Source organism: Petaurus breviceps, unplaced genomic scaffold, assembly GCF_028583685.1.
Source record: "Petaurus breviceps papuanus isolate PSGF00001 unplaced genomic scaffold, PetGlider_PUasm1.0 229, whole genome shotgun sequence".
NCBI lineage: Eukaryota > Metazoa > Chordata > Mammalia > Diprotodontia > Petauridae > Petaurus > Petaurus breviceps.
In genome coordinates, this window is record NW_027185903.1 from 27,800,475 (window position 1) to 27,872,563 (window position 72,089).

A 72,089-nucleotide genomic window follows, 5' to 3' on the forward strand; every position below is an offset into this window, starting at 1 on the left:
TTGATCCCATCCCTTTTCAAAAGTGGGTGCTTCCAACTTCCCTCCCCCCCCCACCCTGCACTCCCTTCCATCATCCTCCCTCTCTTCCCCTTCCCCCCTACTATCCTGTAGGGTGAGATGCCCTATTTAGTGTGCATTCCATTCCCTCCCCAAGCCAAATTCAATGAGAATAAGGTTGACCCATTCCCTTTTGCCTTCCTATTCTTCCCCTCCATTATAACCATTTTCCTTTGCCTCTTCTATATGAGATAGTTTACCGCATTCAGTCTCTCCCCATCTCCTCTCATTATATTTCTCTCTCACCTCTTAATTTCCCCTTTTAAGTATCATCCGTTCCTAATTAAACTGGTCCTGTGCCCTCTATCTATGTATACTTGTAAACACATATACACACATTCACATATGTATTCATATGCCCATATACCCTCTTATATAGACATATATTTCTATTCCCTTCAATGATTTTCATACTGAGAAAAGTTTCATCAGCTACAATTATTGTTTTTCCATGTAGGAATGTTAATTGTTCAACTTTGATAGCTTCCTTATGATTTCTTTTCCCTGTTTACCTTCTCATGCTTCTTGTATATGAATGTCAAATTTTCTATTCAACTCTGGTTTTTTCATCAAGAATGCTTGAAAGTCCTCTATTCCACTGAATGACCATATTTTCCCCTGAAACATGATACTCAGTTTTTCTGGATAGGTGATTCTTGGTTTTAATCCCAGCTCCTTTGACCTCCAGAATATCATATTCCAAACCCTTTGATCCCTCAGTGTAGAAGCTGCCAGATCCTGGGTTGTCCTGATTGTGTTTCCACAATATTCAAATTGTTTCTTCCTAGCTGCTGGCAATATTCTCTCCTTCATCTGGGAATTCTGGAACCTGGCTATAATATTCCTAGGAGTTTTCTTTTTGGGATCTTTTTCAGGAGGTGATCAGTGGATTCTTTCAACCTCTATTTTGCCCTCTGGTTCTAAAACATCAGGGAAGTTTTCTTTGAGAACTTCCTGGAGGATGATTTCTAGGTTCTTTCTTTGATCATGGCTTTCAGGTAGTCCAATAATTTTTAAATTATCTCTCCTGGATCTATTTTCCAGGTCAGTGGTTTTTCCCATGAGATATTTCACATTGCCTTCTATTCTTTCATTTGTTTGGATCTGTTTAATAGCATCTTGATTTCTCATAAAGTTGCTAGCTTCCATTTGCTCCAATCTAATTCTGAAGGAATGATTCTCCTCATTGAGCTTTTGAGATTCTTTTTCCATCTGGCAAATTAGTGTTTTTAAGGCATTTTTCTCCTCATTGCCTTTTTGAGCCTCTTTTGCCATTTGAGTTAGTCTATTTTTTAAGGTGTTATTTTCCTTAGTCAGGCTGTTGACTCTCATTTTGTAATTTTCTTGCATCATTCTCATTTCTCTTCCCAATTTTTCCTCCACTCTTCCTATATGCTTCTTAAGGTCCTCTATGGCCTGTAACCAGCTCGTATTTTCCTTTGAAGCTTTTGGTGCAGGAGTTCTGACTTCACTGTCTTCCTCCTGTTCCATGCTTTGCTCCTTTTTGTCCCCAAAATAGGAGTCTTATGTTGGAATCTCGTGTTTGCTTTGTTTCCTTTGCCTGGTCATGTCGCCCCTCAGTCACTTGACCCCTGGGCTTTTTGCCACAGTAGGACTCTGCCACCAGACAGGGGAGCTTTTGTCCCAAACGCTGGGGTTTTCTCAGCTGCCAGAGGTATTAGATGGGTGCCCTCTCTGAGGCCTCCACACACTGTAGCAAGCTGGACACATACCCCAGGATCTCCACCCTAGACTGCAATTCAGATCCAAGCAGGTTAAAACAAGAGAAATTACCCCTCAGACTGATCGCTTGGTACCCCTACACTCTGCAGGCCAGGAGCTGAAGCTGCCACGTGGCACTGGCTGGCTGTCCCTGATGTCTCAGCAGCTTCTTGCCCTGGGGGCAAAAGCCGATGCACTCCCACTTACTGGGTCCCAAAGTCCAGAATGCACTGAGCTCTCACTTTGTCCTTCGCATCTATGTGTTGATAATTCTGGAACCGGCCACAGCTGCTGCTGATCTGGAGTCCCTCTGGCCAGCAGCTGGTCAGACTCACCCTGGGGCTAAAGCCTCTGGCTCATGCAGGTCTGGGCTTGGCTCCCAGAGCACTTCGCTGGCCAATTCCTGCCTGCCTGTCCTCAGTGGGAGGTTAGCTTGCTGTGTCATTTTGTGGGTTCTGCCATGAGCTCATCTTTTTAATAAAAATTTTTAGCAGTGTTGTCATATGACTATGAGACATGGAACAAATTAATCTCCAAGGAATTGAAAGTGAATGTAACGGAGGACGATAGAGATGCCCATGGTGGGTGTGATCAGGTTGGGACTCATAACAAGCGAGGTACTTCAAAGAAGAGAAATAAAAGATGTCATTAGAGAAATGTAAGATGGAAAAAGAAGGGTCCACTATATGACAAAGCTTTTCCTGATGCCCTTAGCTGCTAGTTGACTTCTTTCCCAAACTACCTTGTGAACCATATAAGGTCTCCTAGCTCATTTTTCCCAACCCCAATTTGCACTGGAAGGGTTGGATTCCCAGAGTACTGTCACTGTTTCTCTCTTCTGAGTTGTAAAGATAAGCCAAAGAACTTAGGAGTGTTTTTTGTTTTTTCTTTTTAATTTTTTCATCTTTATTAATTGATTTGTTTACTTTTAGTTCATGAGATTCAGTTCCACATTGCCTTGAGTTTCAAATTTTCTCTCCCTCTTCCTCCCCTCCGCCCCCCGCCCCCCGCCCCATGGCAGCATACAATCAAGTATAGGATACACAAATACTTTCACATTAGACATTAGGTTATAAAGAAGGACTGTATGAGATGGAATGAACAATGGGAAAGAGGAAACAAAACCAAGGAAGAAAAAGAAAAAGAGCAGGTAGTTTGCTTCAATCTGGATTCAAACTCAGTTCTTTCTCTGGATGTAGACATCTCTCTCCATCATGAGTCTTTTGGGGTTGACTTATAACCCTGCATTGCTGAGAAGAGTCCAGTCTATCAAAGGTGGTCGTCACACATGTGTTATGTCTGTAATTGTATACAAATTTCTACTGGTTCTACTCCTCTCATTAAGCATCAGTTCATATAAGCCTCTCCAGGTAAATATGAAGTCCATCTGCTCCTCATTTCTTATAGCACAATATTATTCCATTACATGCATATACCACAACTTGTTCAGCCATTCCTCAATTGATGGGCACCGCCTTATTTTCCAATTCCTTACCACTGCAATAGAGCTGCTATAAATATTTTTGTACATATGGGTCTTCCTCCCACTTCTATGGTCTCTTTGGTATACAACCCTAGAAGAGGCATTTCTGGGTCAAAGGGTATAAAATTATTTATAGCCCTTTGGGCATAATTCCAGATTGCTCTCCAGAATGGTTGGATCAGTTCACAACTCCACCAGCAATGCATTAGCCTTCCAATTTGTCCACATCCTCTCCAGCATTTGTCATTTCCTGTTTCGTCATCTTAGCCAATCTGACTGGTGAGATGTGGTATCTCAGAGTTGTTTTGATTTGCATTTCTCTAATCAATAGTGGTTTAGAGCATTTTTTCATATGCTTATAGATATCTTTAATTTCTTCCCCTGAAAACTGCCTGTTCATATCCTTTGACCATTTATCAATTGGGGAATGACTTGTATTCTTATAAATTTGACTCAATTCTCTGTATATTTTAGAAATGAGTCCTTTGTCAGAGACATAGGTTGTAAAGATTCTTTCCCAATTTCCCACCTCCCTCTTAATCTCGTTTACATTGGCTTTGTTTGTACAGAAGCCTTTCAATTTCATGTAGTCAAAATTATCCATTTTACATTTTATAATGTATAGTTATTGACTGTTGAGTCTTGTGTACCCAATATATTCCATTGATTCACTACTCTATTTCTCAGCCAGTACCAAGTAGTTTTGAGGACTGCTGCTTTATAATACAGATTAAAATCTTGCATAGCTAGGCCATCTTCCCTAGCATTGCTTTTCATTAATTCCCTATATATTCTGGACCTTTTGTTCTTCCAAATGAATTTTGTTACTATTTTACCTCTATAAAGAAGTTTTTTGGTAAATTGATTGGTATGGCACAATATATATATAATTTAGGTAAAATTGTCATTTTTATTATATTAGCTAGACCCAGCCATGAGCAGTTAATGTTTTTCCAATTAGTTAGATTGGACTTTATTTGTGTGAAAAGTGTTTTGTAGTTGTGTTCATACAGGCCTGGGTTTGTTTTGGCAGGTAGATCCCCAAATATTTTATAATGTCTACAGTAACTTTAAATTGGATTTCTCTTTCTATCTCTTGCTGTTGAATTTCATTAGAAGTATACAGGAATGGTGAGGATTTATGTGGGTTTATTTTATGTCCTGCAACTTTGCCAAATTTATTTATTATCTCAAGTAGTTTTTTGCTTTATTCTCTAGGATTCTCTGAGTGTATCATCATATCATCTGCAAAGAGTAATAACTTGGCCTCTGCCTAATTTGATTCCTTTGATGTCTTTTTCTTCTCTAATTGCTACTGCTAACATTTCTAGTACCAGACTGAATAAGAGGGGTGATAGTGGACACCCTTGTTTCACCCCTGATTTTAATGGAAATGCTAGAAGCTAGAAGCTCATCCCCATTACATATAATACTTGCTGATGGCTTTAAATAGATGCTATCTAATTACTTTAAGGAAGTCTCCATTTATTCCTATACTTTGTAGTGTTTTTAATAGGAATGGATGTTGTATTTTGTCAAAAGCCTTTTTTTCATCTATTGAGATAATCATGTGGTTTTTCCAAGTTTTATTGTAGATATGATCAATTATACTGATGGTTTTCCTATATTAAACCATCTTTTCATTCCTTTAATAAATTCTACCAGATCAAAGTGTATTATTTTTGTGATATGTTGCTGTAGTCTGTTGGCTAATATATAAATATTATATATATGTAATATAATATATAAATATAAATAATAAATAAATAAAATTTCTTTAAAATTTTTGCATCTATATTCATGAGGGAAATTGGTCTATAATTTTCTTTCTCTGCTTTATCTCCTCCTAATTTAGGTACCAGTACCATATTTGTGTCATAAAAAGAATTTGGTAGGACTCCTTCTTCACAAATTTTCCCAAATAGTTTGTAGAGTATTGGAAACAATTGTTCTTTAAATGTTTGATAGAATTCACTAGTAAATACATCTGGCCCTGGAGATTTTTTCCTAGGGAATTCACTGATGACTTCTTTGATTTCTTTTTCTGAGATAGGGTTATTTTAAGTAATTTACTTTCTATTCAGTTAATCTGGACAACTTATATTTTTGTAAATATTCATCCATCTTACTTAAATTATCAAATGTATGTGCATACAATTGGGCAAAATAATTCCTAATTATTGTTTTAATTTCCTCTTCATTGGAGGTAGATTCACCCTTTTCATTTCTGATACTCATAATTTGGTTTCTTTTCTTTTTTTATCATATTTACTAAGAGTCTATCAATTTTACTGTTTTTTTCCCATAAAACCAGCTCTTTGTTTTATTTATTAATTCAATAGTTTTCTTAATTTCAATTTTTTTAATCTCTCCTTTGGTTTTCAGTATTTCTAATTTAGTATTTAATTGAGATTTTCAATTTGTTCTTTTTCTAGCTTTTTCAACTGCATGCCCAATTCACTGACCTCCCTTTTCTCTAATTTATCCATGTATGCCCTCAGGGACATAAAACTTCCCTTAAGAACTGCCTTTTCTGCATCCCACAAATTTTGGTATGTTGTCTCATTATCATCATTCTCTTGAATGAAGATACTGATTGTTTGTATAATTTCTTGTATGACCCACTCATTCTTTAGGATTAAAATGTTTAATTTCTAATTAGTTTTTAATCTATCTTTTCATAGCCCTTTATTGCATATGATTTTTATCGTATCATGATCTGAGAGAGATGCATTTAATATTTCTGCCTTTCTGCACTGAATTGTGAGGTTTTTATGCCCTAGTTCATGGTCGATTTTTTAGTATGTGCCATGAACTGCTGAGAAGAAAGTAGGTTCCCTTTTATCCCCATTCAGTTTTCTCCAGAGATCTATGATATCTAGCCTCTGTAAAATTCTATTCCCTTCCTTCACTTCTTTCTTGTTTATTTTGAGGTTAGATTTATCAAGTTCAGAGAGGGGGAGATTAAGGTCCCCCACTAGTATAGTTTTGATATCTATTTCTTCCTCTAATTCCCTTAACTTCTCCTCTAGGAATTTGGATGCTATAGAACTTCGAGCATATATGTCAAGTAATGATATTGCTTCATTCTTGATGGTGCCTTTTAGCAGGATATAGTTTCCTTCCTTATCTCTTTTAATTAGATCTATCTTTGCTTTTGCTTTATCTGAGATAAGGATTGCTACCACTGCTTTTTCACTTTAACTGAAGCATAATATATTCTACTCCAATCTTTTACCTTTACCCCTTGGGTATCCCTTTGTTTCAAATGTGTTTCTTGTAGACAGCATATTGTAGGATTATGATTTTTAATCCATTCTGCTATCCATCTCTGTTTTATGGGAGAGTTCATCCCATTCACATTCACAGTAATGATTATTATCTCTTTCCCTCCATCCCATTCCCTCCTCTGCTTATGTTTTTGTTTCTTCCTTCTCCCTTCCCCTCCTTAAGGGTTGTCCTTTTGACCACCACTTCCCTTAGTGTTCCCTCCCTATGACCCCCCTTCTTTACCTACCCTCTCCCCTAACTGCTATTTCCCTCCCTTCTAATCCCTCACTTTCTTATCCCCCCTCTTTTACTCTCCTACTGCCTAGAGGACAAGATAGATTTTCATACTTATCAGAGTATGTTATTCCTCCTTTGACCCCAAACCAATGAGAGTAAATTTCATACAGTGCTCTTCTGCTTCCCTCCTTTCCCTCTGTTTAATGATTTTTGGTGTGTTTTCATGTTAGAGTCTTACACTTAACTGATTATGTTGATTCCTCTTTGAACCAGAATCAGTGAGAATAATGTTCAAATGATGTTCCTTTCCCTCTTTCCTTCCCCTCTACTATAGTATGTTTTTATGCCTCTTTGTATGGCATAATTTACCTTTTTCTGTCTCATCCTTTCCTTTTATCCCATTACAGCTCCTTTGGACCCTTTAATAAGGGTGGGTTTTTTTTTTTATCATCAAATTAGTTCATTTATACCCACACCCTCTATCTATGTATATCCCTTTTAAAGGTCATGATAATCATATAAATTTAAATATTGATAGTTATCAGCTTCTCATATAGGGATGTAAACATTTTGCTCTTATTGCATTCCAAATGATGTGCATGTGTGCATGAGTGTGCATGTATGTATGTGTGAGTGTGTGTTTTACTTGTTTAACTTTTTATGTCTTTCTTAAATCTTGTAATTGGAGATCAAATTTACCTTTAAGCTCTGGTTTTTTCATCAGGAAAGTCTGGAAGTCCCTTATTTCATTAAATGACCATCTCCTTGCCTGAAAGATTGTGCTCAGTTTTGCCGGGTAGTTAATCTTTAGTTGCAGTCCTAGCTCTTTTGCCTTATGAAATATCAAATTCCAATCCCTCCAGTCTATTAATATGGAAGCTGCTAGGTCCTGTGTAATCCTGACTGTAGTTTCATGACATTTGAATTGTTTCTTCTTGGCTGCTTGCAATATTTTCTTCTTGATCTTGTAATTCTGGAATTTAGCAACTATATTTCTTGGAGTTTTCAATTTGGGGTCTCTTTCAGGAGGAGACTGGTGAATTCTCTTAATTACTATTTTACCTTCTGATTCTAAGACTGCAGGACAGGTTTCTTTGATATTCTCTTGGATGATGTTGTCCAAGCTGCTTTTTTCATCATGGCTTTCCAGTAGACCAATAATTCTTAAGTTATCTCTCCTGGATCTGTTCTCCAGGTCAGTTGTTTTTCCAGTGAGATATTTTACACTTTCTTCCAGTTTTTCAATCTTCATGTTTTGTTTGATTGACTCTTGGTGCATCATAGAGTTCTGAGCTTCTATTTGACTGATTCTGATTTTTAGTGAATTATTTTCTTTGGTTAGTTCTTGAAAGTTCTTTCTGAGGGAGGTATTTTCTCCAATTAGTTCACTTATTTTACTTTTTAAGGATTTGTTTTCTTCAATGAGACTTTTTTCCAATTTGGTCACTGTAGATTTAAATTTATCTTCTATCTCCCTAATTTGGCTTTTAAAATCTTTCTTGAGCTCCTCCAGGAATGCTTTTTGGGCTTGAGACCAGTTCATATTTCCATCTTTGGTCTCAGGTGTGGACTCAGAGTCCATGGTGTCTCCTGAAAGTGATTCTTCTCGTTCAGAATAATAGGACTCTATCGTCCTTGGTCTTACCTTTGCAAATTGCTTCTGCACCATTGTAATTGCCTATTTCCTGTCCTTTAAAGTGTATTTCTGCTCCTGGGGTACAGAGGACTCTGACCCAAGCTTCTCAGGCTGGGAGCTAGGTGCCTGATTGTTGACTTTGTGTGCTGTAGCCTCTGGGTGTCTAGATTGAGGCCAAGGCCAGGGTTCTCAGAGTTACCCTGAGGCTCACAGAGTAATCTGTGGGGGAAGGGTGGTCTGGCTGCTTCAGATTTCTGTCTCTATGCCCCTGGGCTACAGCTCAGGCAGGCTTTTGCTGGGTCAGGTGAAGTGGGGCTTGTTGGGACCCCTCCCACTCTTCTCTTCAGACTCCTTAAGGCCTCAGTCAAACCCTTTCTCTGTGACTCCTCAGCCTGAGGCTATTTCTGCTATTTCAGGATTTTACTCTGGGTGGAACATTTGTCTCAGGTTTTCTTGGTCAGGGAAGGGGAATTGGAACAGCCAGAGTTTACTTTGTCATCCTGGCCCCTGGAAAATCAGGCAGGTGGTTTTTAACCTTCCAGGCTGGGGGCTGATAGCCCCAGGAGAAGCTGCTGTCTCTGCTGAGGGCTCTGAGCTTTCTCTTACCTAGCTCTGGTGGATCCTCCTGTCCCTTGGTGAGAAGCTGGTGAGATGACTGTGAATCACCCTTGGGGTGGGTGAGTCTTCTGGCTGCCGCTCCTTCTCACTCTGCTGTAGTCCGCTCTCTAGTCCAGATTGCTGCAGCCCCCACGTGCTCCATGTTCCCCCTACCCCGACCCACATGGGCACTTTCCTGGGCTGGATTCTGCCAGCTCCATCTCCCAGTGGATTCTGACACTCCAAAGTCTGTTCAGATTCCCTTTTTAAAGTTTAGTGACGGGATTCACAGAGGAGCTCAGAAAAGTTCCTGCTTCTGTTCCTCCATCTTGGCTCCACCCAGCAGTGGTTTTTCTAATACTATAGTACATGAGTCCACATTTTAGTGTACTCTCCCACCATCAACTCCAGTCACCATTTCCCCAATATCAGTTAGCACATGGTTATCTTTTTTATATTGTTTAATCAATTAATATTAATCAGCTTTAATAAAAGGATATTTATTGAAATATGAACTGTGGCCCCTCTCCAAGCCAGGACAACCTTTCTCTTTCCACTCAGTCCCTGGGAAGGTGGACTCTGACTTAAAGGGGTTGTTAGAAGGTGATCCTCCCATCTGACTCTAGCATAGGTCATGGATGAGTTGCTCCTTGTTTGATGTGTCAGCTGCTAGGATGAGTCATTAATCCAGGGTTCATTCCTCAGACTGATTCCTCACCAGGCTACCAGTAAATAATATTATTGTTATTTATGCTCTATTGGACTTCTGATAGCTCTTCTGACCTTTGGATACCCACTAGGTCATAATTTTGTCTCTTCCTGTCTATAATACTATAATGTAGGCAGCCCAGTTGTCTAGTGGATAGAGTGCTGGAGTTGGAGGCAGCAAGATTAAAGTTAAAATACTACCTCAGCCAAGTAGCTGTGTGACCATGGTCAAGTCACCTAAGCTTTGTGTCTGTCAGTTTCCTCATCTAAAACATGGAGATAATAAAAACATCTACCTTACAGAATTATTGTGAGGATCATATAAAACAATATTTTTGTAAAACCCCATGAGCTACATAAATGCTAGACATATAATCAGAAATAAATTATACAAGAGTGGAACCAAGGGTTCATTCATTCAACTCATTTCTGGAAGCAGATTTATCCAGCTCCTGTAATGAGTTGATACCAGGCAAAGCACATAATTGTTGTTGTTGAGTTGTTTCAGTCATAACTGACTGTTCATGATCCCATTTGGGGTTTTCTTGGCAAAGACACCGCAGTGGTTTGCCATTTCCTTCTCTAGTTCATTTTACAGATGAAGAAACTGAGGCAAACAGAGTTAAATGATTTGCCCAGTGTCACAAGCTAGTAAGTGCCTGTGGCTGGATTTGAGCTCCGGCTTAGCAGTCTATCTACTACACTGCTCCCCAAAACCACATTCTACATACTTCTAATTATGGGCTCTTATTGGCCAGTCACCCACACCAATACATCTACATTTGTTTTATGTTGTGTATATACTTCTGTCTGTATGTGTTGTCTCCTCTCTTAGAATGTAAGTTCCTTGAGGGCAGGAACTATTTCACTTTTGTCTTTATATCACTAGTGCTTAGTGCAGTATGGGGCACATAGTAAGTACTTGGTAAATTCTTGCTCATTGATTGCTAATAGATGGATACCCTGAATTCCCCCACTAGCATCTTCATTATGTCAAAAGAAAGGAAGTAAGGCTATAGAATGTTGGGTAGACCCCCTATGGACAATTTATGGCAAGGTATGGCCAAGAGTCCCACAGGATGGACAAGCATGGATAGATTACATTCTGTATCATTGGAAGGAATATTCATATTGGTAAGGTCATGGATTCATTTGAGTATTTGAACATTCTGAGTGCTTTGCAAATGGCATCCTTTTATAGTGGCATGGTAGATTGAGAGCAATCCAGGAAGGCAGAAAGACCAAGGTGTAAGTCCTGGTTCTAACACACTGTATGACCCTGATCAAGTCACCTTAACTTTCAGGGTTCTTCCCAACTCTCGAAGACTATGAGTTGCAGGAAAGGTGTCAATGTGCATTGATAGATAGCACATCCTCACTTGGGAGTTCCTTTTGACAGCAAAATCAGAACTCTACTCTGTGTCTCCTAGCCCTATCCATTGCTGGAGATAGAAAGCTCAGTACTGTTTTATGATTAGCCTTTTGTAACATATGAAAGAAACTGTGCACATGACATAAGATTATATAATTTGTAGTATAAAATAGGAATTGTGCCTTATATACATACATGCATACACACAATACATATGTGTGTATGTGTGTGTGCATGTGCGTGTGTTTTAATTCTCATTAAAAACTGAAATGCAGGTAGTTTCTGCTGTTATGAAACAATGTGCTTCTAGAAATCGTCAGAAATTGGCTCAGGTTAAAGCAACCCAATTTGCACAATTGTATTCAAATGTTGATGGGGGCAGAAAGCACCAGGTGAGCTGATGAAACAAAAGGTGTTTATTAAGTAGCACAGAATGTTGGAAGCAGTAACAGCTGACTTTCTGTGTGTGTGGAAGGGAGAGAACGGGGGAGAAAACAGTGCCTGTGTTCTTAGATCATAGACTTATAGACATGGACTTAGGACCAGAGGAGCCCCCAAAGAGAGAATTAAAACCAGCCCTCTCCTTTTCTAGATGAAGAAGTATCTGAGGCCTAGAGACACAGTGATTTACTACAGGTTACATTAGCAGTGAATTTGGATTTGAACTCTGGTCCTCTGACACCAAGGGAAGCTGGGTGGCCAAGTGGCTAGAGTGCCAGACCTAGAGTCAGAAGGACTCATCCTTCTAACTTCAAATACGACCTCAGGAGAGTCAGACATGACTGAAACAACTGAATAACAACCTCTGATACCAAATCCATCACAGCACGCTTCTTTTTATGGTTCAGCTGCATGATATTCTTAAGAATATAACTTCATATATTGGCCCCCAAATGCCATCAGAAACCATGTAAATAATTACCAAGACAAATCACCAAGACCAAAGACAATTTTTTTTTTTGTTGAAAAAGAATTCTTTTTAGAAAAACCACCAAAATTCACTGGTCTAAATTTTTAAAACTAAACCTGAACCTCCACTAGAGAGAATCCATTGGAAAACAAAACAAATGCAGTTGGCAGGTAACTGCTTTCTATTTGTTACTGCTGCTGCATTACCCAATCTATTATAATTGGGTATTGGATATTTGCCACAATCTGTTGTATTTGACAAAAACAAGAAAATTCCCCAAAGCAGAGAACAGTCATGTCAATCATCCTTTCATCCTCCTTTCTACATAATGACCCTCATCATGGCCGCCTGCCCTCCATTCTTTCTAGCTTTGGAACAATAATCAAATCAGTACTAACATTGCCCTTGGAAAGAGTGTCAATCAAATTCCCTACCACTCTACTAAAACACCCCCCCCCCCCCCCTTGCCATCACTCCTCTAAATGTGGTGTAGAATGTAAACTGCTAGAGAACAAGGATTGTCTCACTTTCGTGTTTGCATCTCTAATGTTTAGCACAGTGACCATCACTTAGTAAACCTTTTATAAATACTCAGTCATTCACACATTCATCTTCTGGGTGTCTCTGTGGGTCTGTGGCCTTGTAATTGTGCTAAACCTGGCCATATGAGTATCAAGAAAAGGAACTAAGTGAAAATGATTTGGGTCACACATTCAGCTTAAGAACTGGGTATCTGACTCTACAAACTGAACTTACTCTCCTGTCCCTGGTGCAGAGAACCTCTGACTGTGACACAATAGGGTCATTATTCTTTCTGGTTTCTGGTGGTTTCCTACAGTGGACTTGAGTCTTACTCTCCTGAACAATACTATAATCAGCTTCTGCCTTAGAACTTCCCTCCATGTGGTTCCACATTTAGCCACTCTCTGCGTATTCTTAGTGATACCCTCCTGATTTTACTGACCTCTTAGCTCTTAAATGTCATCTCTTAGCTTTCGGGCCAAGATTTGTCCTTAGCTAAACTTCCCTCTTGGTTTCCTTGAGAAGCTTTTAGAGAGATTCAGGAGACTGGTTAATAAAGGCAGGTAACTGGGCAACTGAAGGATACTATAACATCCCCATCCACTTGAACTTTGTCCTTCTAGCTCCAACACAGCAGTTGCTTTATAAACTAAAAAGCTTGAAATAAATCTACAGTTTTTCATAAACAATTCTTTGTGATGAGAAGGCATCCAGACTGTGGTTTCATCCATGTGAGGAACTCCTAATATGGAAACTGCCTCTGCCAACAGAGATTGGCAACTCAGTTGGAACATAGAATCTTAGAGATTTCCCTGCAAGCACTGAGGGTTAAGGGATTTGCCCATCACATAGTATATGTCAAAGATAAGACCTGAGCCCTGGTCTTCCTGATACTAGGGGTGGCCCTGTCTCTACTATGCTGTACTTCATATCATGGATAGCAAATCCACAAGTAAATAATGAATCCCACTTTTATGATAAAAGTCATCTCTACAATTAAACAAAGCAGTGATTTTATAATGATGAATTTATCTTCCTCCCAAAATAAAGACCTCTATTAGATAGGATGAAATTTAATCTCATCTTTACTGGTCTGCGGAGGGGATACTATCCTTCCAGATAACAATTTTTTCCCTTGTAATTAATATTTTATTTATTTATATTTAGTTTTCAACATTAATTTCCACAAGATTTTGAGTTAATAGTTTTCCCCCTATCTTTCATCTACCCCCACCAAGATAGCAAGCCTACTGAATACCCCTTCCCCCAATCTGCTCTATCATATCTTCCCTCATTCCCCCTCAACTTTCTTTATTTTTTTTAGATTAAAAAATATATATTTATTTACTTTTAGTTTACAACATTCAGTCCCACAATCTCTTAATTTTCAAATTTTCTCCCCCTTTCTTTCCTCCCCTCTCCCCCCATAGTGGCATGTAATTGAATACAGGTTCTACAAATACCTTCATGTTGAATGTTAGTCATGTTTTAAAGGATTATAACCGATGGGTTGAACAATGAGAAAAAAGGGATAAAACAAAACAAAACACAAATGAGAGAGAGCAAATAGTTTGCTTCAGTCTGCAGACTCTGTAGTTCTTTCTCTGAATGTAGATATCACCCCCCCCCCAAAAAAAAAAAAAAACTTTCTAGTTGGGCAAGATGGATTTCTATACCCCAGTGCCTATATATCTTATTTCCCAGTTGCATGTAAAAAACAATTTTTTAAACATTTGTTTTTAAAACTTTTATTTCCAGATTTTTTCCCTTCTTCCCTCCTCACACACCCCCACTAGGAAGACAAGCAATTCAATATAGGTTGTACATGTGTAGTTACGCAAAACATTTCCATAGTAGTTATATTGTGAAAGACTAACTATATTTCCCTCCGTCCTATCCTGCACCCCCCCCCCCGACTTATTCTATTTTCTACTCTGATCCTGTCCCATTTCAAAAGCGCTTGCTTCTAAGCACCCTCTTCCCCAATCTTCCCTCCCTTCTATCATTCCCTCTGTTATCCCCTTCCTCCCTAGTTTCCTGTAGGGTATGATACCCAATTGAATATGTATGTTATTCCCTCCTTAAGGCAAATTCAATAAGAGTAAGGTTGACCCATTCCCTTTCACCTCCCTGCTCTTCCCCTCCATTGTAACAATTTTCTCTTGCCTCTTTTATATGAGATAATTTACCCTATTCTATCTCTCCCTTTCTCCTTCTTCCATTATATTCCTCTCACCTCTTAATTTTATTTTTAGATATCATCCCTTCATATTCAACTCATCCTGTGCCCTCTATGTATACATGTACACACATATACACATATTCACATATGTATTTATACATACATACACCCTCCTATATAAACATATATATGTATGTATACATATATATACACATATGTATTTTCTTCAACTATCCTCATAGTGAGAAAAGTCTTATGAGTTACAATTATTGTTTTTCCATGTAGGAATATAAATAGTTCAACTTTAATAAGTTCCTTATGATTTTGTTTTCCTGTTTACCTTCTCATGCTTCTTGTATTTGAAATTCAAATTTTCTGTTCAGCTCTGTTTTTTTCATCAAGAATACTTGAAAGTCATTATTTCATTGAATAACCATATTTTCCCCTGAAGCATTATATTCAGTTTTGCTGGGTAGGTGATTCTTGGTCTTAATCCTAGATCTTTTGACCTCCGGAATATCATATTCCAAGCCCTTTGATCCCTTAATATAGAAGCTGCTAGATCTTATGTTATCCTGATTGTGTTTCCACAATACTCAAATTGTTTCTTTCTAACTACTTCTAATATTTTCTCCTTGACTTGGGAACTCTGTAACTTGGCTATGATATTCCTAAGAGTTTTCTTTCTGGGATCATTTTCAAGAGGCAATCGGTGAATTCTTTTAATTTCTATTTTGCCCTCTGATTCCAGAATATCAGGGCAATTTTGCTTTATAATTTCTTGAAAGATGGTGTCTAGGCTCTTTTTTTGATCATGGTTTTCAGGTAGTCCAATGATTTTAAAATTATCTCTCCTGGATCTATTTTTCCAGGTCAGTGGTTTTTCCAATGAGATATTTCACATTGTCTTCTATTTGTTTGGATCTGTTTTATAGTATCTTGATTTCTCATAAAGTCATTAGCTTCCATTTGTTCCAGTCTAATTTTGAAGGAATTATTCCCTTCAGTGAGTTTTTGAAATTTCTTTTCCATCTGGCCAATTTAGGCTTTTTAAGGCATTCTTCTCCTCATTGGCTTTTTGGGACTCTTTTGCCATTTGAGCTAGTCTATTTTTTAAGGTGTTATTTTCTTCAGTATTTTTGGGGGGGTCTCCTTTAGCAGGCTATTGACTTGTTTTTCATGATTTTCTTGCATCATTCTCATTTCTCTTCCCAATTTTTCCTCCACTTCTCTCACTTGATTTTCAAAATTCTTCTTGGGCTCCTCCATGGCCTATAACCAGTTCATAGTTTTCTTGGATGCTTTTAACGCAGGAGTTCTGACTTTGTTGTCTTCTTCTGGTTCCATGTTTCGATCCTTTTTGTACACAAAAGGATTCTATGGTCTGATTGTGCTTCCTTTGCTTGCTCATCTTGCCAGCCAATTACTTGACTTTTGAGTTTTTTGCCACGGTAGAACTCTGCTTCCAGAGAGAGCTGTGTCCCAAATTGCTGGGTTTTCATAGTTGTTAGAGCTATGAGGAGGATGCCCTCTCTCCAGCCACCACAAGCTCTGGCAGCTATAATTCCTCACACTAGGACCACCACCTAAGACAGCAACCCAGATACAAACAGGTCAAAGCAAGAGCGATTGCCCTCTGAATGGTGGCTTGGTCCCCCTACGATCTGCAGGCCAGAAGCTCCAGAGGCAGCCATGGGCCAGCAGCTGCAGCTGCCATGCCTCCGCCATCTCTCCCCTTAGGGGCAGGGGCCAGACTGGGCTCTTCTCCATCCAGTTCCAACAGAGTTCCCTACTGACCTTTTGCTTTCTCTTTGGCATTTATGGGTTGAGAAGTCTGGAAACCTCCACAGCTGCTGGTGATTTACTCTCCTGAAGTCTGCTCTGGCTGGCCTGTGCCACTGGTCTGGGCCATCCTCATTCTGGGCCTGCATGGCTCACACAGGACTCTTCTTGGCTCCCAGTCTGGTGAGATATTCTGTTAGCCTGCCAGGATGGCTTCTGTAGATTTGTTTCTCTCTGTCGCTTTGTGGGTTCTGTAGCTCTAAAATGTGTTTAGAGTCATATTTTACAGGTGTTAGAGGTGGTTGGTGTGGGAGCTCACACAAATTCCTGCTTTTACTCCACCATTTTGACTCTGCCCAGATAACAATTTCCATGATTCCAGGTTAGGGTTTTGCTCTGTTCACAGAGAAGTCTGGATTCCTGTTACCCACATTTTGAGTAGTCCAGGCCTCCAACAGAGATGTTTATTTCTGTAAACTATAACTTAAAAGGAGGCACTAAGGGCTATAGGAATTCAAAGGAGGGAAAGAGTTCTTATGGTTGCATGATCAAAGAAGGCTTCATGGAGGAAGCAGCATGTAAGCTGGGTCTTGAAGAATAACTATAATTTCTCCAGATACAAGCCAGATGTTATCCATCTCAGATGCATGGTTTCCTTTTCTATCTCTAGTAATGGTCCTGTCTTTCTTTATTATCTCGTCATAGTTCTTTAATGTAAAACCATATTCACTTAAAAAAAAATTGTAGCATAGTCTAGATCTGTGTGCCTATCCATCAAATTTAGATGGAGAATATTATGTTCCCATGTAGTTTTTTTTTTTTACAAAAGAACCTATTCCATTCCCTTTGTGAATGCCACCTGGCCTCTCAGTCATTAAGGAGAACTTTTTGAAAGCATTTTCCTCTTGAATAGATCTTGTATAATGTCTGTTTTGAATAGATGAACAATAAATCTAATCCTAGAATCAGATAAAAGGGATGAAATGAATCTAAAAGCTTGATCCAATAACAATTTATAGAATAACTACTATGAGCTCAGCTAATGGACTAGGCACTGGGATGGGGGGAGGATGGAGTCAAGAAGACCTGAATTCAAATGTGACCTGAGTCACTTACCAGCTATGGGACCCTGGGCAAGTCATTTAACCTCTGTCTAAAGGTTGATTTCCTCAATTGTAAAATGAGGATAATAGCACCTACCTCTCAGGGCTCTTGTGAGGATTAAATGAGATAAAATATTTGTAAAGTGCTTTGTACCATACCTGGCACATAGAAAGCACTTCTTGTTATGGTTCAGTTGTGTCCGATTTTTATGCCTCAGTTTTCTTGACAGAGATACTGGAGTGATTTGTCCTGTCCTTCTTCAGCTCATTTTACAGCTGAGGAAACTGAGGCAAAGAAGGTTGAGTGACTTGCCCAGAGTCACACAGCTAGGAAGTATCTGAGGCCATATTTGAACTCAGGAAGATGAGTCTTTCTGAATCCAAGCCCAGTGCTACCTACCTGCCCAGAAGGCACTTAATAAATGCTTATTTCTATTTGGGGGGAGAGGGAGAGCAAGGTAATTAGGGTTAAGTGACTTGCCCAAGGTTACACAACTAGTAAGTGTTTCAAGTGTCTGAGGCCAGATTTGAACTCAGGTTCCCCTGATTCCAGGGCTGGTGCTCTATTCACTGCACCACCTAGCTGCCCCAATAAGTGCTTATTTCATTCCTTGCTGTTTTTTTAAAATTTTATTTATTTATTTATTTACTGCTTTTTGGAGGGGGAAAGGTAGGGCAAGTGGCGTTAAGTGACTTGCCCAAGGTAATACGACTAGGTTTTGTGTGTGTGTGTGTGTGTGTGTGTGTGTGTGTGTGTGTGTGAAGTGTTTGAGGCTGGATTTGAACTCAGATCCTCCTGACTTCAGGTCCAGTGCCCCTGTTGTGTTTTTTTTCAATCTCTGCCTGCAAAGGTGTAGCCATTTTAATTCTAAATTTCATTGTTCTTCAAGTCTGTTATAATTTCTATGTCTGTGAATTTGAAAAAGATTTCTTTTTCATTTAAAAATCAATTAAATTCAGTAAACATTTATTAGGCACTTTCTATTTCTAGACACGTGCTAAGTGCTGGGGATACAAAAAGCAGAAAGACAGCCCCTGCCCTCAAGGAGCTTACAATTTAATGGGGGAGGGTGTAATGGGAATGTAAATTTTTAAGACCTTCCCTGCCCCTAGGCTTAAGTGCACCTGGAACCTGTGCTGGGAGGCTTGTTTCTCAGGAGATACTTTGTGATTGGGCAGTGGATCCAAAAGGGTTGTTACATGCTCTGACCCAGGAAAAGGCTATATAAGCCCTGATGGGAGGTTTTGCTCACTTTGAGAAGTGTTGTGTTATTTGACCAGATGAGACTCTGGGCAGCCATTGAGAGCCCCCCTGCTTTGAAAACCCAGATGTTGATGCTTCCCTCTCTGGTAACTGTGATTTGGTGTGGATGTAATGGTCGGACAGTTTGGAAGCCTGTATGCTTGATCTGCTTCCCTGTCTTTTAACTTCTGTCTGTATACTCTGAAGTTTGTGGTGCTGACCATTTTCCCCTGAACTAGGTAAATTGATGTATGTTTGATTGATTAAAGTAAGCTTGTTAACCCATTTTGAGTTGCTTTCCTTTAGCAAAGCAGATCTAGGAACATGTGTTGGCAACCACCCTGGGGATGCTAGGGTGCTTGCTGCTATGGTGGGGGGGGGGAAAGTATCAAAATGTAAAAAAAATATAAAAAGCATGCTATCTACAAGATAAATAGGAAATAATTAAGAGAGTGCAATACTTTGTACCACATGTCTATCATTTATTCAGTTTGGGGGAATGATAATTGGAGGATATTGATGCTTAGCTTGAAATATGCAGAATTTAATTAGGTCAGAGAATTATACTTTCCAAACAGTCAAGATTTCATTTTTGGCTTGGGGGCTCTGAGATGTTATGCAGAAAGGACCATAGGATAATTTTTTTAAAAAATTAAGCAGCTGTATTTATAAATTCCCAAAAATAGCAGAGAGAAACATCTGGGACCATTTTACTACCTAGGCTAAAACTGGGTCTCTCACTCTCAGAACTAGATCTTGATGTGTTGTCATAGTGTAAGGGCCTCAGGCAAATCTCCCAGCTTCAAATGAGGAGGATGCTGGGGAGTAGACTAAGGGAAAATCACACCTGGAACTGACCAATAGGAGGAGAAAGTTGAAATGTGGGGAAAACCAGCTACTTCTCAAATGTCTATGGGTAACAGGAAGTATAAAAGAGCAAGTAAACCCAGGTAACTTTATTCCAGAGAAACAATTGCTAGATCATATACATACATACACATATATTTATAGACTATATATATACATACACATACACACATATGCACACACACACACACATAGTATGACATGATGTAGCAGAAAACTTGTTGAATATGGAGTCAGAAGAGACATGGTATGGGAGAAGTGGACTCTGTCTTAGTTTGCTGGACTAATTTTCTTTTCAGGGGGGCAAGGAATACATTTTCAGGATTTTGTTGGTCTAGGAGCTTGGGCTTCTATCTTGATATAATAACTTCCTTGTTGCCTGAGGTACACAAAGTCCAGCTTAGGGAGAGTTGGATGAACAAGAGGTTTGATAGAATTTCTATTTCCCTGTGGGAAGTTTTTCTGACCCAACGTTGCTGCACAGATAAATTCAGAGGCAGAGAGGAGTGACAATCCTTTTGAATCAGTAAACTGAATCCTTTTAATCTTTAATTGTAAGTAAGTTTATTATTGCATTTTACAGTCCAGGAGGGTTTCGTTGTATTCCAATCCCAACACTGTATCACTGGACTTGACCCATAATAAATCCTACCTCCAATACTTAGTAATTATATGACTACGAAGAAGTCACTTAAGCTCTCTGAACCTCAGTTTCCTCTTTTGTAAAATGGAACTAATAATACCTGTAAACATACTTCACAGAATTGTTGTAAAAAGAACTTTGGAAAGATTAAAATTCTATGTAAGTTTCAGAGGCCAAAGGCCATTTAAACCTATACTAACACCCCTCTACTGGAAAAGGTCATCTCAGCCTTCTTGACCCAATTAGGAATAGACTTCTTTTTTTCCTTTTTGGAGGACAATTGGGGTTAAGTAACTTGCCCAAGGTTACAAGCTAGTTTTGTGTGTGTGTGTATGTGTTACACTGCTAGTTTTGTGTGTGTTAAGTGTCTGAGGCCGGAACTGAACTCGGGTCCTCCTGACTCCGGGTCCAGCGCTTTACTCACTGCGCCACCTAGCCGCCCCAGGAATAGACTTTTGATTCACTCAATCAACAAGTATTTACTAAGCATCTATTATGTGTCAGACTCCATGTTTGATACCTGTTTCCACTTGGTAACAGATCTCTAGCCTTCTTTCCTTATCCAGAGACTCCTGAATGATTCCCCCAGTATCTTCCAATAAGATCACTTGATCTACCAGATCTTCTGACCATTGACCTCTAGAAACATTTCAACTCAGATTCTTAGCACATGAATCAAATTTTTAAAAAGGTTTCAAAAATTTTAATTGGTTTATATTGATGTCTTTAGTTTCAATATTAACTAGATTTCCCCTTGTCCCACTTCTCCTCCAAGTGAGTCATCCCTTATAATGGTTGGGTTTTTTATGGAGAAAAAAGAGGAAGACAAAAATCACCAAAATCTACGAATACATAAAAAAATCTGTATTTATATGAAGTGTTCAACCCATGAGGCCCAGTTTCAGCAAAGGATCAGGAGGGATGTCTTCTCATATCTGTTATTTGGGGCCAAATTTGTTTTTTATAATTTTGCAACACTTATTTTGGATTGTTTTGTGGTCATTCTTTCTATTTCCACTGTTATAGTAGATTCTGCATATCATTTTCTTTGCTTAGCTTATCTCACTTTTCATCAGTTTGTGTAGATCTTTCTGGGCTTCTCTTCATTCTTTCTATTCACCATTTTGCATAGCACAGTACCAATCCATTACATTCACATACCACATATTTAGCTATTCACCCAATTAATGGGCATCTTCTTTGTTTCCAGTTTTTTGTTACCACAAAAAAGTGTTGTGATAAAGGTTTGGTGTATATGGATCTTTTTATTTTAATGACATTTTTAGGGTATATGCCTAGCAATGGAATCTCTAGGTTAAACAGTACGGACATTTTAGCCACTTTATTTCAAGTGAAATCTTTATTAAAAATTGAGTTGCCTAATAACAAAATGACAGTATAATAAAGTTAAAAACAATGAAACCATACACAATTTTTCAATTACCTTATCAAATCTACAGTGGTTCTTCTCTGAAGGGAAGAGTTACTATATCCCAGCTGAGAAGGTAATTATTCTCTGGACCACCGTTCATTTTTCCACATTTGCAAAGGGTTGAATAAATTTAAGCCAACTTCAAGTTCCAGCCTACAGCTTTACCACTGCTTTATCTTGAATTGGGGTACATGAATATGATGAAATATGACTGGATTGTAAAAAAAAATGACTACAAATAAGCCAGAAAATTTAGGTTCAACGTCTTCAAAATTAAACTCATCATATTTTCCCCCAAACTCACCCCTTCTTCCTAACTTCCCTATTTCTATCAAGGGTACCACCATTCTTCCAGTATTCAAGGTGTGAAATTTGGGGTTATCCTTGATTCTTTATTCTCTTGTACCCCATATAGCAAACAATTGCTAAATTCTGTCATTTTAACCTTCACATTTAATTCAGCCTTCATCCTCTCTCATCTAAACTACTGCAATTGCTTCCTAATTGGTTTACAAGCTTGAAGTCTCTCCCCACTCCAATCTGTCCTCTACACAGCTACCAAAGTTCAGGTCTGACCCTGTCAATACACTACTCAATATAGTCAATGATTCCTAGTTGCCTCTAGGAGTCAATAACATGAGCTCCTTTGTTTAACTTTCAAAGCCCTTCACAGCCTACCTCTAACCTTCCTAGCCTTATTATGCCTTACTTCTCTTCCTGAACCCTGTAGTTCAGCCCTGGAATCTCCCACCTGTTTACTTCAAAACTCTGCTCAAGTGGCATCTTCTATGTGAAGCCTTTTCTGATACTTCCTCAGCTGCTAATGCCATCCCCCTACCACTAGTGAACATACCTTGTATTTATTCGTTATGTATTTTGTAAAGAGTTATTTATATGCATATTGTCTCCATGAAAGAATGTAAGTTCCTTGAGAGTAGGAACTGTTTCATTTTTGTCTTTGTATTCCCAAAGTCTGGCATTGCATAGATCCTCAGTAAATGCCTGTTGATTAAAGTCAAGGAAGCATAGAAAGATGAATATGAATGGAGTGATAACTTGGAGCAGGGCAAAGATCACTGAACTTAGAGTCCTTGGACTCAAGTTCAAATCCTTGATCTCCCCTGGCTACCTTCCTGACCTAGGGAAAGTCAACTAGCTTCTCTTGGCCTCATCTCCCTCATCTGTAAAATGAAGTCATTAGAGTAGATGGCCTCTTAGCTCCCTCTAGCTCTGAATGTGTCATTCTTTGAACTGATGTAGAGTGAAGTCAACAGAACCAAGCAAATAATAAATGTAATGACTACAACAATGGAAAGAAATAGAAACAACCAAAAAATCCTTAAACACTCTGAATTTTTACTTCTGAATCTTAGCTCCAAAGAAGAAATAAAAAAATGCCTGGTCTCCCCTCCTTTTCAGAGAAGAAATTCTAGGGGTGGAACATTGCATATGCTTGCAGACCTAATGGATAATGTTGCTTAGTTTTAGTCAACCTTTTTTTTTCTTTTTTAAATTTTGATTTTTTTTTTTTTTGTTACAAGGGATGACTCACTGGATCAGAGTGGGGAAGTAAAGTAAAAACAAAAATTCTCAATAAAAGTTAAAAAGCGTATTAACTCAATAAGCATTCCCAAGTATCTAACTTCTTTTGTTACTTAATTTTCACTCATGGAAAGCCAATGCACTTCCAAGTTGATTCTTCCAAACTCTACATCTCATATCTGTTGTGTAGATATGGATTTTCATATATTTGATAAACTTAAATCAAGGTATAATTTTGTACATGTTTCACAGATAAACACACACACACACACCTTTGAAACTTTAGCTTTATACTTGTCTTTTAGTTTAGAAACTGTAACAGTGAATAACTTTCTAAAGTCACTTTTAATCTTTCCAAAGTTTCTAAGGTGGACAGGACAATGTGACTTCCAAGCACCTCTTTTTTCCAGGGAAATTAGGAACTGCCTCGGGGCTTCTTGGTTCCAAGGCCACTCTTGTGCCCTTGGGAGATGAGGAGGTGCAGAGGGCCACAGTCCAGTTGCCAGCTCACAAGGACATTTCCCACAAGACCATTCATTTGATGAGCAGCAGCTGACGTGGCTGGTTCGGCCCCCCTCCATTGGTTCACATTCCCCCTGCTCGAGAAAATCATGCCTGAATTGTGCTCTCTTTAAAAGTATATAAGGAGCCAGCTTTCTTCCTCCTGGTCACCGCCCAAGGGCACTGCCATCTTAGAATAAACTGTATGTTGTTTCTCTCCCTTGTCTCCGGTCTCTTCAGTCCCTCCTAAGAATACAACCTAGGGCTGGCCACTAGGTTAGCAGAGTTAGCAGCCGCTTACACTAAGGTACTTGATCTTTCTTCCCCCAATTTGTCAAACTTCTATAGAGAATAATATAGAATATATAGACATTCTTATATGCTTGTGTAATGAATTTAGTATAGAAGTACATTGAGTTCATTAGCACAGCAGAAAGGGTGGAAAGAAGGGAATTAGAGGAAAGATAAATTAAGGGAGAGATTTTGTTATAAGCAAAACAAACTAATCTTGAAACAAGTTCCACCTGGTTTCTCCTTAGACTTGAACCTAGGTTGGTGGAAAGGATTGGAAAACATCAAGAAATTATGTAAATTGGATTGATTTACCTTTAACTTTATTCGTAAAATAGACTAGATATCTTTAGAAGGAATCAGCACTGCCCTAGCAGCAATTTTCATGAGGTTTTTTGTGTGTGACGGTAAGAGAAAGTATTATTTCTCTCTTGTATTCATTACTAATTATTGGGTCAGGACCAAGGTTTTCCCCTTTCTACTTCCTCATCTAGAAATCTACCAGTGTGAAATATCTTTCTCAGAGACTTACCCAACCAGGATTGCTAAGCTCTAATCAAAGACAGTAAGAGAAATTCTAAGTTTAGGTATATGGGTAGATTCCAGCTCACTATGTTTACTCAGGTCTTGGAAAATGTGGAAACTCCCTTTTGTCAGACAGGTGATATGGAAATTGACAAGTCCCTTGGATGAAGACTTCGGTGATCCAAGTCACAAATCCCCAAGAGCCTCATTAGAATGAGCCCATATGGGGGGGCAGAGTCAAGTTGGCGGAGGTAGAAACAGAACCTCCACATGGTTCCAGCTCTCACTGCCTCCAATCCATGTAAAAGGGGACTCTGAACAAACTTTGGAGCTACAGAACCTACAAAATGACACAGAGAAGCTAACCTCCCACTGAAGACAGCCAGGCAGGCCAGCAGGAATTGGTCAGCACAGTGCTCTGGGAGCCAAGCCCAGCCCCACACCAGGATATTAGCCCCAGGGTGGGCCTGACCAGCCGCAGCTGGAGGGACTCCAGATACCAGCAGCTGTGGCGGTCCAGAATTATCAACATATAGATGGTAAGGACAAAGTGGGAGGTCAGTGCAGTATGGACTTTGGGACCCAGTAGTTGGGAGTGCATCATCTTTTGCCCCCAGGGCTAGAAGCCGCTGAGGGCTGCAGAACATCCAGCACCATGGGACAGCTTCAGCTCCTGGTGTGCAGATTGTAGGGGGACCAAGCGACCAGTCTGAGGGGTAATCGCTATTGCTTTCATCTGCTTGGATCTGGATTGCTGTCTAGGGTGGAGGTCCTGGGATGCCACAGCATGTTGAGGCTTCAGAGAAGGCACCCAACTAATACCTTCGGCAGCTGAGAAAACCTCAGCATTTGATACAAAGCTTCCCTGTCTGGTAGCAGAGTCCTACTGTGGCAAAAAGCCCAAAAGTCAAGTAATTGAGTGGCAGCATGACCAGGCAAAGGAAGCAAAGCAAACAGAAGAATCCAACATTAGACTCCTATTTTGGGCACATAAAGTGAGTATTTTGGGCTCAGTGAGTAAGAGCTCCGGCCCCAGAGTCGGGAGACCTGGGATCAAATCCTGGCACAGACACTTAGCACCACACCCAGAAATAACTGCCTGTGTAACCTTGAGCAAGTGTAGCAGCAAGCACCCCAAGCGTCCTCAGGGTGGCTGCCCATACAGGTTCTTTGATCTGCTTTGTTAAAGGAAAGCAACTCAAAATGGGTTAACAAGCTTACTTTAATCAGTCAGACATATATCGTTTACCTTGTTCAGGGGAAAAGGTCAGCAGCCCGAACTTCAAACTACACAGACAGAATTATCAAGACAGAAACAGATCTAGTAGACAGATTTCAAACTGTCCAACCATTACATCCAAACCAGTCAACATCTGGGTTTCAACATCTGGGTTTTTTCAAAGCCGGGGGCCTCAGGACAACGGCTTCCCAGAATCCATATCAAATCACAGAACACTTCTCAAAGTGAGCCCCAAAACAAAGCTACACATCGGGGCTTATATAGCCTTCTCCTGGCTCAGAGAATGTAACAACCTTTTGGACCCACTGTCCAATCAAAAAGTATCTACTGAAAAACAAGCCTCCCACCCCAGGCTCCAGGTGCACTTTAGCCTAGGGGCAGGGAAGATCTTTAAATTTGCATTCCCATTACAGGAAGTTACTTAACCCCAAATGCTTTAAAAAAACAAACTATGTTGTAAAATTGACAATATTTCCCTCCCCCCATCCCACCTCCCACTTGTTCTATTCTCTACTTTGATCCTGTCCCTTTTCAAAAGTGGGAGCGTCCAACTTCCCTCCCCACCCCAGCCTGCTCTCCCTTCCATTATCCCCCCTCTCATTCCCTTCCCCCCTACTCTCCTGTAGGGTAAGATACCCTATTTAGTGTATATTTCATTCCCCCCTGAACCAAATTCAAAGAGAATAAGGTTAACCCATTCCCTTTTGCCTTCCTATTCTTCCCCTCCATTGTAACCATTTTCCCTTGCCTCTTCTATATGAGATAGTTTACCCATTCGGTCTCTCCCCATCTCCTCTCATTATATTCCTCTCTCCCCTCTTAATTTCACCTTTTAAGTATCATCGCTTCCTATTAAATTGGTCCTATGCCCTTTATCTATGTATACCTGTAAATATATACACACACATGTGTATTCATACACTCGCATATCCTCTGATACAGATATATATATTTATATATGTATGTATATATATTTATATTCCCTTCAACTATTTTCATACTGAGAAAAGTTTCATCAGTTACAATTATTGTTTCTCCATGTAGGAATGTTAATAGTTCAACTTTGATAACTTCCTTAAGATTTCTTTTCCCTGTTTACCTTCTCATGCTTCTCTTGCTTCTTGTATTTGAATGTCAAATTTTCTATTCAACTCTGGTTTTTTCATCAAGAATGCTTGAAAGTCCTCTATTCCACTGAATGACCATATTTTCCCCTGAAATATGATACTCATTTTTGCTGGGTAGGTGATTCTTGGTTTTAATCCCAGCTCCTTTGCCCTCTGTAATATCATATTCCAAGCCCTTCGATCCCTCAGTGTAGAAGCTGCCAGATCCTGGGTTATCCTGATTGTGTTTCTGCAATATTCAAATTGTTTCTTCCTGGCTGCTTGTAATATTCTCTCCTTGATCTGGGAATTTCAGAACCTGGATATAATATTCCTAGGAGTTTTTTTGGGGGGGATCTTTTTCAGGAGGTAATCAGTGGATTCTTTTAACCTCTTTTTGCCCTCTGATTCTAAAACGTCAGGGCAATTTTCCTTGAGAATTTCTTGGAGGATGATTTCTAAGTTCTTTCTTTGACCATGGCTTTCAGGTAATCCAATAATTTTTAAATTATCTCTCCTGGATCTATTTTCCAGGTCAGTGGTTTTTCCCATGAGATATTTCACATTGCCTTCTATTCTTTCATTTGTTTGGATCTGTTTAATAGCATCTTGATTTCTCATAAAGTCACTAGCTTCCATTTACTCCAATCTAATTCTGAAGGAATGATTCTCCTCAGTGAGCTTTTGAGATTCTTTTTCCGTTTGGCAAATTTGGCTTTTTAAGGCATTCTTCTCCTCATTGCCTTTTTGAGCCTCTTTTGCCATTTGAGTTAGTCTATTTTTTAAGGTATTATTTTCCTCAGTCAGTCTGTTGACTCTGATTTCATAATTTTCTTACATCGTTCTCGTTTGTCTTCCCAATTTTTCCTCCACTTCTCTTATCTGCTTCTTAAGGTCTTCTATGTCCTGTAACCAGCTCATATTTTCCTTTGAAGCTTTTAGTACAGGATTTCTGACTTCACTGTCTTCCTCCTGTTCCATGCTTTTATCCGCCCCGACATATCTACTATGTTAATGTTTTGCATTAGCTACACATGTACAAGCTATACTGAACTGCTTAGCTTCCCAGTAAGGGTGGGTAACAAGGGAGGAATGGAATGAATCTAGAATTCAAAGTTTTAAAATCAAATGTTAAAAAAAAAAAAAATATATATATATATATATACTATTTTACATGTAATTGGGAAATAAGATATACAGGCACTGGGGCGTAGAGATCCACCATGCCCTCCTGGAAATGTTGAAGGGGGTTTGGGAGAAGATATGGGAGAGAGCAGATTGGAAGAGGGAATATCCTGTGGGACTGCTATTTTGGGGTGTTGGGTAGGGGAAAAATTTGTAACTCAAAATCTGGCAGAAATTAATGATGTAAATCAGAAGTTAATAAAGCATTTGAAGAATGATAAAAAAAGAATGAGCCCATATCTCATTATAATATTCATTTTGTCATTGTTAACATATCAGAGTTGATATAGCCCTCAGGAACACCCACCTTTCTAAGGGCATATAAGCACTGACTTGACCCATGAGGGGTCTTTGGCATTCAAGAGTGTCACTGACCTCTTTTATTAATAACATGCTAGCCTTATTAATAAAATGATAAATTACCTGGAAACTATGGCTCTTGAACTTTTCAAATGTGACAATGAGTTCCCTTAGGGGAAATGGATTCCTAATGACTATGTCTTTAAGTGTAGGGCTATCCACCTTCTCTAAAAGGTTCTCTAGGACCTAAACTTATGTGGAAAGTCTACTAGAGAGGAAGATGCAGGCTCTAAGATGGTCTTAGAGGAGAGAAGGCATTTTAAAAATTAATTTTTCCCCCAATTACATGTAAAAACCATTTTAAAAAATTTGAGTTCCAAATTCTCCTCCTTCCTCCTGTCCTTCCCTCCTCCCCTGCCACCAGAAAGCAAGCAATTTGATATAGGTTACATATATGCAGCCATGCAAAACATGTTCTCATGTTATGTTGTGAAAGAAAACACAGGCCAATAACAGAAAAGAAAAATAAAGTTTAAAAAGAAAGTATGCTTTTATCTGCATCCAGACTCCATCAGTTTTTCTCTTGAGGTGGATAGCATTTTTCACCTTAAATCTTGGAGAGGAGGCATTTAAACCTACTCATTTGAAGTATGGGTTATCTCTTGGCCCACCGCCTTTGTTAAACTTACTTCAATACTTCAACATACCTGGTTGATTTGGCAACACCCTTTACCAGTGTGAACACAATCTGGTTAAACCTTCTCATCATTCAGAATTATTTTCTACATCCTCAGAGAAATCCTTCATATGAGAGGCAGATTGGTGTAGTTGAAAGAGTACTGGACTTAATAACCAGGAGACACCTGGGTTCAAATCTTGTTTCCAACATTGATTAACTGTATGATTGTGGGCAAGTCACTTAACCTCTCCTAGTCTGTTTCCCTATCTATAGGATAGACCTATTTTCACTAGTTTGTTTTAAGGATCACATAGGATAATGTAAAAATCCTTTGCAAAATTCAATTCAACAGGCATTTGCCTGTCATGTACCTGGCCCTGGGAATGCAAAGACAAAATAGTCCCTACCCTCCAAGTGCTTACTTTCTACTGTACATAATATATATTAACTATGCTGAATTGAATTTGTGTAATTAAGAGTGCTACATAAATAGGAACTAAATAGATCCACCCAATACATGGATGGTCTTTTTCTCTGGTTTTTTGGTACTTCACCAAATGACACCAAACACAACACCGTCAATGCTTGTTCTACAAATCTGTTATCCTTGCCTTTCACTAGGTGACTAGTGCACCTCCTTTTCTGATCATACATGTTCTAGCTGATTCTTTTTATACCACTTCTCCTGCTCACCACTGGTAATTTGATGCAGCCCAATTACACCCACTTCCTGTGAAAATAAAACAATTATCCCAGGGATATGGTGGAGTCTGAGGTTTCCTAGGGGCAGCTCAACCCCACAAAACCAGATAATACAAGTAAAAAGATGCCAAACTGAGAAAATTCACCGATGCTTTAAAAAGAAATGATGTGAGAGTATCCCCTTCTCTTGCCAAGATTATCCTTACAGAAAAAATAGCTTAGGATCAATTCACAGGCCTATTGTTCAGGGTGCTTTCAAAATGCCTGACTTTCCCCCCCCTCACCCTGCAGCCGTTAGCTACTGATATATTTAGGCATTTAGATTTTGAAGTAAGTCTCTTTGTTATCTTCATCTCTCTATTCATCTCACCTCACACATCCAGTTAGTTGCCAGGTCTTGCTATTTCTCCCTCCCCAGCATCTCTCAAACCTGATGCCTTCTCTATTCCTTTGTCTACCACCTTAGTGCACACACTTAGCATCTTCACCTATATTATTGTGACAGCCTAATTGCTCTCCCTGCCTTAAGTATTTTCCTACTCCCTTGATCATATACACTGCTGCCAAAATGATTTTTCCCCAACCTTAGATCTGACCTTGTCACTCTTCTATTCAATAAACCAGTGATTCTCTGTTGCCTCTAATATAAAATATAAACTATCCTGTTTAGCTTTTCAAGTCCTTCACATCCTGGTCCCAACATAGATTTACATCCTCATGGTATATTTCTCCCCACCCACTTGCTACCCCCCATGACTAGAATGCACTCCCTCCTCATCACTGCCCCCTATATTACTTCTCTCTTCCTTTAAGACTAAGTACAAGCATTACCTTCTCCATCAAGCCTCTTCTGATCCTCTCCCTAAGCTAACTGTCCTTGTATTTATTTTCTTTATATTTATTATGTGGAATTAATTATACAAGGCCAAAATGTTTGGATTGAATCAATCATAAAATACAAATGGAAAAAGTTCTTGTTCAATTTGAAAGTATTATGGGGACTTTGGGTCATTGATAAAAGCAGACAATGCAACACAGGAAATGTCTTCTGAATGGTTGAAGAAGATCACATTATTTGTCTTGAGCTACACATAAAGAAAGTAATTTATTTCAGAGCCATTGAGTTGAATGGTGTTCAAATCTAGTAATCAAGGACTCCTGAGAGGTAATTACCATTTGGAGAGAGGGGGGAGAGATTTTCTTTGTTTCCTATTCCCCACCAATTCCCCACTACCTAGGTGATGACCTTGTGTACTTCAAAAGATCAGAAGATGCATAGTTCCCATAGGCATTAATAGCAGCAATAGCTGATGAGAGAGTATGTATTTAGGGATGAGAGATGACACTGAAGGCAAACAAGACACATCAAGAAACTGGAGCTCCAGGACTCTTCAAATACACTGACACCCAGAGCCCAGCAGAGAGTTACACATAAGGGGAACTTTATGGGGATTTCACAAAAGGAGAAAAAGATTCCCAGTAAACAAGGAGATGAGTTTACCTTTTGCCTATGAGTGCTCTCTAAGTTTAAGCCACTGTTCTCAGGGACAGGTATGTGCAAGGGGAAGAATGGACCCTGGTTTAGTGAAATGTTTCTGTAGCTACTGTCTTTACTATACCTGCTTAGTAAATACCTTTTCTAAAAGCTAATTAAGCCTGACTGATAGTCACTAGAGATAACACTGCTGGGGACTCATGAGTATCTACAATACTACAAAACCAAGTTCCTTCAGGTTCTAATAAATAGTCACCTTCTGGGAACCCAACTTGCCAAAATTAGTGGGGGTTGAGAATGGAGCCCTGGAAGGGGCATTACACTTACATGTGTTCTTGCTTTTCCCCTGTTTGAATGTAAGCTCTTTGAGAGTAAGTACTATTTCATTCTTTGGGAATAATTTTTATCCCTAGTTTCTAACACAATGCCTACCAGGTGCTTAATTATGCTTATTTATTATTTCTTGAACTAAACAGAGAAAGAGGCTTACCAAAAAGACAACTTCGTGAATGAAAAATTCACAAGCTTGGGACTCAGGACAGAGAATTGTGAACATCAGACCTGGGATGAGTAAAATACCCTAAATCAGTCAAGGTAAAATTTCAGCTACAACTCAGTCTCATGCAAACAAGTAAGTAGCAAACAGCTCAGGATCCTCTCTCCCCCTAGATTTTCCCTTTCTCCCCTTCTTATGGATATCAAAGTATGATTATTTGTATTACTTTCCAAATAAGGAAGAATAAATTCTTTAAAATACAAACATTGTAGATTCACTTTTTAAAAAATGGACTCTCACTAAGTTTTGTATCCCAGTAAATTACTATCACAATTTTATGGTTGAATTCAAACACTGAAAAAAAAAAGATAAATATTCTGTTGTCCAGAGAGGGAGAAACTGCTCAGTCAGAAGAGAATAATGGCACAAAGTAGACCCTCTGGGCTATATTTTGCTGTTCTAATACCATGAGTGTGGGTGGGGAGAGAGGCAGAAAGGGATATGAAAAGCAAGATTATTTTGATTCTTTAGGCTACTGCAAAATTACCTGAATCATACAACAGAAACCTCTAAGTGGTAGAGCTATAGCAACATAGGCATATTCCCATGGCTTGTTTTGTGCTTGTTGTATAACCATGCTCATTCAACATCACTGTGTTGTGACTCAGTGCATTTATCAAAAGACTGAACCCTTATAATACCTATGGTTAATTTCTTAATCATGTTCTACTAATAAATTATATTTCTTTTTTTTTTTGGTATTAGTCAAATTTTAATTTCTTTAAAGTGCAATGTAGGGGCACATGATAGGCAAACATAGACTACAGCATGTCATCAAGGCAAAATTAAGCAAAAAGTAGAAATGCAAAGTCATCAGAGAGATATATAGCCCAGTATGAGGTGGGCCCATCAAATAGGGAAAGGGAAGGATTCCTGGGCAGAAAGTCTTTGAGGGTCACTAGTATCCATGTAAAGTTAAGAAACGTAGAGGAAGGCCAGTAGCATGCTGGGTAACAGCCCTCTAAAGGACTTCTGGAAGGAGATGCACAAGACATACTCAGAAGGGAAATGTCTAGCTGGGTCACAATCTTCACCTTTGGAGGCATTTCACATATTGACAGACTATACGAATCTCAAAAGCTATAGTTTCTTCCTCTGCCCACTCCACTTTATCTCTATGTCACCAAACATCAATTGATTCTCACTCTTCTAATTTATCAGGATGAAGGTTCAAGGAATAAAAATGAATAAAACCCTGTACAGGACCAAAGGAAGGTGGATGGGGTCTTTGAAATTCTGTTGGAGAAATGCCAAAAAGTCCAGACAGTCAGAGGTACATGGAAGGAACTGATCCAGGGAAGTATCAGTTGATCTAATCTGGAGATCTGGGCACAAGCGGGGAGCCTCCAAATGTGGGAAGGAGGCTGACAGGGGAGGCAACAGTTCCAGGGGACACACAGGCTCAGGGATCAGCTCAGGAGCCCTGTTGGTTGTGAACCCTGATTTCCTTTCTGACTCCTCTTGTGGACAATGACACCAGCCCCAAAGAATAGCATGCCCAGGATGAGGCTCCCAACTCCCTCAGCATCTTACTCTGGGTAGATCCAGACTGTGTTTTCCAGTCCAAGACAACAGGTTTCTAAACTGTTGAGTGCTGGAGCACTCCACTTGGTAGGTGTGGGCATCTCCATGCTTTTCAGCATCACTAGGATCCCGTAGGTCCAGTCTCCTCCATTGCTTATCAGGTCCACAGACACAAGCCCAGCTGTCTCCTCCTGTCCACTCAGGAACCACCTGGCCTCAATGTTACCAGGATAGAAACCAGTGTCCCAGGGGAGCCATCTTTGATAGATACACAATCACCTCAGGCTCAGTGCTCCTGGGCACTAAGTTGGGCTCAGACCCTTGCAGTTGTGCCTGCAGACCCTGTCCCGCTGGGACCATCTCAGCTCCAGGTCATCCTTCTGACTCTTCCAACTCTCAGCTTCGGTGGCCCCAGCTCCATAACCACCACACACTCCCGCACAACATGAGTCACTGTCCAAGCGCCCAGACTCCTGTCCTTGTGACTGCATCTCCACATAAGCCCATAAGCCATTCGTGCTCCTTCCTGTTCGCAAGGTGACGTTGGCCTTCAGCTGCTCATCGAAGGGCTCTGGAGGAACCCCTGGGGGCATTTGTTCTCCCGCCCTCCCATAGATTATCTTTTTGATGAAATACAGAAAATGAATGATAATCCTGCCCCAGCTTTGACTAGGCTCAGATTTAAGTTTGCTGCTTTGAAGGGTAATAATTATTCAACCCCAGGCTAGAAACCCTCACCCAATGTGTTACTTTATTGCTAGTCACACCAGGGACCAATTCAGTATATATGCTTTTAATTATGGAGAGCATATGGCAGGAGTAGTCTGGTCATTTGGCATAATAATAATGAGTTGGCATTTATATAATGCTTTCAAGTTTGCAAATCACTTTACAAATATTATCTCATTTGAGCCCCACAACAACACTGTGTGGTAGGTGCTATTATTATGCCCATTTTGCAGATGAAGAAACTGAGGGAGACAGAAGTTAAGAAACTTGCTCAGGGGCAAACAGCTAGTTCAAGCCTGGACTTAAATTCAAGTTGCTTTTTTTTTTTTTTTTTGCTTTTTGGAGGGGCAAGGCAGGGAAATTGGGGTTAAGTGACTTGCCCAAGGTCACATGGCTAGTTTTGTGTTAAGTGTCTGAGGCCAGATTTGAACTCAGGTCCTCCTGACTCCAGGGCCGGTGCTCTATTCACTGTGCCACCTAGCCACCCCTATCAAGTTGTCTTTTTGACTCTGAATCCAGAGCTCCAGCCACTGTTGCTGCTTCCTCATTATTATCATAACTTCCTCAAAGCTCAACCTATTATCCATGTTGTAAAGGTCGGGCCAATAGCAAAGTAAGAAAACACCAGCAGGCTCCTCAGGCACTCTAAGATCCTACAGGAGTTGTGAAGACCTGGCAGGAACCCTGAAACCCTGACTAATTAGGTTCTAATTATACTGTTAATTAATTGGGTTAGCGCCCTATCCAGGATTTTTAAAAAATAATTTTTTTTATAAGCAAAAATCTACATTTTCTCTCTCTCAATCATCTCAATTGAGAATGTAAAAAAATAAATCCCAAAACCTGCTACAAAAATATATATTCAAGCAAAATAAATTCCCACAATATCCATGTCCAAAAGAAATAAATGAATATGCATGTATGTATATATGCACATATACATGTATACACACACACACGTATTGTACATGCATGTATATACACACCCATATATGTGTGTCTGTATGTGCATGTATATACACATACATACATATATATTTATGTCTCATTCTGTACTCTGAGTCTTTCACTTCTTTATCAGGATGTGGGTAATGTTTTTCAGTTTCAGTCATATATGACTCTAGGTGATCCCATTTGGAGTTTTCTTGGCAAAGATACTGGAACAGTTTGCCATTTCTTTCTTCAGATCATTTGACAGATGAGGGAGCTGAAGCAAACAGGGTTATGTGACTTATCCAGGGTCACATAGCTAGCAAGTGTCTGAGGCCAGATTTGAACTCAGTTCTTCCTGAATAGAGGCCTGGCACTCCAATCACTGTGCCACCTAGTTGTATGCTAACATGTTTCATCATCATTCCTTTGGAATCACAATTGGTCATTATACTGTTAAGAATTCCTAAGACTCAGGGTAGCTAGGTGGCAGTGAGTAAAGCACTGGCCCCGGAGTCAGGAGGACCCGAGTTCAGTTCCGGCCTCAGACCCTTAATACACCCCCCCCGTATCCTCTCCCCCCCCACAAAACTAGCCATGTAACCTGGGGCACGTTACTTAACCCCAATTGCCCTCCAAAAGGCAAAAAAAGAAAAAAAAATCCTAAGACTTTCATAGAATAAACTGTTCTCTTGGTTCTTTTGACTTCCTTATCAGTTCATATTAGTCTTCCCAGCTTTATGCACAATAGTATTCTATCACATTTAGATGCCATACCTTGTTCAGGCTTTCCTTGGTTGATGGGTAGTGCCTCAGATTCCCATTCTTTGCTTCTCAAAAAGAGCTATAAATATTTTATACATCCTTAGAGTTTGTTTTGCTGAGGACTATTCCCTCCTTTCTCTGTTATCCTCTCACTCCTGTTTCCCGGTAGAGTGAAATATACTTCTGTACCTAACTATGTGTGTACTCTTCCTTCATTCAACTAGTTCTGCTGCAAGTGAGGCCCCAGTGTCAGCCACTTTCTCTGCTTCCTCCTTGTTTATAAAGACTTCTTCTTGCTCACCCTAATTACATGAGATAATTTTTCCTAATCTTCCTTTCCCTTCCTCCTTCCCATATAGTGTCCTCTTCTCCCTCTCTCTTTTCATTCTCAAGATCATTAAAACATGACAGAACCGTGCCCAGCGCCGAAGCTCTTTGTCCAACTCCTTCACGAACCCTGGTGATGATAGGCTTCAAAGGAGACAAGTGTATAATCTCCTCATATTTGAATGCAAGCAATTTATCCTTGTTCAATCCTGTATCATTGTTTCTGTTTATCTTTTATGTTTCTCTTAACTCCTGTGGAAGAACTTCAAAGTTCCTATGAAGCTCTGGTCTTTTCATTAGGAATGCTTCGAAGTCCTCTATTTCATTAAAATTCTCTTTTATCTCCTCTGTATGATTAAAATCAGTTTTGCTAGGTAAGTAATTCTTGCCATAAGCCTCTTACTTCTGAAAAATCACACTACAAACTCTCTATTCCTACAATGCCATGTCTACAAAATCCTGTGTGATCCGAACTGTGGCTCCTTTGTACCTGATGTCTTTCTTTCTGGCTACTTTCAATACTTTTTCTTTGACCTGGAAGCTCTGGATTTGGGGGCACACTATTCTTGTGAATTTTCTTTCAGGAAGTAACCAGTAGATTCTTTCTACTTCACTTTGCCCTGTGGTTCTAGGAGATCTGAACTGGTTTTTCTCTGCTTGTTTTTTAGATTTTTTGAAATATGATGTCTAGACTTTTTTTTTTTAAGTTGTAGCTTCCAGGTAGTATAATGATCTTTACATTTTTCCCCCTCCTCTGTTTTCCAGGTCACTTATTTTTGCTATGCTACATCTTGCACTTTCTTCCATTTTTTAGTCTTCTGACTTTGCTTTAATATTTCTTGTCACCTCATGGCGTCATTGGCTTTTCTTTGGTCCATTGTAATGTTCGGGGAGTTTGGTACTTGGGCAAAGTTTTGTATCTGTGTACTAAACTATTAACTCCCTTTCTAATTATTTCTTTAATAGCTCTCATTCCCCTCTTCCCCCTTATTTTTTCCTCTGGTGCTCTTATTTCATTTATGAGAACCTTTTAAACTCTTTTAAAAACTTTCTTGCTTTATCTGTGCTTGAATCTGTGCCCAGGCTGTATTTTTCTTTGACGTTTTACTTACAGATGTTTTGAAGTCATTCTCTTCTAGTCATGTGTCTTGAGCACCCCTGTCATCATAATAGCTTTCATAGTGGGATTCTTTTTTTGTTTGTTCATTCTTCTAGCCTACTTTCTGACTTGAGATTTGGTGTTAGGGCCAGGCCCTGCACATTTCTGAGGGTAAGGTCTAGGCTGATCTTGTTCCTGTTTTCTTGGGATATTGTGCTATCCAAGGCTCTTGGGGACAGCACGGGGTAAGAGGCCTGCAAGCTTCTGAAGTGGTTTAGTCTAAGGAAAGGTCTCATCATTTACCCCTCATCTTAACTTCCTGACCTAGGACTGGATCTGAGTAACAACAGAATACTGCTGGACTCAGCCACTGCCAGCTAGCTGGGAAGTGCTGCCAGTTCAGAATTATAGATTGTAGACTGGTTTGAGATTCCTGCCTTGATTATTCCTCTTCAGGCTTCTCTGAAACCCCCACTCTTCTCTTAGGAGTCTGAACCATACCACTACCACTCGCTTTTGAACTTGTTCCTCCTTCACTACATAACCCACTACCCTTCTTCACCCTGTACTTCCATCCTTAGGCACAGGAACCCTCCTCAACCCTGGATCTTTGACCCAGGAAGTGGGTAGTGAGTAACAGATATGCAATTTGGAACTTGTTCCTACACCATGCACAAAGCTGAGGTTCCCTGGCATGGTGGGGGACCTCCTTTCACCCTGCTGCAAAGCCTCTCCCTGTGCTGGAGTGTTTCTTGAAGCCCTCTCTTGACCAGACCATGGCACCAGTATCAGAATACCTCTCTATTACCCTATTTTGACCTGGGGTGGAAAAATGACTCACCGTGACCCTTTAAAAATATCCCATCATTATCAGCATTTCTATATATTACCAACAAAGGCCAACATCAAGAGATAGAAAGAGGAATTCAATTTAAAATAATTGTAGACAATATAAAATATTTGGGAGTCTACCTGTCAAGACAAACCCAGGAACTATATGAACACAATTACAAAACATTTTTCACACAAATAAAATCAGGTCTAAACAACTGGAAAAATATCACTTGCTCACACATAGGCCAAGCTAATATAATAAAAATGACATTTCTATTTAAATTAATTTATTTATTCAGTGCCATACCAATCTAGCTACCAAAATAATTTTATAGAACTAGAAAAAAAATGATTTAAAAATTCATCTGGAAGAACAAAAGGTCAAGAATATCAAGGGAATTAATGAAAAAAAATTTGCAAAGGAAGGCGGCCTAGTTGTACCAGATCTAAAACTATATTATAAAGTGGCAATCATCGAAACTATTTGGCACTGACTAAGAAATAGAGTGGAATAGATTAGGTACACAAGACAGTAGTACATGACTATAGTAATCTACTTTTCATAAATTCAAAGACACCAGTTTCTGGGATAAGAGCTCACTATCTGACAAAAACTGCTGAGAAAACTGGAAAATAGTATGGTGGAAACTAGGCATAGACCAGCATCTCATACCTTATACCAAGATAAGGTCAAAATGGATACATGATTTAGACATGAAGTCTGACACCATGAACAAATTAGGAAAGCAAGGAATAGTTTACCTGTCAGATCTAAGGAGAAGGGAAGAATTTATGACCAAACAACATCTAGAGAACATTGTGAAATGCAAAATGGATAAATTTTATTACATTAAATTGAAGAAGGCTTGGGGCGGCCAGGTAGCACAGCAAGTAAGAGCACCAGCTCCAGTGTTGAGAAGACCTGGAGATCGAATCCCGGGCTCGGACACTTAGCACCCACCCAGAAACACCTGGCCGTGTAACCTTGAGCAAGTTACTTAACCCCGATTGCTTAAAAACAAAAAAATAAATTGAAGAAAGCTTGCACAAACAAAGCCAATGCAACCTAGATTAGCAAGGAAGCAGAAAGCTAGGAAACAATTTTTATAGTCAGTGTTTCTGATAAAGACCTCATTTCTCAAACATATAGAGAACTGAGTTGAATTTATAAGAATACAAGTCATTCCCCAATTGGTCAAAGGAAATGAACAGGCAGCTTTCTGATGAAGAAATTAAAGCTATCTATAGTCATGTGAAAAAATACTCTAAATCACTATTGATTAGAGAAATGCAAATTAAAGTTACTGCCTAACACCTATCAGATTGGCTAGTATCACAGAAAAAGGAATATGATGGGTGTTGGAGAAGATGTGAGAAAATTGTAACACTAATGCATGGTTAGTGGAGTTGTGAATTGATTCAACCAATCTGGTTGGTTGAAATTGAAAGCAATTAGGAACTATGCCCAAAGGGCTATAAAACTGTGTGTACTCTTTTTTTCCCAAAAAAATTTATTTTAGCGTCAAATGCCAGAACACAAATAGAGAATAGAGAAAAGAAACAAAGATATAAACCTAAATATTGGAACTTAAATGCGAAGTTAGAAAGAAATAAAAACATGTCATATACATAGCAGAACATAAGAAAGGATTCAAAATATGTAACAATAAATTTTCATTTCAAGAAAGCCTGTTATGTGGGGTGGCTAGGTCGTGCAGTGAGTAGAGCACCCTCCCTGGTATCAGGAGGACCTGAGTTCAAATCCAGCCTCAGACACTAAACACTTACTAGCCATGTGACCTTGGGCAAGTCATTTAACCCCAATTGCCCTGCCATCCCCCCTCCACAAAAAAAAGAAAGTCAGTGTGATAAATGATACTCATTGTGTTGAGAATTGTCCATCTTTTCTTTGCTTCCTTGTTGTGTATACCCTTTGATCCACTACTAGGTCTATATTCCAAAGAGATCATTAAAAAAGGGAAAAGGTCTCACATGTACAAAGATATCTATAGCAACTCTTTTTGTGGTGGCAAAGATTTGGAAAGTGAGGGGGATGCCCATCAAGTGGGGAATGGCTGAACAAGTTGTGGTGTATGAATGTAATGGAATACTATTGTTCTATAAGAAATGGCAAGCAGGCGGATTTCAGAAAAACCTGGAAAAACTTACATGAACTGATGCTGAGTGAAGTGAGGAGAACCAGGAGAACACTGTACACAGTAACAGCAATATTATACAATGACCAACATTGATAGATTTAGCTCTTCTCAGCAATGCAAGGTTCAAAGATAATTCCAAAAGACTCATGATAGAAAATGCTATCTATATCCAGAGAAAGAACTATGGAGTCTGAAAGCAGATTGAAGCATACTATTTTCTCTTTTTTTTTGGTTTTCTCTATCTCAAGGTATTTTCCTTTTGTTTAGACTCTTCTTTCACAACATGAGTAATGTGGAAATATATTTAATATGATTTACATATATGGCCTATATCAGATTGCATGCCATCTTGGGGATGGGGGAGGAGAAGAGGGCAAAAATTTGGAACTCAAAATCTTATAAAAGTGAATGTTGAAAACTATCTTTACATGTAATTGGAAAAAATTACTATTAAGCAGAAAAATGTCCCATCAAGTTTTGGTCTGGTGAATTTTCTAGATCTGTTTGTGGGAGTTTGGTAGGGATCTCCCTGAGCTTCTTCATGCTACTCCACCTCCTTTGTTCCACTCTACTCCACTGATCTCATAAAATTCAGTGTTATGAAATGCTACCATTAGTCTCAGAAATGGACAGGACAGGCTAGGTCTGAAGATTGGCTCCATTCAAAACCATTGTGATGATCAGCTTGACACAGAGTGACACTTCTTAATGTGCTGGAACTCCAAGATGGTAAGAAACATCAGAACAGATAAAAAATACCCACACCTCACTTGCAATACATACTTCAGTATACATACTGCAGAGAGTGCTAATGATAAAAACAGGCAAACTATGAGTATGCATTAAATGGACTGACGGCATAAATACTTTCACATGGGCTAATATTAAATCATAACAAAATTGGCAAAAGTTATAGGCAAAGGCTTCATGCTACTTTTTGTCAAAATAGTACTTTTAGCTCCAAGACATACAACCACATATTGCTGACCGGCATTGTGTAATCATAAAACAAAACTTCATCTCAAAGCCTAGATAGATGAAATAAGCGATAAAATTGAGGCACTATTAATATATGAATAGAGAAAAATTGGAGATCTCAAGGGAAATGAAATCTTAAAATTATACTTAATAATGGAACAGATGACAAAAACTGCATTGAAGTCACAAATAATTTTGAAAAGCACATAGATATACTTAGATTGGAATGCCAATAAGTGATCTTTTATTCTGATGGCATGAATCCAACTAGTAGACTCTTTAAAAAAAAGAATATTTCAAAAAAAGCTAACTTCTTCTGTAATTGCCATGAACAAAGGCATTTTTCCACCAATATTTGACAGAAGTCAAAAAAGATTTCAGTACCTGTATTCAGCAGTATATTTGCCATAGGAAGAACCATAGGCAGAAAGTTGCAGCTGTCAAAGAATGCTTAAAGATGGGCATCAGACACAACAATATAAGTAACTTAAGAGAGCTGTTGAAGAGCCTTAGAAGAACATTGAAAGAGTACATCAATAGCCAAATGTTTCATGTAGTAGGAAACTTGAAGGTCATAAAAAGAAAATAATCAATTCAACATCAATCAGAAACGAACCTTGAGAATCAGAGAAATTGGGGGGCCATGATGGAGCCTAAAAAGGAGGATGCAGATAATTCTTGGTCATTTATATGGTCTCAACAAAAGAAAAATGCAAGTTGGATTATACAAAAGATGGACATAGGAGGACAGTTGTCTGGAGTTCTCATAAGTTCTCTGGAGATATAGTTGGTCATTGCACTGGCCAAAATTCTTAAGTCTTTCAAAGTTGTTTTTCTTTACAGTGTTTCTGTCATAAAATTGTTCTGATGATTCTGTCCACTTCAGTATACATCAGTTCATACTATCCAGGATTCCATTAATCAATCAATAATAAGTTATTAAGCACTTACTATATTGGATACAAAGACAGATAAAAACCCATTTCTGCCCTTAAGGAACTCATATACCAATATTGGAGAAAATATGCAAACAACCATGAAAATACAACATAAATGCAGAGAAGATGGGAGATAATCTTAGAGGGAAAACACTTGCAGTGGGAAAGATGGGTGATGGGAAGGTGATGATGGCCTTAATGGGAGACAAGTTAAAATATATAGAGTAGAGCATGGAATGCCATGTGCAAAAAGTGGAAGAAAGGCCAGTGTCACTGGATCATAGGGTACTGGAAAGGAAGAAAAGTGTAAAACTAGAAAGATAGGAAAGGGCCAGATGGTGAAGAACTTTAGAAGTCAAACATAGGATTGCATATTTGATCCTAGAATGGAAGGGCATTTTGGCAGCTAACTAGAGGATGGGTAACAGTAGAGAAGAACTTGAAACAAGGAGACCAACCAGAAGTATATTCGAATAGTCAGGTGCAGGCCATGTAACCTTGGGCAAGTTACTTAACCCCAATTGCTGTAAAAAAAAAAGAATAGTCAGGTGTAAAACAATGAGAGCATGCAACAGGATTATGACCGTGAGTGGAGAGAAGGGGACATAGAGAAGTTGTCAAGGCAGAAATGATAAGATTTGGCAACAGGTTAACTATGTAGTTGAGTTCAAATCTGGCCTCTGACACTTACTAGCTGTGTAACCTTGGGTTAGTCACTTAACCCCATTTGCCTCAGTTTCCTCTTCTATAAAACAAGCTAAAGAAGGAAATGGCAAACCACTCTAGTATCTTTGCCAAGAAAATCCCTAATGGGGTCATGAAAAGTCAGACAAGACTGAAAAATGACTCAACAACAACAACAATACAACTGTGCAGAGAGCAGACAAGAGAAGAGTCAAAGATGATGCCAAAGTTGCAGGCCTGGGTGATCAGGAGGGTCGTGGAGCCCTTGACAATAATAGGAAAGTACACAAGAAGGGAAGATTTGGAAGGAACTGATAATGAGTTATACTGAACATTATTGGCTTTGAGATGCCTACAAGACATTCTTCTTGAGAGATCCAAAAGATAGCTGGTGATGTCAGACTGGAGCACAGAACAAAGGCTAAGATGTGTAAATCTGCACAGAGATGAACACTAAGCCATGGGAGCCCATGAGATCACCAAAGGGTGATGGTGTAGAGGGAGAAGCGGGTCCAGGACAGACATGCATAAAGATAACAGAGAAGGAGCCAGCAGGTATGAGGATAACCAGGAGAGAGCAGTGTCACAAATGCCTAGAGAAGAGAGAATTCCCAGAAGAGGGTGACCACCAGTGTTAAAGGCTTCAGAGGAGGCCTTATGGCTTTTGTTTGTTTATTTTGCCATTCTTTATATCCCCACAGCTTAGCACAATGGGAGTGGGTACTTAATAAATGCTTAAGGTAGTTAGGCAGTGCAGTGGACAGAGAACAGACCTGAGACTCTTCTAGGAAGACTCTTCTTCCAGAGTTTAAATCTGGCCTCAGACACTTAATACCTGTGTGACCCTGGTCAAGTCACTTAACTCTGACTCAGTTTTTCCTCATTGTAAAATGAACTGGAGAAGGAAATGGCAAACTACTCCAATATCTTTGCCAAGAAAACCCCAAATTGGGTCACAAAGAGTTGGACATGATTGACAAATGACTGAACAACAACAAAATAAATTCTTATTGACTTGACTTTCTGTCCTTCCTAAATTCATGTCACCTGATGAGTATTTTAATCTATGATTATATTTAAGTCATTGTTTTGGGGTTTTTGAGGGGGGAAGGCAAGGCAATTGGGGTTAAGTGACTTGCCCAAGGTCACACAGCTAGTAAGTGTGTCAAGTGTCTGAGGCCAGAACTCAGGTCCTCCTGACTCCAGGGCCAGTGCTCTATTCACTCAAGTCATTGTTTAAAAAAAAAAGTGAACAGCAAGTGACAAAAGAGAGATTTGTAGAGCAATCACTAGAAACCTCTCTAAATTGATAAATATGGCAACCTCTTTAATTACTACTTTTTATGTTCTAGTCATTAAACCAGCTCTGAATTCACCAAGCTATACTCCCATAAAAGCCAAAATTTCACTGCTGTGAAATGATTTGCAGAAATTAAAGTATTTTGGATCGATGGAATTTCCCTGATCTACAAGTTTAACTGCTTTGTCAAAAAAAAAATAAAAGAAAAAGGAAAATGATTTAGTCTGGCATTATCTATTCTTTATGAAGCCAAACTGGGTTTTGGTGATCCTTGCTTCCTTTAACAACAGTAACCTTACTTTTTTAGGGACTCACAAACCCTCAAATTTAATAATATATTCTAGAATTCTGTTAGTAAAAAAAAAGAAGTCAAATACCCTGGTTTATAGGTTTCAGAGTCTAGCCTTTCCTTTTCTTTCCCTTAAAATTGAGACCACACTGGACTTTTCCCAGTTCTGAAGCACCTCTTCTTTTTGGCATGCATTTTGCTTTCAGAGAGTGTGGCCAGCCCATCAGAGTTGTGCTCTCTGAAGTAGAGTACTCTTTCCAAAAAGATTATTTTATGGAGAACTCACACAAGGCAAGTGCTCACATGGGGGTCAGAAGAAGCAATACAAGGACGCTCTCAAGGTCTCTCTTAAGGTCTTCTCTGCCCAGTGTGGCATGCCCACATCAGAGAAGGTTCTGTGCTTTATGAGCAAAGCAGAATTGAAATAGCTCAAAAGAAGGGTGAGCTGTGCAAATTGAGAGAATCCACTCAAATGTTCACATGGACTATTTGTGCCCAAACTGTGGTAGAACATTTCGAGCTGGTACTGGTCTGATCAGTCACTGTTGGACACACTGTAACTTGACTCTAGCATAGTGATGCCATTTTGGTCCTTTTCAAGAACCAAAGACAACAACCAACCAACCAAGTACCTCTTCTACTCTCCAAGGTCTTTTAGAGATCAGAAGTGACTCAGAAATCACATCTTCCAATTAGTTCTTTGGGAAATAAAGACTATGGTCTTCCTGGGCTTGGTAATTTGTACTTAATGAAAGCATCTAGCACTTACTATTGTTTCATTCATCTTGGGTTTCCATTCCTTGTTAAGCATTTTCATTCCATCTTTCTCAATCCAATGATCATTCTCCTTGGAAGAGAAAACAAAAGAACAAGAATAATTGAATAGTTCAGCCTTCTTACTATTGTTCGTTATCAATCCCAGTAAACATTAGACCTAACTTTGTCTGATCCTTTTCCTTCCCCCAACATAGATAAAAACAAAACAAAACAAAACAAGAACCTTTGTTGCTCTTGGCATTGTCTACCTCAGCTCATTCTAGATTTGAGAATTCCTGACATTCTCTAAAAAACAAATAAAACCTGTACTTTGTTCTCTTTGTAGAATTAATAAAATTGACAAAACAAAACATTTGACCTGCTGCTCACGTTGTCTTCTCCTAGATACAGGAAGCCCCAACATGGTACCTAAACTACTCTGAACCCAGGAGTTCTAGGGAAGACAGAGTTTGGTTTGGTTTGTTCCCCATAGTTACTCCTGAGAATAGGCAAAGGGAAACAGTAAATAGAATACAGTCTCAAACTGCTGTTGGATGTGTGATTTTAGTTGGGCCAGTCTTTAGATGAAGACTCTGAGACTGGTTCTAGATCTTAGATCCTGCTAGTGACATGGGGTTAGAATTCAGCATCTGGGGTGAACTGAATTGTGGTCAGTGCTTTTCTGTTCCTGATACTATTTTTACAGGACATAGTACTCTTTTGTGCTTATCCTTAATTACTTCCCCTTTACTTTAATCTTCTATACAGTGTCTTCAAAATTTCAGTTAGTTGACAAATTCCTCCTGCAGTCATCTTAATCTTTAGGCATCTTCTTCTTTTTCTTCTCCTTGGAATAATTTCTACTTATGTCAGCAGGATTTCCTATTTGACTAGTGTCCTCAGGCATCTTGTAAGGGGAAGAGTGTGTGTCCACCTGCATTTGAATTTGCATAAGTTCCTCACCAAGTGCTTCCTACATTGATGAGATCACAGGACTAGTTAAAAAAAAAAAGGAATTTCATTTTTAAGAGTTTCCAATCTCTCTACAAATGTTCTTACCCTGGGATCCATTAACTTTTTAAAATTCCTGCAACCATCTTTTAATTTGTTTCCTTTGCAATTCAATATTTTATGTGTCGTTTTTTCTTTTTTGGAGGCAATTTGGGGTTAAGTGACTTGCCCAGGGTCACAAAGCTAGTAAGTGTCTGTGGCTGGATTTGAACTCAGGTCCTCCAGACTCCAGGGCCAGTGCTCTATCCATGGCATCACCTAGCTACCCCTATTGTATATGTTTTAAACATCATTTTAAGAAGTGCTCCATAGGCTTCACCAGACCTTCATTTAATCTGTCCATCCCAACTATTTATATCCTAAATCTCACCTTCCTTTCATTGCTAAACTCCTCAACAGGTACCTTTACTTCCATTTCTCTCACTCTCTTAACTCATCATAGTTTGGCTTCTGACTCATCATTCAACCAGAATTGCACTTCCCAAACTTACTACTGACTTTCCAATTGCCAAATCTACAGCCTTTTCTCAATCTCCCTCTGCCTTGACCTTTCCCTAGCTGTTGACATCATCAGTTGCCCACTTCTCCTTGATAATGTCCTCTCTCTAGGTACTCATGACACTACCTGGATGACTGCTCCCTCCCATGCTCCTTGGTTGGCTCTTCATCCAGGTCACACCTACTAACAGTGGGTGTCCTCATTGGCTCTGTCCTGGACCCTCTCAAGTGCTCCCCCTATATGCTTTAACTTGGTGATCTCACTAGTTCCCATAGAATCAATGATCATCTCTTTGCTAATGATTCTCAGATCTACTTATATATCTTACCTCCATATCTTACCATATCTTACCTTCTAACCTTCAGATTCTATCTCTAATTGCCTACTGAACATCTTAAATTCAACAGGTCCAGAATTAAATTCATTATCTTTTCCCCTCAAATCTCTTCCCTTCCAAGCTTCCCTATTATTTTTGAAGGTAAGTGTTCATCTTCAACCCTTCACTCTCCTTTACTCCCCCATATCCAATCTGTTGCCATACCCCATTGATTTTACCTTCCTAACATCTCTCATCTATACCCCCCTCTCTCCTCTAACACTGCCACAGCCCTATTGCAGACCCTCATGCTTAGACTATTGCAGTAGCCTTCTTCGTGTTCTCCCTACCTCAATCTTTTCCTCACTCCAGTCCATTCTCTGCTCAGTGTTAAATTAATATTCCTCAAATAAAGATTTGACCTTGTCACTTTCCTATTCCATAAAGTCCAGTAGTTCCCTATCACATCTAGGATTAAATATAAAAATCTTCTATTTGCCATTCAAAGACCTTTAGAACTGGTCCCCTCCTAACTTTCCAGTCTTATTCACCTCATAGCCCTAATTACTCTGCCATCCAGTGATACTGGCCTCCTTCTTGTTTCTCCCACAAGACATTCCATCTACCAATTCCAGGCACTTTCACTGTCTGTCCCCCTTCCCATGCCTGGAATTCTCTCTGTTCTCACTCTTTGCCTCCTGGCTTCCTTAAAGTCCCAGCTAAAATCCCCTTCTATGAGAAGTCTCTCCTCATCGCTTAATGGTACTGCCTTCCCTATAAATTCTGTCTTCCTGTCTTCATCATCTCTACATAGTTGTTTGTGTGTTATCTCCCCCCTTAAACTATGAGCTCCCTGAGAGCAAGCACTGTTTTTTTTTTGTCTGTATCCCCAGCACTTAGCACAGTGTCTGGTACACAGTAGATGCTTAATAAATGTTGACTGACCGACCAGACTGCCAAATGGATCCATGACACACAAAAAAGTTAAGTATTGCTCTTCTAGCTCCAACTTCTCCTGTAAAATATTCAACCATTTGGACCTTACATGTCCTTTCCCAGAACACTTTGAAAATAACTTTCTCAAAAATTTTGGTGCATGTTGGACCATGTCCAGCTCTCCTCTCTTCTACCACAAACTTTATAATGGAGTGGGCACTTGCCCTAAAAAGTTCCTGCTGTTCCAGCTCCACCAGAGTTCCTCTTTGTTAGTCAGAATTGGATTTAGGAGAGCAGCTCCTTTTTAGCTCTGTGTTTTAAACAATAAAATCATCATAAAGCCAAGTCATGAATTGATACATTGTTCTGCTTTTGGCAGACAGATTCAACAGCTGTCCAGACAGTTGAAGTGCCTCATCATACATCCATGCCAAGTTTTTTTTTTATCTATTTCTTAACCTCTTGTAATACCATGCACAGAAACTTTCCAGAAGAACTGCTACTGTGAACAGCTTTTAAAAGGTTCTGATTGCTCGGTATAGTGATCACTCTATTCCATAACAAAAGCAAAACATCCATGGAAAATCAAGGTACAGCATAATTCAAAATACAGCATTTGCCATATTTCAACTTATCACAGAAAATCACAATATAATATTCACAACGTAGTCTTAAAGTAAAATAGTCACTCTTAAGTTAATTCAATCAGTCACAAAATAGTCACTCTTAAGTTAATTCAATCAGTCACTTATCAGTAGTATCAAAGTACCCAGTCAAAATCTTCCACTCTCGGGGCAAAGTCTTGATTAACTCAATCAGTCACTAATCAGTAACAATAGTCAAAGTACTCAAAGTACAAATCATCAATATTCAGTAAAGTCTTATTAAGTATCATACACAAAATCCTCCACCCCTTAGGTCACTAGTAAACTATAATTCCATAATTACTCAGTACCCAAGGAGAGGTCTTTTCATCTTGACTTGGGGCCTGTTCTCCTGTATCCCCTTCCATGGTCCCAGATTCTACCTGGATTCACCAGACTGTCATCTGGGTTCAATGGCAGACAGCTCCCAGTTCTTGACCAGCTCTCTGGCCTGGTCCTGCTCCACACTGGACTTCACAAGGTCTGGTCCATGTCAGATCCTTCACCATTTCTGCTCCAAGGAATTCAAGGCTCAACCAAGCCATAAACAAAAGAAGTCTCAGCATTCCAGTCATGCTTCAGTCACCTGGGCTCCTGGCTCCGGGGCTCCTGGCTCTGGATTCCAGGCTCCTGGGCTCCTGGGATCCTGTTCAGAAGAAGCTCAACCAAGACAAGTTTTCAGGACCCAGTTCTCCATTCTTCTGTAGCTGTTCTGCCACCAGATCTCAGTCTCATGGAAATTCTGACTGTGCCTCTCTGGGGCTTTTCTTATATACACATTATTACCTATTTCACTTCCTTGAGCCAACTTTCTGTTACATCAGTAACAAGGGGCAGGAGTTCATACCTTCTGTTCCCCCAATAAGAGGTTTGATCAGTTACTAAGTGTTAAGTACCTGCTACTTTTGCAAAGGGATCTACAAATCTTTTTTACTACTTTTTTTTATTTACTCCATAAAGATTTACTACAAATCTTTTTTTGCTACTTTTTACAAAGGGATCTACAAATTCAAAATTATATTACCACTACACCTCCTCATCTAATAATCCCATAAATCCACAATTTTTCTTTCTAGTTTCCTGAACCAATCCTTATCTTAATCCTATAGACCATATGTCCCCCTTCACCTGCCTGGGTTTTTATATGTGAGCATCTATCTTTAATGGGCAGTGCTATCCCCTTTGATCTTTCTGTTCCTTCTGAATGGCCTACACCCTTCCATACATGAGTCCCATCCCTCTATGTCTCATGAAGACCTATGAGGTCAAATTTGTCTCCTTGCATCAGTAGATCTAGTAAACCCTATTTATTACCCATACTTATTGAATTTGTGTAGATGTATGAAGCCATAGATTTTGCTGATGATTCTCTTCTAAAGTGGGGCATCTAGGTGGGGCAGTGGATAGAGTGCAGGGCTTGGAATCAGGAAGACCTGAATTCAAATCTGACCCATACTAAGCTGTGTGACCCTGGGAAAGTCACTTAACCCTGTTTGCCTCAGTTTTCTCATCTATAAAACGAGATGGAGAAGGAAATGGTAAACCATTCCAATGTATTTGTCCAGAAAATCCCAAATGGGGTCACAAAGGGACTGAAACAACTGAGTAAAGATATTTATTACCCATACTTTTAAAATTGAAATAGACATGTGAAGTCATAGATTTTGTTGATGACTCTCTTCTAAAGTGTATAGCCACGCTAGTATCTCTGCCAACAAAATCCTATGGACAGTATTGGTATCCTACAGTCCACAGGGTGACGAAAAGTTGGACACAACTCAACAACAATCCCTGGCCAAAAACTACCATCCTAATATTTTAGATTATACACCCAAACCTCAGTCTTTTTCTCAGCTCTAACTTCTTAGCCAGCTGTGCCTTCCTCCTCTGAATTCTCTCCTTCAGTCAGAGTAAAAGGACTGCTTGGATCCCCAAGGTTTTTAGTTTTTTGTTTTTTTTTTTGCTTTGTAACTTTCTTCTTCTTGTATCACTTGTCCTCTCCCTGGTATTTTCCATCTCACTTCCCCATACACACAATGAATCACCACAAGTGGGTAGTGGTTGTCAAGTTTGAAAAGGCTCTCTGTCTTGCTCCAATTTCGTGCCTTGGGAAGACAGCTGACCTCTCTGGGTTGGTTAGGTTGACAAATATCCTGGTAACCCTAAGCACCACTTCTACTGATCTCTTCTTCCTCTTACCATTATTGAAGCATTGCTCACCTGATGGAGTCTATAGATCTACATCATCATTCCTTAGAGAACAAGAGGCTGCTTCCTCTGAGATTACCCAGGTTCCCTATACCCACTAGGAAGAGTCTTTTCTTCACAGAGACAGCACATACATAGCGGAAAGAGCTCTGGCTGAAGTGCCCTTTGACTCAGCTATACCACCGCTAGGCCTTACTCAAAAGAGATCAAAAAAAGAGGAAAAGGTCCTATATGTACAACAATATTTGTAGCAGTTCTTTTAGTGGTGGCAACTGAAAACTAATGCAGACTTGAACCATGTTAAAACGTGACTGGGAAATAACTTAATCAAATAAATAAAATACATTAAAATAAATGACATCACATTTTAAAAACTAAATCAGTGTGTAGACCATAGGTATTCTAATGTGTGGATTCTTGGCCACATTTCTTTTTTTTTTTTGCCTTTTGGAGGGCAATTGGGGTTAAGTAACTTGCCCAAGGTTACATGGCGTGTGTGTGTGTGTGTGTGTGTGTGTGTGTGTGTTAAGTGCCTGAGGCCGGATCCAAACTCAGGTCTTCCTGACTCCAGGGCTAGTGCTTTACTCATTGCACCACCTAGCCTCATTTCTATTTGTTTGACCCACTGGCTTAGATGAACTGATATAGAGTGAAGTGATCAGAACCAGAAAAATTGATACTACATCACCAATATTATTAAAAATGAATAATTATGACAACTCACATAAAGAGATGAAGAATGAAATGAGCAGAACCAGAAAAGCAATTTATACAATAACAACACTGGGAGCGGCTAGGTGGCATAGTGAATAGATCACCAGCTCTGGAGTCAGGAGGACCTGAGTTCAAAGCCAGCCTCAGATACTTAACACAAAAATCTAGCCATGTGACCTTGGGCAAATTACTTAACCCCAATTGCCCTGCCTTCCCCCTCCAAAAAAAATATAACAACACTGTAAAAACAGATGACTTAGAAAATTATTAAGAACTGTGATCAATACAATGACCATTCTTGATTCCAGAGGACAAATGAAGCAAACTTTCCGCTACAGAAAGGTGATGTATTTAGGGTGCAGAATAAGACATAGATTTTTTTTATTAAAAGGGAACTAAGGGAATTGATTTTGTTTGACTCTGCATATTTGTTACAAGAATTTGTTTTCTTTTTCCTTTTTCCCCATGGGGGTGGGGTTAGGAGTGGAGAAGAGAGAAAGAAAATGTCTATTCATTAAAAAAGCAGAGAGGTAGGGCAGTGCTAGAGATAGGAAATGTTGTATATGCTTTAAGTTGCAGGCACCATATTATTAGTTTTTGTTACAAGAAATTCTCATGGGGTGGGAGCAATCGGTAGGTGTTTGTAACGTAAAATGCATCGATAAAACAAACAAATAAAAACACTAGACTTGGAGTCAGGAAAAACCTGGGTTCATATCTTTAACACTAGCTGGGTGGCCTTGGGTGAGACAATTAGCTTCTGAAGAAGTCTCATCTACTTCAATGGCAAAATGGAGTGAACAACACCTGTGGTCCTTCCCACATTTGCTGCAGAGATCAAATGAGACAATATCTTTTTTTTGTTTGTTTTTTTGGAGGGGGAAGGTAGGGTAACTGGTGTTAAGTGACTTGCCCAAGATCACATGGCTACTTTTTTTGTGTTGAGTATCTGAGGCTGGATTTGAACTCAGGTCCTCCTGACTCCAGGGCTGGTGCTCTATTCATTGTGCCACCTAACGGCCTGAGACAATATCATTAATTGTGATGTTGATCCTCATGTTCACTGGCCCTTCTTCACTTCCTGCTCTGTGCCCCATCCTTTCAACAATTCAGGCTCCTGATACAGGTACGAATCCCCCTTTGCTCATTGACATCATTTTTCTTTGTTTCATCTCCAAAGCACTTCTCTTCTTTCAAGGAACACATCATTCTTCCTGATAATCACACATGTGTATGCTTTCCTCCAAGCCTTACACTTGCTCTTCTAGGCAGGGACCCATTTCCCATTTATATTTATCTTGCTCATCTCTAGATACTTGCCTCTATTTCCGTGGGTGCTGACTAACTGCAGGGCAAAAGGGGAAGAGCAAGACTGACACAAAAGGAGACCAGTTAAGGGAAAAGAACAGATGTGAATGGAGAAGAACATAGGCAGGCGGGTGGCCACCACTGTCCCCAGTTCCAAGGGCAAGCTGATACAGCAGATATGCCCACCACAGCCTCTCCAAGGCTCTGACTTACATAGTGGTTTTTTTGTTCATTTTAATTTTTTTTATTTTTTTATTTTTTGCTTTTTGGAGGGCAATTGGGGTTAAGTGACTTGCCCAAGGTCACACGGCTAGGTGTTTTTTTTTTCCCCCCATGTCTGAAGTCAGATCCGAACCCAGGTCCTTTTGACTCCAGGGCCGGTGCTCTATTCACTGTGCCACCTAGCTGCCCCCTTACATAGTGTTTTAGGCAAAGAGTTGATATAGAACTAATTGGGGACTGCCCTGTCACCCATGAGGCAAGACAATGAGGTAGTGTAGACCTCTGAATAAGGGTATCCTGTGAGCTGCCTGTTAAGGAATTGAAGAATGAGGGGAAGGGAAGCAGGAAACTTAACTCTAACTGTGCCACGGCAAGCAAAGGGATAGGGATGGGAGCAGTGCCAGTCTCTAGTCAGTTAAGCCTTAGCATACACATATCCTTGCTGTGCCAATTGCGCCTGTTTTCAGTAGCTCACACTAACTTTAGTCTCTCTGAGAGCTCACACTCTCTTTTGTTTTTAATCTCTCTGGGCCTCATTTTCCCCATTTGTAAAGGGTGATCATTGGATTAGTTCTTTCCTTGTATTTAATTCTATTGCTAAAACAATATATTTCATGTAAGTGGGAATAATGAAAGGATTTTAGTAGGAAGCACCAGAAGCAAATAAAGGTTGGAAATCAATTTGGTCCATTTAACAGCTTTCCTAGGGTTACCCTTGATCATTGTATCCCTTCACCCAAACAGTCCTCAAAAAAAGCATGTTCCAGGTACCGTCCTCAAAGGAATGAGGGGGGCTAACAGCACGACTCAGGGAGCTAATAATGTAATATTATAGAGTTATAGATCATTAGAGATTCAAGAGGCTCATATATAATTAACAACCAAAATACCTCAAAGACCCAAGCTAGATCAACTCTGAGTTAGGATCAGTTTATTTCCAAGTCAATTATAATACCTGCTTATAACTATTTGTATTTAAAGAACATTTGCAAATATGAGAGAAAAAATATTTATGATCTGGACCTTTGGGTCCAGATTTATAATTAACATTACAAAAGGATTATCTGATCAACCAATCAAGAGGAGAAAACAATCTCAGATGAAGTGTTTTGCCCAAAATCACACAGGGAGAGAGCCACAGAAACCTAGTTTCCCCAAGTCCCAGACCAGCACTCTGAACCAGGATTAGCATATGCAAAATACATGGAATGCTTTTGAATATTACTTTATACAACTGCATATTGAAAACGTCACTCTTCACGGCACACAGTTATTTAGTCAAGCCACATGTGTTGTACTGAAGGCTCAAAACTTCAGGTGAATAGTACCACACAGGTGACTATATACTTTTCAAATGGGGGGTGGGAAGTACATTTTCTTTTTTTGGAGGGCAGTTGGGGTTAAGTGACTTGCCCAAAGTCACATGGCTAGTTTTTGTGTTAAGTGTCTGAGGCCGGATTTGAGGGAAGTACATTTTCAAACCTCATCTGGGGTGGAGAAATGTTCTTTCCATTTCATCCAGCTGAAGCATGCATACAAAGAAGCATGTCTCTTAAACAGAAATTTTCAAGCTGTCACATTTTGTGTCATTAGGTTTACATTAGCATTATCCAAATTCTAACTGCAAGATAATTATAGTTCTTGAATTACTCATTTCACAGCTCTGTTTTGCTTCGAAAATGGCAGCATAGAGGTAAAAGATGAAATACACAAGCTTGTACAATGGACCTTTTCCCATTTGGTAATTAAATAATACTTGAATACTATCTATACTTCAGATGGTATTTAAAGACAATCTGGTGCTCACCAGATCCTGCTTCTGTGACTCCTTTGTGTGACTCAGAATACACTGGTCACAGTAATCCAGGGCTTCCCAAAAACCCCTGACTGTGTTAATATTTCTTAATGTGCATATTCAAGTTCATAGAGAGGGAGTTCCTTTAAATTTTTTTGGTTGTGTTAATCTTTTTTTTCTTTTCTAAATTACTAAGGGAACTGAATGACACATCTACAAGAAAGTAGCTAAGTCTTAAAAAACAAAAACAACCAAACCTGTCTCTCAAGACATTGCACAATTCCTGGCCCATGGTGTATATTTAATAACAGCTTGCTGACTTGAATGCAATAGCTTTGAAATAGGAAGAGGAATGTCTCCATTTGGACTTAGAGCCTTTTATAAAGAGTATTCTGAATACCATCAGTCAATCAAAAAAAGGCAAATATAGTACAGGATCATTAAGAGAATCATTTCTTAGGACTCCTTACATCCTGGTACACAATTGCCTATGGGTTTCAATTGCTCTTTAATAGATACTACTAACACTTCAGGGGATTTATGTAACCAGAAATACATGCAGCTGGTGGGTGAGGGTCGGGAATAGCCATAAGCTACACCTTCAGGAACACCAAAGTCTCCATTTGCTCCTAAACCTGTTTCCTGCTGGTGGTCTTCCTCTGGGCTACCTAAGGTTCTCAGTACAGGATTCAGTAGTAACAGAGTAGACAGCGTTATCTCTACAAGACTACAATTAAGGGGGCATCGAGGTGATGCAGTGAATAGAGCACCTGGCCCTGGAGTCAGGAGGACCTGAGTCCAAATCCAACTCAGACACTTAACACTTACTAGCTGTGTGACATTGAGACTACAATTAAAAAGTACAGACTAAAAGGATTTAGCAAATCTTCTAGCACTCTTCTGTTAGCAGGATCAGAATTAGAGAGGATTAGAGACTGCTGACTTCTTGAGGAATCCAAGTATAGTGTATTGTCATCGAGAAGACCAGGATTTTAATCCTGCCACTCAGATTTACTACCTCTCTGACCTTAATTCAGATAAGACCTCTCTGAGTCTCACTTTCCTCATCTAAAATTGGGAATCAAAGTAAAATTGGGAATCAAAAGAGTTCAGTGGATGTACAAAGAAATGTTTACCCTTTGTTATTTTATGGATGGGGAATGTGGCCTTCTACGTCCTTGGGTGCAACCTTTTGACTGAGTCCAAAGTCCTTCCCTTAGTTTTCCACAGGTAACCGCACCTCTGTTTTAGATTGTGTCTAACTCATCATGACCCCATTTGGGGTTTTCTTGGCAACGATATTGGAGTTGCTTGCCACTTTCTTCTCCAGCTCATTTTACAAATGAGGGAACTAAGTCTAAGGGACTTGGCCATGGTCACAGAGCTGTTGTTGCTTGTCCTTCAACCTCAAAGAGAACCAATGGCATCAGGAAAGTGATGTTTTGACCAGCTAGTGAATTGGATTTAAATGTGGCAGGGCTATGCCAAGTCACCAGCTTCTCTTTCTCTCTTCCAGAATCATGTAGGTCCATTTATCACCACCCAGCTGCCCTTTCTTTTAGGAGGTATGAGGAAACTCCTTAATCAAACTTGATACTGTATTTCCCCGATAATAAGACACTGTCTTATTATTTTTTTTTTTGGACAGAAAAACACCAGAGGGCTTATTTTCAGGGGAGGGCTTATTTTAATGAACATTGACAGAAATTTTAATAAACAGGTAAATGTGAACAAAAAAATGTACCTTTATTCAATAAGCAAATCACTGGGAAGAACAGGATGACGCGCTCACTGCTGCAGCTCTGATTGGATGCAGCTTGGAGCGCGGCGTGCATTTCACAGGGGGGAGGAGGACGGTGCATACAGAGGGTACCGTAATGTAGCGCAGGGGATCACCTTCACTACAGAAGCAATCTCAATAGGGCTTATTTTCGGGGGAGGGCTTATTTTAGAGGAATCTTACACAGTAAGGGGAGGGCTTATTTTCGGGATAGGTCTTATTATCAGGGAAACATGGTAGAATTATAAGGAGGCTGACTACTGAGTGGCTGAAGGCTTGGCCATGCCCTTGTTGGCTTTTAAATAGCATACTAACCCATACAGGATCCATTAAGACCAGGGAACTTTATCAGTTAGGAAACAGAGAAGTGAGGTCCTGTATCTCTTTCCAGATGCAGCAGGGAATGGATTTCTTTCTCTACTTCTCTTCTGCCCCAACTGGCAATAATGTCTTGCATTAGAATAACTCTTCCAGGGGGAGATGCCACACACAGAAGAGAATCCAGCTGTCGAGTCAGTCAAGTTGAGTTCTAGGGAGGAGCAGATCCAAGGAACCCCGGTGGAATGGCCTTCCCAATGGTGATGTTAAATGTAGGAGGACCAGTGAGGATACCATGAGAGGTAAAAAAGATATTAGAGCCTTCTAGTGTGAGGTGTCTTGACTGTGTGTGTTCCCTATGCATGCCCCTTTCTACTAGTCTATCCTACGTGTGTCCACTCTTCATTCCACTAATTTTATGTGTATGAGAGAGCACCTTGAGTTTACGTAGGGTTGATAATTTTGTTCTGACTATACCATTTGGATAAATACCTTTGTTTGAGTGAATCGTATCATCTAACCAAATATTTAAGATTATTGATATGTATATATACACATGTGCACATTGAATAAATTGATGATATTCTTAGTATCTCAAACCTTGAGGGAATAAGAAACGGGACAGAAAAATTTCCATTTAAGGATGGAGTTCAAAAACAGAAGTTTTGGGGACAGAAAGGGTAAGTTTAGTGGAAGCCTAGAGTGAGCATGTGTAAAAAAAAAAAAGGGTAGTAGTACCTTAAAAAGGACAAGACTTGTAAGAAAAACACTTACTACCTCACAACTTTTTTTTTTTGCCTTTTGGAGGGCAATTGGGGTTACGTAACTTGCCCAAAGTTACAGTGTCTGAGACTGGAACCAAACTCAGGTCCTCCTGACTTTGGGGCCAGCGCTTTTACTCACTGCGCCACCTAGCTGCCCCAACCTCACAACTTTTTGAAGAGTGCCAGACCACAACAAATTAGGATCTAGACTTATCAAAGGAAAACTGCAACCAAAGTCACCATGGAATTCCATTCCATGTCATGACTGATATTTAGTTATTGGCCACCTTACTTTAAGGAGCAAGGCCTTTCCAAATTCCAGCCTCATCTACCTCCTAAAGCAGAAGTAACAAGAGTGAAGGAAGCCTCTGCTAAAGCATATGCTTCCTCTGTCCACAAGTGGTAAACTTTTAAGAATTTAACTACATTTAATTACATATCTTAATTTACTTTGGAGTAATTCCTTGTTTCTGATATGGTGGGTGTGGGGTTATCAAGGACATCATTGAAGAAAGATCTGATCAGTAGAGAAAATGGGCTGGTCACATGGCAGAGGGAGCAATAACCCATGGATAGATAGATATTTTTTTTAAGTAATTGGGGTTAAGTAACTTGCTCAAGGTTACACGGCCAGGTGTTTCTGGGTGGGTGCTGTCTGAGCCCAGATTCGATCCCTAGGTCATCCCAACACTGGAGCCAGTGCTCTTAATCACTGTGCTACCTGGCCGCCCCAAGATAGATATTCTTTATGCTCCATTGGTACCATCCTGGTATCAAGAACCATCAAGGAAGATACTGGGGTTACCTATGGAAAATAATGGAAGTGCTTGGACAAGAGATGTAGGAGGTGGGTAGGTATGGATGGATTGTGATATACATTACTGAACTGTGATGTATCCTTGTCACTGAAAACTGGTGAAAACTGCTACTTAACGCCAATTTTCTAAGAACTTTCAAAATTCACCAGTTTGTATCACCTGCTCAAGAGGATGGAGGACAAAAACTTGATCACTCCCTCAACCACCACTGAATTCACTACTTCTGGAATCTCCTGTAAAAAAAAATGTTCTTCATACTTTTTCAAGTTAGGGGGAGGGGAAGGAGGGATGGAGAAAATATGAAACTCAAAAAAAAATTTTTTTAATGAATGTTAAAAATTTTTCTTTAATGTTCTTGAGGGAAAAAATAAAACAAAAATTAAATGAAAATGTTTCTGGTAGAAGGCTCTTTTTGGAAAATGTTGGAATCCATTCTGTCTTAGTGTAAAATATATAAGGTTAGAGATGTGCTTGAGTCTTTCAATCAATCCCAATACATTTCCTTTGTGGCATTATCTGATTTTATTCAATGGTTGAGCACTTGACTTCTCCCAAATTGGTTAAGGACTTTGTAGAAGACTGGGTGTTCTGCAGATGCATTAATTAGGGGTGGGAGGTGATTGGCTCACTTAAGAGATGTGGGTTCATTTTATCTGCATTAATTGGAAGTAGAGATTTCCTTCCCTATCCTATCCAATAGGGTGACAATAAGTATTTCAGAAGCAACAGGCCAATGCTTATGATCCCAGACAAAGTGATAATGATGCCACATCAGCCCTCAAAATGCTACTTGCAATTGCTTTCTTAGAAATCAATTGAGTTGGAACTTTTCTTTACATTTTCAATTCCACTAGTACAAAGCTGATTAATTTCTCCTGAAGATTGATATGCCCAGTTTGATGTCATAAATACTTCATAAGGACTAAGGGAAAAAGGAATGTGGACATGAGTTAAGAGCTGAGTAATCTGTATATGTACATTTATCAAGTCTCTTTTGTTCTTCAATGATTTCAACTCTTTGTGCCCCCATGGACCATACTGTCCATGGGGTTTTCTTGACAAAGATACTGAAGTGGTTTGCTATCAATCCTTTTCTTTTTTTTTCAAATGGTTTACTAACTTCTGGTTTACATCATTCATTTCCACCAGATTTTGAGTTACAAATTTTCTCCCCGTTTCCCCCCCTAGCCCTCCCCCAAAATGGCAGTTCCACAGGATATCTCCTCCTCCAGTCTGTTCTCTCTCCCATATCTTCTCCCATACCCCCTTCAACTTTTCCAGTAGGGCATGGTGGATTTCTATGCCCCAGTGCCTGTATAGCTTATTTCTGAATTACATGTAAAATAGTATTATTATTAATAATAACTATATATATATATATATGTATATATATATATCACTTGATTTTAAAGCTTTGCATTCCAGATTCATTCCCTTTCTCCCTTGTCACCCACCCTTACTGGGAAGATAAGAAGTTCACTATAAGTTGTACATGTGTGGCTATTGCAAAACAATAACATAGTAGATATATTGTAAAAGACTGACTGTATTTCTCTCCCTCCTATCCCACCTCCCACTTGTTCTATTCTCCACTTTGATCCCGTCCCTTTTCAAAAGTGGGTGCTTCCAACTTCCCTCCCCCCCAGCCTGCTCTCCCTTCCATCATTCCCCCTCTCATTCCCTTCCCACCTACTCTCCTGTAAGGTGAGATACCTATTTAGTGTGCATTTCATTCCCTCCCCAAGCCAAATTCAATGAGAATAAGGTTGACCCATTCCCTTTTGCCTTTCTGTTCTTCCCCTCCATTGTAACCATTTTCCCTTGCCTCTTCTATATGAGATAGTTTACCCCATTCTGTCTCTCCCCATCTTCTCTCATTATATTCCTCTCTCCACTCTTAATTTCACCTTTTAAGTATCTTCCCATCCTATTAAATCGGTCCTGTGCCCTCTATCTATGTATACCTGTAAACGTATATACACACATTCACATATGTATTCATATGCCCATATACCCTCTTATATATATATATATATACATATATATATATACATATATTTCTATTCCCTTCAAGTACTTTCATACTGAGAAAAGTTTTATCAGTTACAATTATCATTTTTCCATGTAGGAATGTAAATAGTTCAACTTTCATAAGTTCCTTATGATTTCTTTTCCCTGTTTACCTTCTCATGCTTCTCTTGCTTCTTGTATCTCAATGTCAAATTTTCTATTCAACACTGATTTTTTCATCAAGAATACTTGAAAATCCTCTATTTCACTGAACGACCATATTTTCCCCTGAAACATGATACTCAGTTTTGCTGGGTAGGTGATTCTTGGTTTTAATCCCAGTTCCTTTGCCCTCCAGAATATTATATTCCAAGCCCTCAGTGTAGAAGCTGCCAGATCCTGGGTTATCTTGATTGTGTTTCCACAATATTCAAATTCTTTCTTCCTGGCTGATTGTAATATTCTCTCCTTGATCTGGGAATTTCAGAACCTGGATATAATATTCCTAGGAGTTTTCTTTTTGAGATCTTTTTCAGGAGGTGATCAGTAGATTTTTTTCAACCTCTATTTTGCCCTCTGGTTCTAAAACATCAGGGCAGTTTTCCTTGAGAATTTCTTGGAGGATGATTTCTAGGTCCTTTCTTTGATCATGTCTTTCAGGTAGTCCAATAATTTTTACATTATCTCTCCTGGATCTATTTTCCAGGTCAGTGGTTTTTCCAATGAGATATTTCATATTGCCTTCTATTCTTACATTTGTTTGGATCTGTTTAACAGCATCTTGATTTCTCATAAAGTCATTAGCTTCCATTTGCTCCAATCTAATTATGAAGGAATGATTCTCCTCAGTGAGCCTTTGAGATTCTTTTTTCATCTGGCAAATTCGGCTTTTTAAGGCATTTTTCTTCTCATTGCCTTTTTGAGCCTCTTTTGCCATTTGAGTTAGTCTATTTTTTAAGGTATTATTTTCCTTAGTTAGGCTGTTGACTCTCATTTCATAATTTTCTTGCATTGTTTTCATTTCTCTTCCCAATTCTTCCTCCACTTCTCTTATTTGCTTCTTAAGGTCCTCTATGGCCTGTAACCAGCTCATATTTTCCTTTGAAGCTTTTAGTGCAGGAGTTCTGACTTCACTGTCTTCCTCCTGTTCCATGCTTTGATCCTTTTTGTTGCCAAAATAGGAGTGGAAAGTGGGATTGCTCCGTTTGTTTTGTTTCCTTTGCCTGGTCATGTCTCCACTCAATCACTTGACCGCTCGGCTTTTTGCCACAGTAGGACTCTGCCACCAGACAGGGGAGTTTCGTCCCAAATGCTGGGGTTTTCTCAGCTGCCACAAGTATTAGTTGGGTGCCCTCTCTGAAGTCTCCACACGCTCTGGCAAGCTGGTCGCACAGCCTAGGACCTCCACCCTAGACCATAATCTAGATCCAAGCAGGTAAAAGCAAGAGCGATTACCCCTGAGAGTGGTTGCTTGGTCCCCCTACACTTTGCAGGCCAGGAGCTGAAGCTGCCACGCCTGCTGCAGGGTGTGGTGTCTCAGTGGCTTCTTGCCCCGGGAGCAAAGGCCGACGCACTCCCAAGTACTGGATCCCAAAATCCACACTGCACTGACCTTGGCATCTATGGGTTGATAATTCTGGAAACCACCACAGCTGCTGGTGATCTGAAGTCCCTCCAGCTGGTGGTTGGTCAGGCCTGCCCTGAGGCTAAAACCTCTGGTGGCAGTGCAGGGCTGGAGTCAGCTCCCAGATCGCTGCACTGGCTGATTCCTGTTGGCCTGCTGGGCTGTCCTCAGCGGGAGGTTAGCTTCTCTGTGTCATTTTGTGGGTTCTGTAGCTCTAAAGTTTGTTCAGAGTCCCCTTTTACATGAATTATCATTCCTTTTCTAGTGGATTAATGCAAACAGGACTAAGTGACCTGCCCAGGGTTATGTAGCTAGTAAGTGTCTGAGGCCAGAATTTAACTCAGGTCTCCCTGACTCCAAGCCTAGTGCTCTATCCACCGAGTTATCTATTACATCTATTATGCCCTATTAAATCTCTACCATGTGCTTTGAATTCTGTCAAGATCTTAGGAGTCACCCTGTTTTCTTGAGCTAAAACCCAGAAAGTAGGCTGTGCCCTGAGCTTGGCATACCAACAATCCTTTGCACTCACCCTCTGGCAAAATCACATAATTATCGTATTGCTTTGACTATCATCAGGTGTTCTCTGAACTCGGATGAACTCAGAGAAGTACCCATGTTCCTGTCATGAAGCCCTGCTGTGAATCAGACTTATCTCACTGTTGCTGGTACTCCTCATGGACAGAGCTACAGCTCACTGTGCAGCCCTTGGTACAAGTATTGAGATCTCCCCACACTGTCTTGGAACCCTTCATTAGGGGTGGGGCCCCAGCACATGTGTCTAATCTGCCTCCTTGCTTGCAAGCCTTTTCCCTCACTTTGAAACTAAATTTCTGTTTGATTCCTGATTCTCCTGTCTCTAGCCTACTCCATTCGGCCCTGGCCATCCACAGGCTTATTTGGTCAGGTTGACAGTTATAAGTAGCGGGCAGAGAATCATGTCAGTATTAAGCGCTTGGATAGTGATTTTCAGCTTTTAAATGTGCCCCTTGTCACTGCAAACCTTCTTGATTTTATCAGTTGTACAATTTGTAGGATCTTGGATCATAGGACCATAGATTTAGTGCTCTAAGGCATCTTAGAGGCTGAAACTTACTTTCTTATTTTCAAGATGAGGAAACTGAGGCACAGAGAAGCCAAAAAATGGCTCAGGGTCACACAGTAAAATCTAAGGCAGAATTTGAACACAGATCTTGCTGAGTCTAAATTTGAGGAGTCTAGTGCCCTACCCACTACAAATGCTGACTTTCTAAAGTAGCTGTTTTAACAAGCACAAAGTCTGCCCCCTAGGGGTGCCACTTCTAGTTTGTCTTGAAGCCAGACCCACGGGGAAAGGAACCATTTATAAAGTAACAATTATCTATTTTCCTGAACTCATTGTGAAAAAAATCTGTGATAAAGAGAAACAGACACCCAAAGTTCCAAGAATGATCAATTTATTAGTATAACTAGCAAATACCAATAAATTGAATCCAAGACCCCCTCAGTAGTAAAGGCTGCAACTGATGGAGTAATTCTTTTATACAGTTGAAAAGAGAGAAGATTATATAGGGTACAAAAATAGCCCAATGATGTAAATTACATCTGTGACTGTGATTGTTTTGACCAAAAGATGGAAGGTGGGCTATGCTTGACTTGACTCAGAGAAGGGATTTCCATAACCCTTCCATAATCCAGTCAACAGAGTGTACTGGGCAAATGTCCTATGATTAGATTGACTCATCTCCCCCAGTGATCAGCAAAAGCTCCCAGTTTTGAATCTTTGTGGTTGAACTTTAGCCCATAGCAATAGGGAAGTTAAAATCTTACAAATTTTACCAATAGGACCTATACAATTGAATTTAATTCACAAATACTGATTCTGATTAGATATACTAATTACATACAATTTGCAATTAATCATGGAGTATCAATTTTCAAATTTCACAATAGGTAACTTGAAATTATAGACTTAAAGGAGCTCAAGCCCACATAATGAGGGAACCACTTTATAATATATAATGATTGATCATTAATATATAATAAGTTCAAAATAATACAAAATAAAGTGGGGCATCAATTTTCAATTTCACAAACTTAAAAAAAAATGATTTATTCCCCCACAGACCTCTCTTTTCCCAATAAAACATCTCTGTTCAGTTTGCTAATGAAACTAGTTTGTATAGATACTGAGCAAATAGTTTCCATGTGGACTCTCTCCCCAGACTATGGTAGGACAGAAACTTCTTATGGCCATGATCTGGCTTTAGAATAGTCCACTCAGGAAAGACTCTTGAAATGAATGTAAAACTATCTGCTTAATGATTGCAGAAAGAACAGGGCAGCTAGGTGGCACAGTGAAGAGAGTACCAGCCTGAGTTAGGAACATTGATCTTCCTGAGCTCAAAGATGAACTGAGGGGGCAGCTAGGTGGTGCAGTGAATATAGAACTGGCCCTGGAGTCAGGAGGACCTGAGTTTAAATCCGGCCTCAGACAGTCAACACAAACAACTAGCCGTGTGACCTTGGGCAAGTCACTTAACCTCAATTGCCCTCCCTCCCCCCCCCAAAAGACCTGAGACACTTACTAGCTGTGCGACCCTGGGCACTTAACCCAGTTTACCTCAGTTTCCTCATCTATAAAATAAGTTGGAAAAGGAAATGACAAGTCACTCCAAGTGTCTTTGCCAAGAAAACCCCAAATGGGGCCATAGGAAATCAGAAATGACTGAACAACAACAGAGAGAAATGCAAATTATATGGAAGAGAAATAATGATCACACATGGGAACTGAAGAAAGGGTTGTGCATCCAAGTAGGGCCTGTAGGGAACCACCTGCACAAAAGAACTAGTTCCAGATAAAGACCCTGAAATGGGGGCAGACCCATTCTGGAGATAAGTTAACCCACATTCTTAAAATGTAGAGCTATCCAAAGGTGGAATGGTTTCCATTAGAAGGTAATGGTGCCCACTCAGAGTTTTCAAGTAAAGGCTCATTGGATGTATTGTAGAAGGGATTCTTACCTAGGTTCTCATTGCATTCATAGTCTCTGTAGTCATCCTTCTAGTTCTGAGATTTTGTGATTATTAGTACTAGAGAAATTGATGTAACTGAGAGTCATGTATATCAAAGTAGCAACTTAGACCTAACCTTTTGCTAGTATTGTGAGTCATGTAGACTGTATAGGTGCTGAGGAGGGGTGAGAAACTACAGGAGGGAAGATACTTGATACACTCTTGGACTCTTTGTGGTTGAGACAAAATTTACTGAACTAAAAATGTTTGGGTAATGAAACAGCAGGTTATATTATAGTATCTGTGTATAGAAAAGCATCTGGAGGAGAAGGTAGAAAAAGAGCTGAACTTTCCTTGGGATTTCCTTCAGTATGGATTCTCCTCTCTGCCATACTTATGGAGCCAATGATTATCCTTCATATCTCCCTTTTTTGCCATAGCTTAGTGTTCCTTTGCTCCTCGAAGATGTGATGGAAATGTCATACTCTTTTCAGCTTTTGGAATACAGACCTGCAGAATCTTCCCCCAGGTGCTGAGATAGCTTCTTACTTTTAAATTGCTTAGGATCTGACCCAGTCTCCAACACAATGACTTTGATTCAGTACAGATGCTGTTCACACTCTAATTGTTTGATTCATGCAAAATTGTTCTTACCTTATTAAGGTATCAGTGCTAAAATGGAGTGGTTTCAAATCCACATATAAACTTCATGGCCTTTTCATTTTATTTTCTGCTTCTTTCTTTTTTGTTGCATATGATACTATTCTAGTGTTACTAAAATAAAGATGAAAAACATTGCTCTGTCAAAATATTTTATTACATTTAATAGTGTCAACTTTTTCTCTTTTGTTTTTTCTTATATTTATTGTAGTTTTGTTCAATTCACAATAAATATAATTTTACATTTTCTGAATAAATTTTTCTTTTTTAATTTCAGAAGTCTTTGTTGTGTTCTAAAAATAAAGAACATTCATGGATTTTAAAAAATATTCCAACTTTAAAATATAGATTAAAATGTTTTAAACAATGCAAATAAGATAGCCAAACCATCTGCTTTCCATTAACATTTTAAAAAATTTCAGCATGACACCAGAGTTGTGCAAAATGTTATCATAAATGTCAAGGGAAGACTTAAAGCCAAAGGGCACCAGAAGCCACTAATTGGCCACTCTGGACAGAGTGAAAATTTCTTAGGATCTCTAGCTCTTTTCAAGTTCAGTCTCCCACACCCCCTACATTTTCTTTCCTTCTTAGCTTTCCCAGGCCAAACTAAAATTTAAACACTGACAACCTATGCCAGTCTATTTTTTTTAAGAAGATGACTTTTGCTGTGTTTTTATAATGTATCACAGTCCTTGATTGTCTGGGACTTTCTTGATTTCTCCCTGGATTACATCTCCCTGAAAGTATTGGAGTTGGGATCAAATGGAATACCTGAGTCCCAAAGGCTTCTCCCAGGCACCCATGAGGAAATGCAAGGAGTAGCTGGGCATGCAGGACTTTTGAAGGTGAAGATTAAAGCCAGCTATGTAGAAGCATGGGGGCAGTGGGGAGCTTCTTTATCTGGGCCTGCCTCTACCCCAGACACTCTACAAGTACAAACCAGCAGGTGAGTGTAGCATGGAGGTGAGCCAGACTTTGGTCTAGGCTGCAGTGGTTGCCATAGGCCTAGAAAGGCCCTGTCCAGTTAAGCAGAGAAAAGCCATACGGTGAGTCAGCAGGCAGGATCCCAGGTTCCTGCAGATGTTCCTGCAGGTACTAAATGAAAAGCTTGATTTCCATCTGGTGCAGAAAGTGGGAGGGACTGAATCCCAGACACCTCACTGTATTTTCACAGTAAGCAGTTTCTGTTAAGTCCTTGACCTTTCTGTTTATTTTGCTTTGAAATAAGGATTCTTGAAAGTAAGGTTCTACCCTCGTGAAAATGGCGGAAGTGAGACAGTTACCACTTCTGAGATGTATGGATTATATGGGGTGTCCAGAAAGGACTAGAACCTCTCGTGTGAGGGTTTACTGAGTCTTTTCAGGGCTGTTTATTTTCACCTTTGGGGTCCACCCCACATTCAACTCTCACCTGTAGCCCCAAGAAGCTGGAGTATATGCAGTGACCATACCAGGTAAAACTGTCTTGGCAGATGGGCTAAATCAGTTGACGGCAACTGATAGGACTCAAACCCATCAATGAGTTAGGATAATATCTATCCCAAATGTGTGATGATTTCCCCCAAGCATATGAAGATCTCATCTACCTGGAAGGGTTAGATGAGAAAAGTTTATTCTTATGGCCATGGAAGTGACTGAATCAGGCACTATGGAGTGCTTAGAGCTTGGTCAGACATGGAAGACACCAAGGTCATCCACTGTATCCTGGGCCATCACCAGTCATCCTGACTTTTGTCCTGACACTGGACTTCTATGGCTCTGGAAGAGAAAGTGAGGCTGATGACTTTTTGCAGTTCTGTCTCCCTTCAGTTCACCAGCAAGTCAAGATATCACCTGGTGATATCACTGGTCCTCTTTGAAAAAGGATGAACAACTTCTGAGATATAGGTGTCTGTTTACTCTTCAATTCCCTTTTACCTAACCTAATCCAACAACTTACTAAGATAATGATCCACTACACAGAAGATATTACCAACTGGAGGGGAAGGCAGGAAGTAGTCAGTGGGTGTGGGAAAAATTGAGAGATTTGATAGCCGACCACACAACCCACCCCTGAACTGACCTTAAAACCCAGCTTGTTCTAGCTCATTAAGTGGAACCAATTGGTGAGTGACAAGCAGCTACCCTGAGGATTCTGAGAGCAGTCAGCAGCATGGCTAATACCCACAATGCCCTTGGGTTAAATGAGATTGAAGCTAAGAAAACAGGACCTTTCCCAAATATCATTATTAACTTCCCTTAAGACCATCTTCCTTAACCTCCTATGTCTTACTTTTTTAAATCTAGTTTTGTTCTATAAAGTGATGAAAAAGGGGTGGAAGACATTTACACATTTGTGAAAAGGAAAAGACATATTAATTGTCAGGATAAGAGATACTGTCATGGTTATAGTTGAACACTGATACTTGACAATAGAAAAAGAACTTTGTTTTAATAAAAAAAGATATTAATATATGTGTAAGAAAACACGACTTTAAGACAGAATTTGAACTTTTGAACAGAAAGTGATTTGTGCTATAAATATAAAGACTGAAATTTTCTTCTGAACAATCTAAAATGATTCATTGTGTGGAACCTTTTTATTGTTATAAGAAGTCAGAAAATGATCTTTTACTTATTAAAAAACAGAGGAAAATAAGGAATACAGTTTCAAGATCACCAAGAGATGGGCAACCATGTTTAGACTTCAAAGCTGCAAAGCATTATGGCATGTTAGCAAATTTGAATGTATTTTTTAGGGGAGGAAAAAACCCCACAAAACACAAGAAATTATATAAATATTTGAAGACCCTATGCTTTTGAAAGGATTTTCAATTTGATAGGGGAAATTTATGGACTTGTGATTTTTTAAGGGAAAGGTGAGACAGAGTTAGGAAGCTTTTATTTAAGTCATTGAAGTTATAGGAACTTGAGGAGAAAAGCTGAAAACAGGGAGGAGAGGGAATAAAAAGCATCTCTGCAGGAGCTGTGGTGGTTAGATGTAGTTTGCGACAAAAGGCTTCCCTGGAGTAATTCCTGACTGATGGAGAGAAAATTGAATTTATTTATAAAGAACTTCAGTGACAGCTATTGCCCTTCCATGGAGTTGGAAAGAGTTGAAACTTCTCATAACACATTGTTGCTCTCATAAGGGTTGCCATACATGTGTAAACTATATTGGATTGCTTACTGTCTCAGGAAGGGTAGAAGGGAGGGATAGAATTTGGAACTCAAAACCTTAAAAAAAAAGTTAAAAATTATTTTAACTTGTAATTAGGGAAAAAATAAAATATTATTTAAAAATAACTAATGAAAAAATGAGGGCTGCCACCAGTGACTTGAGAAGGAAAAGTAGAGGGGGAAGGAAAGGCACTTTGGCAGGTGCTTTGGCATCCTGGTCATCTGGCTTTAACCTGAGCTGTGTTGCTGTGAGTGTCATTCTGGTTGGACGACATAGCGAGTGAGTGAATAACGTACTTGACCAGTCTATGTAATACAGAAATAGCTATTTATATTAAGAACTAACACTGCCTAAATGCCCCTTTTAAAATAAATTTGCATTATATTTTCTGTTTCTTATATCACCATAGTCATCCCATGAATCTTTTCCTTTCCCCCTTCCAGAGAACCATTCCATATGACAAATAGTATGTTATTGGAGAGAAAAAAAGGCAGCATAACTGATGGATACATTGAAAAAGTCCAAAAACATTTGTGATGTGCAACACTTATGGACTTCTCACACTAAGTACATGAGTGTTTCTTCCTCATGTGCTTCCCTCCAGGTTCCTTTAAGTAGGTGCCCATTTTTTCACCACAGTTCCACCATAGTGGATTTGTGGGAGAGTGTGATGCAGGTTTATAAGTATATTGTAATCTGCTTTTATTATTTTATTTGCTTTAATATATATTTAATATAGTAGTACATTAATATATTATAATATCATATATACTCTATATGTAACATATAATGATATATACAATTGATATATGTTAATAATTAGTGTCTATAATATTATTTCTGGTGCTTTGTTGTTACATACAGGATTATGTTTAAGATCTGAAAGTGTCATTGTGAGTGGCTAGTTGTGTAAATATTGCACGCTATGTGGGTATGTTACCTTGTGAGTGGCTGGTTATATAAATAGAAAATGCACTGGATAGGGTCTCAAGAGCTAGAGTGATGAGGAAGGGGATTGGATTTAACCTAATCAGGGTTACTCCAAGACCTTAAGAGAGTTTGAACATAACCATGGGGTAGTGATCTAGCTCTAGGAATCGGTACCTACCAGGATGAGGGTAACTTGGTGTGAATGAGTGCAGGCTTCTTAAATTTTTTTCCACTCTAGACCCCTAATCAATGCTTCTTAGTGAAACCCATAGAAAGAATAGGATGTCAATAGGCCTTGTGAGAGGGATGATATAAAGAATACAGAGTGTAACATTAAAGGTGACCACCATACCACATCATGTCACCATGCCAGTTCTCTAACATTATATTGTGGGAGCTACATGCATGAGTATTGACTGTATCCCTTGTAGTGATGATAGCATTTATAGCATCACATTTGTATACTTTTGAGCTAATCTAATTCATTTAATTTAATGGCTACCTAATTTCTTTCTTCCTCTTCTCCCTTCCTCTATAAGTGACAGTCTGAGATGCTGAAACTACTTATAGTAAAAACTGTAAGTTATGTGTATGTGTTTGTTTGCTCTCAGTAGCCAGAAAGCCAACCACCAAGATAGCAGAGGAGATGCTTCTCTACAAACAAGACCCCAAAATAGGTTAGCTATAACATATTCAAGAAAATATTCTGGAAAACTCCAACAATAAGCAGATGGACAGATGCTTTGTGTTAACATTTTTTAGATAACTGCCAATGTGTTTGTGACTTAGGTGCTAAAAATCCATCAGACCACCATAAATACATATCAGAATAGGGCATTGTAAGACATTTTAAAATATGGATTTTGGAAGAGCCGCTATTTCACATATTTACAGTGAAACTAGGAAATTACAAAATGTACTCAGACAAGTCTCTGTCACCACAGAAATGAGGAAGGCAATTTTATTAGTCTCTGGTAGTGTAAGATTAAAAATCATGTTTTTCTAAACCATTTATGAAAAAAGAAAACAAAAAATTCATATTATAATATTTCAGTAAAAGCAAGATAGAATCACATTTGGTAGAGCTACAAAATATTAAAATTCTCAAAATAAAAAAAAAACACATAATTAAAATCAAGGTGAAAGTTTTTCACTCTGAACCCTGATTAAAATACCAGCCAGGAAACTATCAAAATTGGTCATAGGACTGCTGCATTCAACCAGTTGTCAAAAAAAACAGCTCTTTGTTTCCAGGATAAGTCTCTCCCTACAACCTATTACTGGTTTTCTTTGAACTATATCTTCCTTCAGTCATTTGATTCATTTACCCATGGTTATTTTTAACAAATATTGATTGAGCCATGATGTACAGGGCACATATTTAAATATTAAATATAAATATCAGGGCACTTAATTAAAATAAAAATAAATTAATTAAAATTTTTAAAAGATAATAAGATATAATCCCTGCCTTTGACAAACTTCTCCCCAACTCCACCTCCACTCCTATATTTGCTAGTTAGCCAGTAGAATATTGTTATTAGAAAGATTTGTTAGGGGGAAATCTATTTTACATTTTTCTTTGGGCCTATGCTAGCTAGATGCAATCACTTAAAAGATGAAAATAGAATTAATATGCAAATACAATCAGAAACTCCAAATGTTATAGACCTAAAGCTGGAAAGGACCTCAGAAGGCCATCAGTTTAATTCCCTCATTTTACAGGGGAGGAAACGGAGGCTCAAGGAGGCTTTTGTGGACCCCTTCCCTTACTGGTGGGTGCTTCCCAGAACCTCCATTTTGGGAAAGGGCTTTAGCACAGTCATTGCTCATTTTTCATAGCTGCCTCCAGACTTCAATCCTGTGGGCCCCTTTTCCCATTGGTAAGTTCTTCCTGAAGCCTCCATTATCAGAAAAGGCCCCACACTGGCCACCCCTCATCCTCTGGACTTTGGAATTTCTCTACCACGTGCCCCTACCCTGGGTACCTCTTTCCCCACACCCATTTTCAGCACCCCTTTATATGTTGTTTTCTCCCATTAGAATGTAAGCTTCTGGTTACTTCAGGGTCACATGAACAACAAAATTGCAAATTAGACATTTTCTCTGATCTCCATGACCCCTCAAACCTCTCCAAAACAGAAACTATGTGCTAAGGATAAAGGAACTTCGGCT

The 72,089-nt window shown here is 39.3% G+C and overlaps 1 pseudogene; it reads right to left on the reverse strand.

Moving 5' to 3' along the window:
- Positions 1-33,297: 33,297 nt before the first annotated feature.
- On the reverse strand, positions 33,298-34,005 carry LOC138167582 (HLA class II histocompatibility antigen, DRB1 beta chain pseudogene; annotated as a pseudogene).
- Positions 34,006-72,089: the final 38,084 nt, after the last annotated feature.